The sequence below is a fragment of the Lynx canadensis genome, chromosome D3, assembly GCF_007474595.2.
Source record: "Lynx canadensis isolate LIC74 chromosome D3, mLynCan4.pri.v2, whole genome shotgun sequence".
In the NCBI taxonomy this organism is placed as follows: Eukaryota; Metazoa; Chordata; class Mammalia; order Carnivora; family Felidae; genus Lynx; species Lynx canadensis.
In genome coordinates this window covers 60,359,509-60,431,597 of record NC_044314.2, presented here as the reverse complement: position 1 = coordinate 60,431,597, position 72,089 = coordinate 60,359,509, and the positions used below count along the sequence as shown (strand labels likewise).

General features: G+C 45.9%; 1 protein-coding gene across 1 annotated transcript; it reads right to left on the bottom strand.

The window, feature by feature from the left end:
* Positions 1-13,601: 13,601 nt before the first annotated feature.
* Positions 13,602-47,411, bottom strand: APCDD1 (APC down-regulated 1). Its single transcript, XM_030336459.1, is given in 8 exon segments — positions 13,602-15,524; positions 15,526-15,596; positions 15,599-15,664; positions 17,133-17,159; positions 17,162-17,453; positions 30,648-31,179; positions 34,191-34,374; positions 47,293-47,411. Coding segments are annotated over 8 exon segments (1,542 nt in total). The 5' UTR covers positions 47,351-47,411; the 3' UTR covers positions 13,602-15,212.
* Positions 47,412-72,089: the final 24,678 nt, after the last annotated feature.

Below are 72,089 nucleotides of genomic sequence, written 5' to 3'. Positions count from 1 at the left end.
TTGGCAATGCTTTCTTACGTATAATATCAAAAGTATATGTAAGAAAGAAAAGAAAACATAAATTGAACTTCATCAAAATAAAAATTTTTGTGAATCAAAGAACACAATCAACAAAAAAAAAAGCCACAGAGTCAGAGAAAATATTTGTTAAATCACGTACTCAGTCAAGGTCTAGGATCCAAAATATGTAAAGAACTCTTAAAACCCAACAACTAAAATACAAGCAACCCAATTCGAAATGTTCCAAAGACTGGAATGGACATTTCTCCAGAGGAGACATACAAATGGCCACTGAGCGCATGAAAAGATGCTCAACATCGATAGTCATTAGGGAAATGCAAGTTGAAACTATAGTGAGATACCATTTCACAATCACTAGGATGGCTATAACAACAATAACAGAAAAAGGGAAATAACGAGTGTTGGCGAGGGTATAGAGAAATTGAAATCTTCACACGATGCTGGTTAGAACATAAAATGACACAGCTGTCCCTCAACAAGTTAAACATTACTCTATGACCTGGCAAATTCTACTCCTGGGAAAAAGCCCAAAAGAATTTAAAACAGGTGTTCAGATAAAAATTTGCACACAAATGCTCATAATAGCACTATTTTCAATAGACCAAAGTTGGAACCAACCCAAATGAATGAATAATGAATGAGTAAACAAAATGCGGTATGCGATGGAATATTATTCAGCCACAAAAAGGAATGAAGTACTGATAAATGTCACAACATGGATGAATCTAGAGAACATGCTGGATGAAGAAGCCAGGCAGAAAAAGCAACATATTGGAGGATTCCATTCAGATGAAATCTCTAGAATAGGCAAATCCATAGAGACAGAAGGCAGATGAGTGATTGCCTGGGGCTGGGGGAAGCAGGTAACAGGAACTACTACTTACAGGGTATTGGTGTCCTTTGGAGGTGATGAAAATGCTCAGGAACTAAATGGCGGTGATGGTTGCCTAACATTGTGAATGTACTGAATGCCACTGACCAGTGCACTTTATAAAGTGGTTAAAATGATAAAATTTAAGTTACATGACTTTAAACACAAATCAAATCATTTTTAATTCAGAGGCGCCTGGGTGGCTCAGTCGGTTAAGCGTCCAACTTCGGCTCAGGTCATGATCTCACAGCTCGTGGGTTCGAGCCCCACGTCGGGCTCTGTGTTGACAGCTCGGAGCCTGGAGCCTGCTTCGCGTTCCATGTCTCCCTCTCTCTCTGCCCCTCCCCTGCTCCTGCTCTGTCTCTTTCTCAAAAGTAAATAATGTTAAACAATTTTTAAAAATCATTACTGTTCAAATGGTAAATTATAGATATCATCTAAACTTCATTCAGTGTCATATTTTTCTGAAAGTGAACAACTCTGCAAATGCACCGATAACATCTTGCCTCAGATGGAAGTCATTTCTGTTGCCTTGTCAATATTCAGTTGCAAACACTTAGAAGCCAGGGTCCATGTACTCATCTCTGAAGTTTTCACAGTCCTGCCATCCCACCATCCCACCCGGAAACATACAGTTGCCTTATTCATGCCTTACTCAGCAGCACATTTTCATTCCCTTTTTCTACTGTCTTCCCAACACATTCAATGTGGATTTCATGGCCACGACAGTTCTCTTTTGAAGTTTTTAAAAATGAGTTGTTGTTTATGAATTTCTTTCTTTTCTATCCTTTTAAAATTCAGCTTTGAAGTTATTTAAAAATTTTTTTTTAGTGTTTTTATTTATTTTTGAGACAGAGAGAGACAGAGCATGAGCAGGGGAGGAACAGAGAGAGAGAGAGAGAGAGAGAGAGAGAGAGAGAGAGACACAGAATCCGAAGCAGGCTCCAGGCTCCGAGCTGGCAGCACAGAGCCCGAACGCGGGGCTCGAACTCACGAACCGGGAGATCATGACCTGAGCCGAAGTTGGATGCCCTAACGACCGAGCCACCCAGGCGCCCCGTGAAGTTATTTATATAATGACAACAAAAAGAAGAGCATGTGCAAATAAGTGTGGGGATTAAAACAACTCGTCAATGAGCACACAAGTCAGTTGGTAGCAGCAGAAGTGCTGAGTGTACTAGAGAGTAAGTTAGTCACACCTCTCGAGCTTGCATTGTGCACAAGAATCACCTAGAGAGAGATCTTACTGAAATGCAGATTCTGATTCAGGAGGTCTGGAATGGGGCCTGGGAATGTGCATTGCTAACACACTCCCAGGGGACGCCACGCTGCTGGTTCGTGGTCCACACTCTGAGAAGCAAGGTGCTGAAGCAAGCCCTGAGCACCAGCCAGGCCTCCAGGATATTTTCTGGAGGGAACCGGACAGTCCACGAATCCAGGACACTGATAAGTGCAGGTCTGCTATAAACATTTCTATCCCACCGGGTCAGGCTTCTCATTATATGAATGCAGAAGCTGAACACAGAAAAGCTGAAGGACTTACTCAAAGAGGGCAAGTGGGCAGTGGGCGAGCAGGCATTCAGATGCGGGTCTGCTTGGCTCCGAAGCCTGTGGTCTTCCCACTGGATGTCTTGCACAGATGCTCAGGGAAGGGCTACAGGAAATGATGGCAGTTCTGGCCAACCCGCCCAGAGGAAACAGCAAAAAGGAGAAAATAGTTTCCAGGGCAAGATCGGTGACTTTCGGGATCGCTTACAAATCGTTAGAAGGGTCAGCTAAAGGTAAGAGGCTAGACACTCTCTTCCTTAAATTTATGTATTACCACAAACACTTGGGGCTTGCAGAGTTCCTCTTAGCTTGTAATTATTTTTATCGTCACCATTTTCTCCAACATCCTGGTGCTTTTTGAGTGAATTGCGACTGGAAAGTTAACTTCTTGGCTCTCTGTTGTCTGGAAAAATGCTCAGAAACTAGGCACAAATGAACAATTGGGCATAGTGCAGTGATGTTATTGCCTACCTCATTCCTTAGAAGAAAGGTTGCTCCAGAAATAGAAAGTATTGTTTTGTTTTGTTTTGTTTTGTTTTGTTTTGTTTTGTTTTGAATCAGACTGCTCATTTGAATTCATATTCTCTGCTTTATTATGCTGAAAATTGCACATGACTTCTTTGGATCTTTGGCTCAATCATCACTTTGATGTTTTATTTATTGATGCAAAAAAGGGACCTGCCTTTCAAGTTTGTTATCTCTCATTTCAATGGAATTTTTCAAAGCATCCAGAAACTAGCTTCATAGTACTGTCTACCCAGTTTGGAATTGGCACAACATTCTGAAGTGTTATTGGTGCCCCTGGGTGTTTCCTGCCATTTAGTTTCAAGCTAATAAGGAAATGCAGAGGTTGGCTAGAGTTTGCTATGAATACTGTAGATAGACATTTGTACTGGAACACACTCAAAGAAGTTTCTGTAGAGAATGCATTTTATCGTACCAGGGACTTTGTTTTTTTGGCCATTGAAATGATTTGTATTTGGAAATCAGAGCCATTTCTCATCTTTGACCAACTCTTTTGTGAGGTCTGAACTTCCATGTTTATGGAATCTGTCTGTGACATCATTCAGCCGTTTCCATGGCAAAGAAAGTAATTTTTAAAAAGTTTAGAAAAAGTCAAGGAAAAGACAATATAAAATGTAATATTGTTTTTGGAGAAATGTCTATTCCAGTCCTGTGCCTATTTTGAAAATTAAGTTACTTCCTTTGTGTTTGGCTACTGAGTTGTAGTAATTCCTTATACCTTATATTTCTTGGAATATTAACCCTTAATTAGATATATGATTTGTAATTTTTTTTTCCTATTCCATAGGTTGCCTTTTTATTCTATTAATTGTTTCTTTGCTCTGCAGAAGCTTTTGAGTTTGATGCAGGCTACTGATTTATTTTTCCTTTTGTTGCCCTTGCTTTTGGAGTCACATTCAAGAAATAATTGCCAAGACCAATATCATGAAGATACTCTCCTATGTTTTCTTCTTAGGAATTTTACAGTTTCAGGTGACATGTTTAAGCTTTTAATCCATTTTTATTTGAACTTTGTATATGGTGAAGGGTCCAATTTCATGTTTTTGGGTGTGGATATCCAGTTTTCCCAGAATCATTTGTTGAAGAGGCTGTTCCCATGTTTTTCTAGTGCCCTTGTCAAAGATGACTTCCTGTATAAGTCTGACTTTATTTCTGGGCTCTCTATTCTGTTCCATTGGTCTATGTCTTTATGCCAATACCACACTGTTTTAATTACTGTAGCTTTGTATATATTTTGAAATCAGGGAGTATGATGCCTCTAGCTTTGTTCTTCCTCAGGATAGCTTGGGCTCTTCAGGGTCCTTTGTGGTTCCATATATATTTTAGTATTATTTTTTCTATTTCTGCAAAAAATGCCATTGAGATTTTGAAGGAATTACATTGAATCTGTAGATCTCTCTGGCTACTATGGACATTTTAACAACATGAATTTGTCCACTCCATGAGCTGGATGTCTTTCCATTTATTGTGTCTTTAATTTCTTTCATCAATGTTTTATAGTTTTCAGTGTGTAAGTCTTTTGCTTTCTTAGTTAAGTTCATTCTAATATGAAAAAACAAGCTATGAAATTAGAGGATATATTTGCAAACTATGAATCTGACAAGAGGTTAATATTTTAAAAATATAACTCTTACAATCCAAGAGCAAAAGAAATAAATATCCTGATTATACAATGAACAATGAAAAGAATTATGCACAATAATTAAGTGGAATTTATTTCAGGCATGCAAGTCTGGTCCAACATTTGAAAATCAAAAATGTAATCCATCACACCAATAGAGAAAAAAAAAAAAAAAAAAAAAAGGAAAATCACATGATCACATCAATAGATACAGTAAAAGTATTTGACAACATCCAACATCCACTCAAGATAAAATCCTCACTAAACTAGGTATAGAGGACTTAAGTCTCCAACTTGATAAAGACTACCTATGAAAACCTACAACAAACATCATCTCCAATGGTGACAAACTGGAAGCTTTCCCACAGAAACCAAGTACAAGGCAAGGACATCCCCTCTCACCATCACTTTTCAATATCATATTAGAAATTGTAGCTAATGCAAAAAGGCAAGAAAAGGAAATAAAATACATGCGGATTGGGGAAGAAGAAATAAAACTGGGTTCACAGTTGACATGGTCATCTGTGTAGAAAATCTGAAAGAATCAACAAAAAACCTTCTGGGACTAATAGGTGATTACAGAAAGGTTGTTGGGACATAGGAGTAATATACAAATGTCAATCACTTTCCTACATAGTAGCAACAAGTGGAATTTAAAATTAAAAATACAACATCATTTACATTAGCACTCTAAAAAATTAATACTTAGGTATAAATCAAATAAAATATGTACAAGATCTATATGAGGAAAACTACAAACCTCTGAGGAATAAAATAAAATAGCTAAATAAATGAAGAAACATTCCATATTCATGGATAGGAAGACTCAATAGTTTCAAGATGTCAGTTCTTCCCAAATTGATCTATAGATTCAGTGCACACCCAATCAAAATTTCAGCAAGTTATTTTGTGGATACTGACAAATGGGTTCTACAATTTATGTAGAAAGGCAAAAGACCCAGAATAATTGACACAATATTGAAGAACTAAGTTGGAGGGCTGACACTACTGGACTTCAAGATTTGCTTTAAAACTACAGTAACCAAAACAGTGTAGTACTGGGGAAAGAATAAGCAAATAGATCAATGGAACAGAACAGAGAGCCCAGAAATAGACTCACATTAATGTACTCAGCTGATCTTTGACAAAAGAACAAAGGCAATACAATGTATCAACAAATGGTGCTAGAACAACTGGACATCCATATGTAAAAAAAAAAAAATGAACCTAGACACAGACATTTCCGCTTTACAAAAATACCCAAAATGAATCATAGACCTAATGGTAAAACATAAAACTCCTAGAAGATAACATAGGAAAAAAACCAGATGAACTTAGGTAGGGCAATGACTTTTTAGATACAATACCAAAGGCATGATCCACACACAAAAAAAGTAATAATTGATAAGCTGGACTTCATTAAAATTAAAAACTTCTGCCCTGTGAAATACAATGTCAACAGAATGAGAAGACAAGCTTCAGACTAGGAGAAAATATTTACAAAATAAACACCTGATAAAGAACTGTTACCCAAAATATACAAAAAAAAAAAAAACCTATTTAAACCAAAGAATAAGAAAACAAAAAGTCCAATTTAAAAAATGGGCTCAAGACCTTAATGGACACCTCATCAAAGAAGATATACATATGGAAAAGAAGCATATGAAAAGATGCTCCATATCATATGTCATCAGGGAAATGTAGATTAAAACAATGAGATACCACCACACAGCTATTAGAATGAACACCACCAAATGCTGGTGAGGATGTGGAACATCAGGAACTCTCACCCATTGCTGGAGGGAATGCAAAATGGTACAGCCACTTGCAAGACAATTTGATGGTTTCTTACAAAACTAAACATACTCTTACCGTATGCTCCAACAAGAATGCTCCTTGGTATATAGCCAAAGGAGTTGAAAACTCATGCCTACCCAAAAACCTGCACATGGATATTTATAACAATTTGATTCATAATTGCCAAAACTTAGAAGCAGCCAAGATGCTTTTCAACGTGTGAATCAATCAACTGCGGTACATCTAGAAGATGAAATGTTATTCAGTAGCAAAAAAGAAATGATCTATCAAGCCATGTAAAAACACGGAGGAACCTTAAATGCATATCACTAAGTGAAGAAGCCAACCTGAAAAGAACTACATATTGTATGATCCAATGACATGACATTCTAGACAATGCAAAACTATGGAGACGGTAAAATGGTCAATAGTTGCCAGGGGTTAGTGGGGTGGAATGGGGGAGGGATGAATAGGCGGAACACAGAAGATTTTTAGGGCAATGAAAATGCTCTGTATGATACCAGAATGATGGATACATGTTACTGTACATTTGGCCAAACCCATAGAAGGCACAGCACCAAGAGTGAACTGTAATGTAAAACCATGGACTTTGGGTGATAATGGTGAGTCAACATAAGTTCATCTATCCTAACACATGTACCACTTGGGTGCCAGGATGTTGATAATGATGGAGGCTGTGAATGTCTGGGAGCAGGAAGCATCTGAGAAATCTCTGCACCTACCCCTCAATTATGCTGTGAACCTTAAACTGCTCTAAAAACATAAAGTTTTAATTAAAAAAAAATGAGCAAAGGACTTAAGTAGGCATTTCTCCGAAATGACATACAAATTGCCAATGGGTACACTAAAATCATTAGGGACCTGCAAATAAAGACCACAATGAAATATTACCTTCTACCTGCTAAGATGGCCCTTATAAAACCACTTCACCACCACCACCACAATAAACTGATTAACAAGTATTGGAGAAGATGTGGAGAGATTGGAACCCTTGTAACTGCTGATGAGAATGTAAAATGGTGCGGCCACCATGGAAACTAATATGGTGGTTCCTCAGATACTTAAAAATAGAACTGCCATCTGACCCAGCAATTCCACTTCTGCCTATTTGCTCAAGAGAAATGAAATCACTGTCTCACAAAGATATCTGTACCATGTTCGCTGCGGCATTGTTTATAATAACCAAGATGTAGAAACAACCTGAATGTCCATCAACAGACAAATGGATACATGGGGTATATGCACACCATGAAATTTTGCTCGGCATTAAAAAAGAAGGAAATCCTGCAAAATGTGACAACACGAATGAGCTAGAAGTACATTATGCTAAGTGTAAGAAGCCACTCAGAAGGACAAATGCTGTATTATTGCATTTATGTGGTATGCAACATAGTCAAACTCACAGAATCAGAGAGTGGAATAGTGGTTGTCAGAGGCTGTGGGGCGAGGGAAATGGTTATTGTTCTTCAATAGGCATAAAGTTTCAGTTATGCGAAACATGTAAGTTCTAGAGATCTGCTGTACAACATCGTGCCTATAGTTCACAATACTTTCCTGTACATTTCAAATTCTGTTAAAAGCCTAGACATTCTCAATCTTCTTACTATAATAAAAAAATAATACATGTAACACACACCACGTTTTGGCATTGAACTCTTCATATTGAAAATAAAAGCGTCAACTAATTCAAAGTCATAGTGAACTACGTAAGTCACCTACGGGAAGATTAATAGAGCACGCAGGCAAATAGAAGAGAGCTTGGGGTGAAAACGTGAAATCTGATCGAATTAAATGATCAGTTTACTCCCCTCCCCCAAGTGGAGAGTGAAGTTTGTGTAATATGGAAAATATTTTTCACTCAGCATGCCTCATGGAACCTGACAGTTCAGCTTCTGGTCTACGTCTCTCCTCTTCTTGTTTGCCCCTCCCCCTGTCCAGCAGTTAAAACCTCTCCATGGAAATGCGATCTGCAGTGTGAGGGGCCACACAACATTGTGGGCAGGGCCCCGGAAGATTGGGTCAGGTAAGGAAGGACTTTACTGCTTATGGAAAGGGGCAGCTCCTTGGAAAGGCTGCCACAGATTCGCCCAGATGTCCTAGAAGTGCTAAGGCATCGTCTGAAAAAAAAAAAAAAAAAAAAGATTCAAATGCATTTATGTGTTCCCTCTAATGAGATCAGATGTGCCACAAAGATAGAAAAACAAAGTCTGGTCACCAAAAGTGGGGGAAATGAAGGTTATTTATGAAGGAATGCACCAAAAATGAAGGGCAAGCAACGAGGGCCAAGCCTGGTGGGGAGCCATGCAGGGTGTGGGAGGAAGGGCTTCCAGAGAGAGCAGAGGAAGACAGCTTGTGGAGAGGACCGTCTGGTAGGAGCCGTGGCTCTGGCAGCTGACCAAAGTGAGCCAATGGGGAGAGAGCCAGGGCTCCTACCAGCCAGTCCTCTCCACACCATCTCCACAGACTCTCCCACCCCTCTCCTCCCGCCTATACCCCATTGGCTGAAGTCGGTCGGATGGCAGGGTGCATGGCTGTCGTGTGGGGACCCAGGCGGGGAGAGTGGAGCCCAGATCTGGACCTGGAAAACCAGCAGATACTACCTGCTCAGCTTACCATGGAGTCCTTCCCTGGACTTTCCTCTGGGCCTCTCCTGCTGAGCATGGCTTCTAGAACTTCATCCTCAAGACGTAGGTGAGCCTGTATACCTGAAATGGCTAGGCTAGGCCTGGCTGATAACACCACCCCAAAGGGGAGCAATGGCTGAATATTTGACTTGGGTGACAGAACTGAAAGGCACAATGGAGAGCTGAAGTGAGCGATGGACTGAACGATGGCTATTTAGTCACCCTGGCAGATGTGGCTTTACCTGGACTGTGTGATAAGCCAGGGCCAAGATGAAAGTTGGCCTAAAATATACTTTGGCCCCAGAGAGCACGGACGCTAGTTCACGTACTTCTACCCAGAGGATCCCTCCCATGCACAACATGCTTTTTCTAAGGACTTTCACTGAGTGCATTAAATATCTCCCCGGCTTGACCCGAGGGGCTCAAATACCTGTTCCTCGAACCTTAAATATCAAGTGTGTGCTCGTGTATGAGGAGCCCATCCTGAAGGCACCTTTACCCATTGGTCTAGTAGACCTTGGACCAACCAGGAAAGATCAGGACGGAATCATCTTGGGTTGGCTGAGGAACTGAGGGTCGTCACTCAAGCCTGACGAGGTTTGGAAGTTGAAAAGGCCCACTTGTTGCAAAGAGGGCATCGGTTGTTCTGTCCAGATGGTTCCCGAAGCCTTATGGGAGGAAAGAGGCTCCCTCGGCTTTCCCAAGCCTGATCCTGGGAAGAATGATTGGGAGTTTCACTCTCAAACTTAAAAGCAGAGACTAATGCCCCCCCGAGTCTCTCTTCTCTCTCTATCCTGAGATCGGGGACTAACATATGCTTCGTAAGCTTTGCTTGCTGCGTCTCCACATGTTCTGGAAGGGTGGGTGATAAAGTCCCGAAAGAAAAACTGGTTTGCTTGTAGGGAATTAGGACAAGCAAACCATGACCAGACTTTTCAGCAAGAACTCCAGACTGCAAAGCGTGGTACTAGGTTGAAGATTAAACAAAGCAATATGTAGACAACCAATTATGATGCAATATATTCTGAGCATTCAAGAAACGGCTGCCGTGCTTGAGAAAACCAGGCTGAACTGCTGGGGCATAAAAAAAAAAAACAACAGCTCACTAAAAGCTCTTTGATTCCCTAATCCTTGACCTCAGGGAGCTTCACCTTCATCATCTATAACATGAAATTAATAACGCCTTTTTGGTCTGCTCTAGAGCGATCGAAGTTTCCAGGCAGTTTATATGCTTGTTAAGGCTATTCGCTAGCCTTATTTTAACAAACATTTAACACCTAGTCAAATTCATGGGCAATAGAATCTGGAACACGTAATGGGGAAGAATTGATTTGTACGTGACAAATACCACATGGTTAAAAAACAGAAAGATCTTCCCATTGATAAAGGCGCAGAAAAAGCATTGAAAATGCCATAAAGATGTCCACCGGAATTGGATAATGATTGCCTCTCTTTCTACATAGGTGGCAGAGAACTCTATAACGAGGTTCTTTCTTTTTAAGGCCCATGGTGCATGTATTGCTGTGCTCTCCATCCGATATTAGGAAGGAGAATTCATTTTCAAAAGCTTAATTTGTGCAAAGGGATTTTAAGACAAAGCAGCCCTATGTGTTCCTAAGGTGTCTTTTGTTTCCAGGGAGAGCAAGGCAGCAATAGCGGAAGAGGTGTTTCTTGCAAATACGAGTTTCCCAGGACAACCTGCTTGCTTCTACTACAATGCAATATACTCTCTTTTGCTTCGAGACTGCCACACTCTTTTCAGGAATTTTTTTTTTCTTTTTTTTTTTTTTTTAATGCTCTACTTAGGCACTATGAGTTGAGAATACTGCAAGGCTGGGTTAACTATTTTTCTTTTACGTAAGTGATGCTGGACTGAGAGGGTAAGACTGCAACATGCCACCGATGTCCTAATTTTTCCATCTATGCAGATATCTCAGTTTCAATGAGATATTTCAAGACTTCAAACTGATTCCAGGGCAGATGCATTACCCTGGGCCTAGCATATGAGAACACAGCCTATTTTAGTTAGGGAACAGGAAGATATTCTGTAAATGAGCTTTATTTATTTTTTTAAAAAATTTGTGAATGTTTATTCATCCATTTTGACAGAGAGGGAGCACGTGCACGAGAATGGGGGAGGAGCAGGGAGAGAGGGAGAGAGAGAGACTCCCAAGCAGGCTCTGAGCTGTCAGTGCAGAGCCTGACACGGGGCTTGATCCCACGACTGTGAGATCATAACCTGAGCCCAAGTCGAGAATCAGACACTGAACCGATGGAGCCACCAGGCACCCCATAAATGAGCTTTCTTAATACACAGTGTCCCTCACCTGTTTGTTATAACCTTGATCTTCTGAAGGTTACATACGTCCTCTCAATTGTCCTACCTATGTTGCCTTATCTGCTGCAGAAAAAGCCCGAGCCTCAAGTGCCTAAAGTCCTCAGGAAATACAGTTCCCAGCCTTCTGAGGATCTTTCCCAGCCTTTCATATGGCTTGAGAGGGAGACACTTCAGGAGGAATAAGAAGGCTGGAGCAGTCCCTGAGCGGCTGACCAAGCTGCCAGGAGCCCCTCCAGCTCAGGAGGATGAAGATTTACCCACCGGATGCCGCGGCGGCATGGAGGCCTGGGGCTGCAAAGTGCTGCTCTCTGTGCCCGCAAACCCTCTAACCTCTAAATTCTAAGGTAAGAGCTACACAAGATTGATTAAGTGAAGGGGGTGTGGAATTTCTCAGGTGGTGTTCCAGAGGGCGTAGGGCTCTCAGAGGTGACTGTGTGGCAGATGTGAGACACCAAGAGACCAAAAGGAATCCACGGAAACCATGGGGGTGACCACCAGTCGGATCCTGCAACCTGCTGCCCAGTGTGCCGTGCATTGGAGTAAAAGAGCTGTGTTTGCTCAGTGTGGGCACCCTTGTGGAGCACAACTTGGTGTCGGGTCTCCCCTGAGTTAATGTGGTTATGTCACGTGAGCAATGTGACATAACGTCATCACGTCTCAGTCAATGGAGAAGCTGGAGGTCATAACCCACCCCCCCGCAGTATTTTTTTCTCATGATAGTGTCACTTACTTCTGCCTGCTGGAACACCTGGGAAATGGGACAATCATAAAATAGGAAGTCCCACGTACCTTCAGAGACTGTTTACCCTGCAAGCCGAAACACTCTTGGACCATCACAGAGATTTAAAGAATTAGTACTTTAGGACATGTGATTCAGGAAAGAGTGCTTACACATTTTCTCATGAATCCAGAAATCAGTGAGAAACATCTGCCCCAGCTACCTTATTTATTCTTGACGCAGAGGTATCCTTACGGAAGATGTTTGGATTCATGAAAGCTTCAATGTCTCGAAATGGCCGGAAAGTTCTGTGCCGGGCAGAGAAAGTCTGTGTGTGAGAGTGGACCCACTCTTGCTTGTATTTCCACCCACATCCTTGCTCCAATACCACCACCTCGGGATGGTCTGCGTTTTCCTTCGAGGACAGCATCCCAAATGCCCGTGAGGTGCCATCTGTCGGTTTCTGCACTCCATTGCCACGTGCCTAGTAAGTCTTGTAGGGACGGGGGAGGGGGGATTACCACGTTACAATAAAACATGGCAACGTGTGTGTGGACTGTTTTGAACACCATCTTTGTTTTCAAGATATATTTAAAGAGTTGGTGGAATACAGAATGGCTTTTTTATGATTGTGAAAGCCGTCCCTTCAACCAGGAATCACAGGACTTACATTAATCCAGTCATGTTTACAAGGTGTGTGTAAAGCCCCATTGAGGATGCCCTGACCCCCAGCCTCTCTTGCAGGCGTCCTTGGTGCTGGGCACTGCTGAGAGTCACCCCCGTGGGCTGCCACGGCACTGTGGCATCATCGCGGACTGTTCAGGATGGCGGGATGGACATCACAGACACTGGGCCCGGTGTCAGCTACTACTCTCAGCAGATGACCAGATCTGTCATGTCCGCACAAGTGGGGGACTGGAGGCTCCAGGAGGCTTCTGAGTCCAAGGTCAACTTGGAGTTTACAATGCTTGCCCAAGGAACGACTTCCTGATCCTGACCATCATCAGCTACTACCCAGGAAGGGAGCAAGTCTAGTTGTAGCAGGCCAGGGAAGTCTGGAAGAGCCGTCCTTTATTTACTTACTTCTTTCACCAAACCTAGAGTTTACACGTGGACCTGCTTGCTACTAACTTCCTAACCCTTATGTGTGTTAGCATGTCATAACCAAGACAAGATGTGATAAATGTGGGGGATACAGCAAGTGACAGGCATACACCTAACTGGGTTGATAACTTGTGAATAAATTATACTGGCCATTCTCTGTATAGAGTATCAGAAAGTGATATGACCACATGAATGCCACCTTGTCCCTAAGACACATATACATACACATACATTATATGCATGTTAATACCTATGTATTTGGATATGTGTGTGTGTGTGTGTGTGTGTGTGTGTGTGTGTGTGTACTTTTTAAGAGTGTGAGCAGCTAAGTCTAGGTGAATGGCTGTGAATTAAATGGCTATAAATCTATCACTTTTATGGCAAATCACTGAGGTATTCTTTAGCGGTGAACATAGTTTTCCACATAATTTTATTGTATCCTTTAAAGATAGCATTAGTATTAAATAGATCCACAGGCAAAATGTATTCTGTGGGAGTATCGTTGACATCTTTGTTTATGAAACTTGGCAGACATTTAAGTTAGTATTTGCATTTGAATAAACCCCCTCAGTATGCACCACAACTTAAAATATATTCTAAAGATAAAGCACTTTGGTGCTCCAAGCTATCCATTTAACTTATCACCATCCTGAATGCTACAGCATTTCATAAAGTTAATTTTTAAATACAAGTATGACTCTTGACCTTGATCATGGTTTGATGCTCACTTCCGGTTGCATCCAGGCTTTCAGTGACTTGCTATTTCCCTCCATCATAGCACTTGGTGTGCAGACAGCACCGTTTGTAATAATCCAAAGTAATAGGCAGACGTGACTCAGGCGCCCTCCCAGTGCCTGTGAGGAAGACGCTCACAGATTCTGTAGAAGGTGACCCTGAGACTCTCTGCCACACGGCCAAGGCAACAGCAGGACAGAAATCGAGTCAAGCTGGCATGTCCGACGAGGAAAGCGGCTTTACCCAGAGCCTGGTTTCACACGAGTCGAGGGTCTAGTGCAGCACCCCCCCGTGAGGGTGCCTTCACTGCACTCTCTGAACGGCCAGGCCCCTTAACAGCAAAGCGTGGTCTCTGAACAGTCATCTTTGAAGTTAGCAGAGATGGCAGAGTGAAGACGTCTGGTCGCCCCTCACCAGAAACACCATGAGCCAGGACGACGGTCCCACGAAGAGGCAACTGTGGAAGGAACAGGCACTTTCTATCAGTAAGGTGGCATTTAACACACTGTGACCATCCCAGAGGTCACTGTTCCTGTCTGTACTGCTTTTGATATTTGCTCAACTGCCCTCGTCAACGGAGCAGGAATAAAGCAGTGTGCGTCCTGCAGCCACCAGAAACCGAGTCTCCTTTCCCCACCAGTTTAAAACAATGATACTTTAAATTATGTTGAAACTTTAATTATCAATATCTCAACATCTGAAAGCTTGGATTCCCTCCTTTTTTTTGCATAAAGGCTGTCGAGGTGGTTAAGCTAAACCCTGTGTCTTTCCCTATGTACATATCTACACCCAAGTCTCTTCTTTATTAATGAAAGGTGTCTTGATTGCAGTTCCAAACCAACTCCACACTGGATTCCCAGGTCGTAAAGCAGTTTTGAGGGAGGACAGGAAGCGACTGCGGTATAGTGGCAAAAAACGCCATAGCTTGATATCCATTTAAGTTTACTCGGAAATTTAATAATAATTACAGGGAAGAAAAGAAGAGGACTTAGCTGTCACCCTGCCCCCTCTACCACACACACTAGCTCGACACTCTCTGCGGTCTTAAAGTGCAATTACTCTTGAGAAGGCACCCAGGCCTGGGATCCCATGGATGGAGTTCAAAGCAGGAACTTCAAACAGCGCTGCTCAGGACTCAGGCCGGGAGGGAGGGGGCCGGACAGCAGAAAAGGAGCCACAGTTCTGGGCCATTCAAGTGCATCACAAGACGTGTCCTTCCTTTTTGTAAAGAAAACCTGTAAGTTGTAAGGAATCCTGGTGTGGAAAAACATATAGCTTTTTAACAACTTCTATCTGAGGACGTGCCACTGCAGGAGAGTCAAAAGGCCAGCAAGCGTGGCCAGGAGCAGGGGACGAGCGCGCCTCCCTGGCGCCCGGCTCCCATACTGGTGACCCCGGTGGTCCTCGGAGAAGTCCTCGGCTCTGGGCGCAGAAGACGCACACTGGACTAAGGGCATCTGATAGGAGGTGGCTCTCTTCTCAGGCCTGTCCGGACTGGACCCGTCGCTGGGCCTCTGGCCGTTGAACAGCAGATAGCGGCCGCGGGCATCCTGCTCCATTTTGAAGATCTCGTATTCGGTGTGAGGTAGCTTGATCCCCAGCGGCCACACAGCCGTTGGTGTGGGTCACGTCCTGCTGGACGCCCACCTGCCAGGAGCCCTCGGCCCCACACTGTTCCCATTGAAGACGTTGAGGAGCGAGGCTGTGGCCGCATCCATGGGGGTGACCTTCATGTGGTTCACTGAGAAGGAGAGACGACAGGGTGGTGACTCTAAGGGGGTGGCGTGCGGTGAAGAAAGCACTCTGTCTGCCACAGGCCACCTGCTCTAAACCCGACCCCGCGCAGCCACCCACCTGTCGCGGCCTCCCTAAAAGCATTCCCCAGTGGAAAGAGTTCAACGTGTTGGTCCGAATGGCCATCACATTGAATACAATGCAGGTAGACTGTATTTGGTGTATAAATGCGGAGCCCAGACTGTGGTTGACTGCTGTTAGTGTGAAATCAAAACTGTCACACGGAGGGTCTCCAAGGAGTTGTTTTGGGAACACTGACTCCTCGGGATTGACCAAATATTCGACGCAAACTGGAATTTTATTTTTATGAAAGGTTTGGAGGTTTTTAGTTTTGCTGTCATGTCACACACCTATACTAATTAGCAGTCTTGGAAATTAATACTGGCCCATAGATCAGGCAACTAAAATAAATTAGGCTGCGAGCAAGGAAAATGTGAGTAAACGCATTAAATAAAAAATCCCAGCGCTTGGAGAGGGCTGTGTTTGAAAGACCCCAGGGGATTATAGTTTATGTATCCCAAGGCAGCTTCGGGGTGGAATCAGACAGACATGGTTGTTCTCTTGGCCAAATCTAGCAAAGGTCCATATTTCCTGGAGAAAATCTTTCTCTCTAAGCGGAGGGTTTTTAAGATGCCCTGGGACTTATCTGGGTCAGCAGAAATACTTCACATTAAAAAGACTGAACCACGGAATGCCATCCTAGAAGGGGTCACACCCAGTTTCTGGGCCACCTCTCTTTTATTTGTCAATGACATGACTGACTCCATCTTAAAAAGGTGTACAAGCCTAAAAGATTCTAGAAATAGAGGCCACAAGGCCTCCCTTGCTGATAACAGCCTGGTGAATTTCACCCCTCACCTTACCTTCCTCGCTTAGGTAATCATTGCAAATCTCAAACCTCCTCAACCCAAGCACATGACAACTCTTAAGCGCGTGACAAACTCAGCGCTGGAAAGGACAACTGTGGGAGCACCTGCGGTGTGACTAACACCTGCTCTTTACTGCCCACTCAAGAAAGCACACTGAATGCAGCAAGTAAGTGTGATGTTATCACAGGGGCAGCTCTGAGTCGCCATGAGCTGTGCACAAGAAAGGAAACATGCAGACCTGAGGTTTCATTACTAGGAGAACATGCTCCTTGACCACATCTGACACGGTGCACAGCGGGATGGGCGGCTCCAGCACTGTGGCCCATGGGCTGAGCCACTCCTGTTGGCCCCATTCTGAGCAGAGAGGACCTCAGAGGCTGTGGCGAATGATGAGCTTGAAGCAGAAAGTCCTCCCTAATCTCCCCCAACATCTCTACCAGAAGAAAAACCCTTTCCCTCAGGCTCTGCCTGGACAAAAATGTCCCCAAACTGCCCACTTTCTCACCCGTGGGGCTGCTCCCTTGAGAGTCGAGGCGGGAGCCCTACCTTTGAACACAAACTCAGTTCCTCCCTGACCCTGGAGGAGTGCACGCCCCGGCTGTAGCGGCCCTTGGCATAGATGGTGAAGGTGGGGTGCTTGCAGACGGGGTCGGAGTAGTGGTAGTAATGCCCTTCCCAGGTGTTATTGTTGTCATGGAAGATGAAGTGGCGCGTGAGGAAGAGGACCTCGGGCCGCACCTCGCAGCGCTGGCTCACCCACTCGCCGTGCAGCCCGACAGTCAGGTCAGCCTTGGGGGGCAGGAGCGGCGGGCGGTGCTCATCTGACCGGTGGATGATGCGGCAGGCTATGCAGGCGTGGTCGTGGTTCTGGAGCCAAGAAACAAACACACGGAGAGACGTTTGTCTCCACGACAGAGCAGCGCACACACGCTTCCTTCAAGTGAGGCTCACCAGTGGGGCTGGGCAAGGCACCATTACTAGCCACCTGGGAACCCAAGAGACACCTGGAGCTACGCCCTTGGGCACAGACAGGAGGGTCGCAGTGGGTGTGTGTGCGCGCTGGTGTGGGCTCAAGAGTGCACCTGTGAGCACCGACGTCAGGGACTTGTCTATTTCAGCCGCGATGTGTACTCTCTTTAGAATCCTATCACACAACCTGGACACTTGACTTCAGAAAGGCGAGCCTCATCTCATACCCGTTGGGACAGCTACTCTGAGAAACATCTGAGCCTAACAGTGTTGACAAGGATGTGGAGAAACTGGAACCCTCGTGCACGGCTGGTGGGAATGGAAAACGGGGCAGTTGCTGCGGAAAAGAACTACCGTAGGATCCAGCAACCCCACCTCCGGTTTATAGTCCGAAGAACTGAAACCAGGGTCTTGAGGAGACGGCTGTTCACCCGTGTTCACAGCGGCGTTATTCACATGGCCAAATGATGAAAACAACCCGATGTGCACTGACGAGTGAATGGATAAACAAGATGTGGTCCACGCATACAACAAAATATTATTCAATCTTGAAAAGGGAAGGGAATTCTGACCCACGCTACAACATAGATGAGCCCTGACGACATGACGCTAAATGAAATAAGCCAGACACACTTTGGCTCAGGTGACGATCTCGCGGTTTGTGAGTTCGAGCCCCGTGTTGGGCTCTGCGCTGCCAGCTCGGAGCCTGGAGCCTGCTTCCGATTCTGTGTCTCCTTCTCTCTCTGCCCCTCCCCCACTCGTGCTCTGTGTGTGTGCCTCTCTCTCTCAAAAATTAAGTAAATGTAAATAAAAAATAGGCCAGACACAAAAGCACGAATAATTGTACCATTCCACTTCTAGGAAGGACCCAGAGTGATCAAAGTCAGAGACAAAGGAGAACAGTGGTTGCCAGGGGCTGGGGGGGGGGGGGGGGGGGGGCGGAACGGGGAGTTAGTGTTTGACCGGGACAGAGCTTCAGTTCAGGAAGATGAAAAAACTCTGCGGATGGATGGGGGAGACGGCTACATAACGGTGTGAACGTACTCCATGCCACCGAACCAGATACCCTAACATGGTTAAGATGGAAATTCTGTGTGTGTATTTGACAGATTTTTTTTTCCCACTAAAAACAATGATGAGACACACAAAATAACACAAAAAGGATAACGTTCTAATTGCTGGGATGACAAGGGGAGCTGCGTAGTAAGGCAGGGGTCCTTTCAAAGGAGGGCATAAAGGAGGAGGCCGGAAAGAGGGCGAGAGCAGCGGCCTCTGAGAAGTCAGCACGCACATCCATTTGTGTCTGCTGGCCCCGAGGTTTCAAGGTTTATGGGCTCTTCATTTGCTTCCTGCTTTATAGCTTTAAGCCACTTAATTAGTGCAAGATAGCTGCGGCTCTTCCAGGAGCGCCTCCCTGTTGCATTTGCTTCAGAACGCTAACAGAGCCTCGGGGACAAGGGCCGTCTGTTTAGGGTTGTGGCTTAGAAAACCTCCAGTGAGTAGAGGTGGCCAGGGACTGCCAGCCACATAAATGCTGTCTGCCTAGACGGCTCAGGGCTCCCCTCAAAATGCCACGGTCTAGAAGACAGCAGAGCTGGGTTCTTGAGCACCCGCGCCATTGCCTGGCTATCTGACCTCAGTCAGAGGACGCCTGTGTGCCAGGGGCTGCCTGCCCCTGGCCGTGGAGAGCGTCTCTCCGGAATTCTCCCTCCCACACTGGCTGTGGCAAAGCGGACAGAAGCACGAGGCAAATCTAATCAGTGCCGTCGCAGGAGGGTGACAGTTGTGGCCCGCTCTCAGGGGGACAGCTCCCGGACACCGGCCTGGGGCTCCCCCAGCCACGGGGCCCAGGGTGTGCAGCTGCTCACTGGTGTGGCCCCAGGCCCGAGTAACAGGGACTGGTAGGAACTCCCAGGAGGGCACACATGTGTTTCCCAAAGTCAGGAATCCAACTTCCCAAGGCCTTTTCATTTCCAGCACTGACTCAGCGTGATGTTCCTGTGCTTGTTTGGTTAAGTGCTCGGATGTCTCCGAGAGCGAGGGAGCTGCCCTCCCTCCACATTCTCCTCCAGGGAGAACTCAAGGCTCACTAACTTGTCACTGTGCTCGTTAGATGAGCCTAGAGTTGTCACTGAGGGGAGAGAAGGCTTCCTTTGCTAATACCGATGATGGCTTGTAGATGGTAAGATCAAGTGGGCCACCACAGAGTGAGATGAAGGCCAAGTCCTCACTGTGTTGGGGTCCCGATGCATCTGTTCCACATTCTGTGCACAGAAGGAGAAGTTCTGGCCAGGTCCTGGGAGCCACGGGCCAGCCCCATGTTTTCAGCAGTGACTGCTGGCTGAGCGGCTGGTCACCTTGGGCAAGTTACTAATCTCTATTCCAATGTCCTAATGTATAAAATGGGGGTCATTCTACTTGCATAACTGCTGCAAGAAATTAGCAGTAGATTAAGATGGCTCCCACTCAGTGCACCCAGAATCACTTTGGGGAGAAACTTCTCAGATGAGGCCCAGGGAGCTGGATCGCAGGCATGCACGGCATTTGACAGGAAGACTAAATAAAGGCATGTGTCCCACTACAGGTGCAAACACAGGTTAGGGTGGATAAGATAAAAATGTGGTTAAAGCACCACCGAATGCAAACTGGTGCAGCCACTCTGGAGAACAGTATGGAGGTTCCTCAAAAAAAGAAAAACAGAACTACCCTACGACCTAGCAATTGTACTACTAGGTATTTATCCAAAGGGTAGAAAAATACAACTTCAAAGGGACTCAGGCATCCTCATGTTTATAGCAGCATTATCAACAATAGCCAAACTATGGAGAGAGCCCAAATGTCCATTGACTGATGACTGGGTAAAGAGGATGGGGTATATCTATGCAATGGAATATTACTCAGCCATCAAAAAGGATGAGATCTTGTCATTTGCAACGATGTGGATGGAGCTAGAATGTATTATACTGAGCAAAATAAGTCAATCGGAGAAAGACAAATACATGTGGAATTTAAGAAAACAGATGAATATACGGGAAGAGGAAAAAAGGAGGAGAGAGGGAAATAAATCACAAGAGACTCTTAACTGAGGGTTGATAGAGGGAGGTGGGTGAGGGATGGGCTAGATGGGTGATGGGTGTTAAGGAAGGCACTTGCCGGGATGAGTACTGGGTGCTGTATATAAGTGATGAGTCACCGAATTCTACTCCTGAAACCAGTATCATGCTGTAGGCTAACTAAAATTTAAATAAAAAATAAATAAACATAAATAAATAAAGCACCACCAAACTCAGTAGTTTTGTCATTATGTATTTTCTTAGTCAACTATCAGGAGGGGAAGAATCCAAACTTCTTACCCTGGAATGGGGTTCTGATACTCAAACTCTGGGATGCAAAGTGAACATAATGTCTGTAACACATATGAAGAGGAAGCAGCCTCTTAACTGCTAACAAGTGTCATCATGACCAGCACCTTTACCAAACCATACCTGCTGTCCCTGGTCCCCTGCCCCTGCCCCACACAGTCTGAGTAAAACCAGCCCAGTACTCAGATCCAAATCCCTGAGATTTCACAGACAGGACAGCAGCGTTCTGGTGCCCAGGCCTATTGTAATAGGCAAGGATGCTGAGCTGTGTGGAAGACGGCTCTGGAAAGAAAGAGGACCGTCCAGCCTGGCCCAGGCGGTTCCAGAAAGGTGCCATGGTAGCACCTGGAGTCCACTTGGCATTTTTAAGAATAATGGGGCAGGGTCCTGACCTTTGAGATGGGGACCTGGAGGAAGAATTCCTGTTTGGCGACAGAGAAAAGCGGGCCACAAGCAAAGGAAGCTCGCCGTCCAGGAGTTGGGTCGGTGAGAATTTAGGGACACAATGGGAAGAACCTGGCCCTTAGGTATTGATCTTGCCAAATTCTTAAACTATTTTAATTGTGGTAAAATATACATAACACACAACTTGCCATCTGAACCATTTTTAGTGCACAGCTCCGTGGTACTAAGTACATTCACTCGGTTGTGCAACCATCACCACCGTCTACTTCCAGAACTTTTTCCGTCCTCCCGAATTGAAACTCGGTACCCAAGAAACAACAACTCCCCATTCTCTCAATCCCAGCCCTCGACAATCACCCTTGTACTTTCCGTCGACGCTAGGTCCCTCACACAAGTGAAAGCATACAGAACTTACTGGTTTTTTGGGACTGGCTTATCTCGCTTAGGATAATGCCCTCACGGTTCATCCATGGTGCAGTATGTTGCAGAATTCCCTTCCTTTTTAAGGCCGAATAGTATCTCAACATATGTATGGACCACACTTTGTTTATCCATTCATCTGTTGACGAACACTCCATTTTTTGGCCACTGTGCGTAACGATGCTATGAGCACAGGTGTACAAGCTACTTAAGACTCCACTTTCAGGAACTCTGGGCATGTGCTCAGAAGTGAAATTTCTGGATCACACTGTAATTCTGTGTTTAACTTTCGGAGGAACCACCATACTGTTTTCCACAGCAGCTGCGCCATTTTACACCCCCACGCACGGTACACAAGGGTCCCAATTTCTCCACATCCCTGCCAACTGGTATTTTTTTTCTCTTTTTGATAACAGCCATCGAATGGGTATGGTGTGTTGTACTTTGATTTGTGTTCCCCTAACGAGGAGTGATGTTGAGCATCTTTTCGTGTGCTTATGGGCTATTTGTGTGTCTTCTTTGGAGACGTGTCTATTCAAGTCCTTTGCCCATTTTTTAACAAGGTTGCTTTTCTGGTTATTGCCGACTAGTAACTTTCGATAACAACTTTTGAGAAGGCATTAAAAAACCAAAGATGTAGCAAACAGGGGTGGGATTTTTGACCTCTCTGTGGATATTATCACCAAGAGACCAGTTTTAGTCATGGTTAGGTAAAGGGGAAACCACTCTGTTTTATGGACAGATTTTTAGATTTTTGTGCTCTTCATTCCCACCATCCTCGGCTTGAATAAAACCCAAAAGGCCTATAGGAACAATGATGGGGAAGCAGAAATTAAGACCTATACACTGTACTGGCTCTAACGTTTCTCTTTTTCAGGATGCTTTCCTTAAATCGCAGCTCTTCAACACTACTAAGTGAGAAGAGTTTTTCGACATGAAGGGTCATGTGTAGTATGGAATATCACTTGCTTTATGGAATTGCTCTCTTTTTTGGTCCACACTCTGATACATGATTCTCCTCTGAGAAGCTGTTGGTTTGTAGGCTCTCCCACTGGGCTTCTTTCTACATCACTCCCCTCCCTGATTCTTAGAAAGGGCTGCTTTGAAGTCTGGGTTTCTGAACACAAAAGATCTGAAGGTTAAAGCAAAGGGACCAGAATATGTCTCCTTGTTACTACTCTTTCCACCAACCATAAAAAGCTTTAATTCTGAAGGAGGAGGGGAGAAAAAAAGATCCCTATGTAATTAACATCGTAAAAGAAAACAACCAAACTTACTCTAAAAATGAAAGATAAACCTTCAACATCATAAGCGAGCAATGTTCTAGGCAAAGAGTGGGGTTTTGCCCACTCTGTTCTCCTGCCCAGCGCCCTGGCAACATGTCAGCTAAGGGCAGCTTTGCACACACAGGACATTTGATTCTGAGGAGGTTCAAGTACACCATCCCCTTAGCTTTACAACCTCTCAAAGAGACCACGAGGACACTTCATAGATGAGGCCACCAAGGCACAGAGAGATAGAATAACATGGCCCAGATGACTTTACAAGCCAAAAGTAGAATCTGGAGCATAATATGGTCTTGGGCTTTGCTGAGCGCTACACCCTGGCCCCAGGCTGTCTCTTAGGCTGAGGTCCTGCAAAGAACAGATGTCTCCCTGTCAAGGACTCGGGTCCCTGGGTAAAGGTCTTCTCTGGCCGATGACTGATAGGGATTCTCTAGGCTTTCTCTCGTTCCTTGCCAATATTTATTTCTGGAGAGATTTGGTGCGTCGACAACATTTGCTGACAGTATCCACTTGTTTCCAGCGTCTTCCCAGAATGGAAGAAATTACTTGATATCATCTTGCTGTGAACAGATCAACTAGAAAAGCAGGATGAATAAAACATTTCTTGGTCTAAAAGTTTTGCTCAAAGAGGAGGAGAAATGGGCACAGATGATGGAAAGTTCCTTTCACAGAGTTTTCTTCCATGGGATAAAAAACATTCATGTTTCTCAGGAAGAAACCTGCCAATGACTGAAGCTGAAAGCTTTTTTTTTTTTTTTTTTTTTTTACAACTCCGAATCTCCACACATTTGATTAAATTTCTACTGTAGGTATTCCTACACATACAGACTTCTCAGGGCCTCTCCATTTCACTGGAGAACAACTTCATCAAGCCTTTTGAAACTAAGACCAAAGTACTCTCCCTTTCTCCGACTTCCCGTGACATCTGGGGGGAGCACGGAGGGTATGATAAAGGTTCGAGAGTGACAGCCTGATTGCTTGAATGCGGTCACCGGCTATTTAACAATATGAATAGATTAGGCCAGCATTCATCACAAATGAGAGCTGACCACCTTGTGGAAGGGGCCTCACTGGGTGCTTTTCAGATCTGGGATCCCAGGAGTTCGTGAACTTGGGCTCATTCTGACCACCTCAGTGAGTCATGATGATTCTGCTTTCAGGAGGAAGCAAGGGGAACAGCCACGGTCACACCTGTTGTGTCTTAAAACAGCAGCTTTCGGGGCCACAAGCGGTGGCTGATGGTGCCCACGAAGGGACGGGGGATGGAAGGCGGATGGAAGAACACAGGCCAGGTGGGTTGCTGACTCTCACGGATCACATCTGTCTCCCGAGGCAGAAGTCAACTCCACACTGTCTGCATCCTGGAGTTTAGAAGGGGCACATGTTTGGGGGCGGGGGGGGGGGTGTCTCTGGGAGCAACCCTTCATTTCCTAGAACCGCGTTCTCTAAGAAGTCTAGAATCTGAGAGGTTAGCCCACAAAGGCCTTTCCAGTTTGCAAAACATCAGCAAATCACACAAAAGACAATTTTGCCTCCACCTTGCCTACACGTACACATTATGTACAGACTCAACAGCCAGATGTAAAGGGCCCTAAGAGGCTGGTTCTTTAAAACAAATGACTTCAAAAACGTTTCAGAAGAACTTTTCTCATAGATGTTTTTGCTTGTTTCTTATACTCTTATCAATTTAAATTCACTTAAATAGTTGAAGTAGATTCATTGTAATAATTAAATTAAATCTGCTGTAAATCCAGCAGACCCCAAGGTCTGGCCCATCCAAGGGTCCACCCCCCTTCCACTCTTCCCACAGAATGGGCTTCCTACAGACTTTGTGGATGGTTGATTTCTGGCACGCCCAGGCTCTCACTCCGTCCTCTGGGCTCTCTTGGTTTTTTTTTTTTTTTTTTCTTTTTTAAAAAAATTTTTAACATTTATTTATTATTGAGAGACAGAGAGAGACAGACTGTGAGCAGGGGAGGGGCAAAGAGAGAGAGAGGGAGACACAGAATCTGAAGCAGGCTCCAGGCTCTGAGCTGTCAGCACAGAGCCCGATGCGGGGCTGGAACTCATGAACCGCGAGATCACGACCCGAGCCGAAGTCGGACGCTTCACCACCCAGGCGCCCCTCTCTTGCCTTTTAAGGGCTGAAATGTTTACCACTTGTTCCGTCCCTGACAACAAGTATTTCCTGGTCTGCTAACTCCTTAAATAAAGCAACCTTGCATGTCTGTTTATCTGCTGAAACACTCTGGAGTCAAGAAATGTAATGAACTGTTTCTGCAGTAAAAGTGTATGCCAGCAGCTGTGAGGCAGAGCAACTGTATGGCATTTCATACTTTGGCCCAAATAAAAGGTCCACACAGGCAACCCTTTCACAGTCAAGACCCCATCACTCAACCCCAGTCATCAGCTCTGTCTTCCCTTATGATGTGCAACATTTGCAACACCCAGCCCCGGCGAGCTGGGCCACGCTTCTCTTTAGGATTCATCCTTAATGCGAGACGGGCTTTCCTAGGTCATGACTCCTTGAGCTCTCCGGTCCTCTATCACCTCTTCCGTTCCCTGTCGCCTCCACGAAGCCCGTCTCCTTTCCCTACGCTGGCGGGAAGAGAAGGAACACGAGATCTTCCACAAACACCATGCACGGCTCCCTCAACTGTTAGTTCCGTGACACCCACTCACCCACCCGTCCGGGGTCCCCGCCAAGCACATGCCTAAGGAGGAGCCACTTCCCACGGCACAGCCATCTCCCGGAGCTGGCCCGAGAAGTGCGCTGCCCACGGCCCTGGTCCCCAGTCTCTCTGATGTCACAGATAGCAGAAAGTCTCTGTATTTCTCACATACTCTGAAAAGGCTTGGAAAAGCAAGCTCCCTCAAAACCGAATGCTCGTTCACAGTCTAGAAGTTCCTACAGAATTCAGGACAGAAAGCCCATGAGTATTTCCTTCTTCCTTTTCAGTCCTCAGCTACTCTTTAAAACACTTCGGTGCTTGTCCTCCTCCGATGTGCTATGCATGTGCTGGGGCAGAATACTTGAGATACGCGGCTTGCGGAAAGTTGTCTGGTTTCAGACAACCCCTTTGATTTACGACCCTGTGGCTAAATCAGTGCAGGATTTTGGCGAAAGACCAATTCCATTTGCTTACAAGTCTGATCCTGAGGCTCTGGCGTTTCCCGGGCAATCATTTGCTTTTAATTACTATTTGATTCTACCACTGAAAGAATTCGGCTGGCTAACCCTTCAACTGCACAAAAAATCTAGGCAGAGGGTGACAGCTGCCCTGATGTTAAGCTCAGTTCAGGCAAAGCCTCTCCTTTCGGGGTTATTTTATGCAGTCCTGATTTTTCGTAGCGAAGGGTAGCCAATTTCATCCTGAAAGAATCCTCCCGGCACACCTGATTCTCTTCAAAGGCAATGTATTTGCCAAAGGATTCTGAACCTCACAGCAAAGCTGTATAAAGCTTAGAAAAACAAGTTGATTTAAAGTTTCTATTTTTACACGGTGTCCCGTTTCCAGAGGGGCTGAGACTAGTGGTTTCAAACTCAATTTAGCATTTAAACTAATTTTCAGCCAGGTCTCTACGGACCGGCAATTAGGGGGAGGCAAAGAGTTCAAAGAGGCGGGTGGCGGGGGGAGTGCGGTCTCTCCGGATGTGCTCCCAGCCCTCCTCCTTCCCGTTCCCAGCGGGTGAGGCGACCCGCCACTGGCCAGCAGGCAGGGAGCACCTGGGGCTTTGCCTGCGCCGAGTCTGGAAAGGCACCAATGGCCAAGTCCGTTTATTCTTCTCGTAGCTGTCCTGGGGAAGGATCTAAAAACTTCCTGAGGACCTGGCGGCACGCTGCAGGCCAAGACGTTCAACGCCAGGGACAACAAGAGAAGAATGGGCCCTTTCAGCTCCCAGAGCCACACAGACCTCACTGGCCTTCGAAGGACGCCCCTGGCCACGCGGGCTGGCAGTCGAGGCGGTGGACAGGGCGCATCGGCCCTGGACGCCTGCCTGGGTCCTCCTCCCAGCCCTGCCGCCATCTTTAGCTGTGGCCACTGCACTCCTCTGAGCCTCAGGGTCCTAACTTTCCTAATTCATTGTAAGTTTGCATGGTGATTCTGTTTAGATAATACGGGTTCATGGCACAAACTGCAAAAGGTACAAAAAGGTATACAGTGTTGAGGCTCCGTCCAACTGTCCTCCAACTGTTCCCTTCTCTGGAGACAATCATTTTGTTTCTCACGTCCCCTTCCAGAAATACTGCCCCCTCTGTAAGCTTATCTTGTTCTCCCTTCATTAGTAGTTTTACCCAGTGGTATCACACTGTTCATACTCTTCTATACTTCTTCTTCCTCCACCCCTTGCCCGTCCCCTTTCACCCTCCCCCTCCTCCTTCTTCTTAACAGTACGCCCAAGGTTCTTTCTACCTTTAAAATTTCTTAAATCAGGGCATTAGGATTGGGGCTTACAGGATCTATGTCTTAAGAATCTGGGTAAATGTCCTCACAATTGCCTTAGCAGGGGAGGGAGCAGAAAATGGAAGGAGATGCTTCATAGTGAGTCATCATCAAACACCTGGAGGCCCGTGGTCAATGTCATCCCTCTAGGAGACACCTGCCCAGAAGGGCTACCTACTCCAGGAGTGGGGAGAAAGGAGCATTGGTGGAGGGCCCTTTCCAGATGGCAGGCAGCATTCTGCAGACCAATCCAATCGATTCTTATAGTGTTACCACTTTATAGAAGAAAAACTAAGGCTTCAGAAGGTCAGATGACACAACCAACACCCCGCAGCTGATGGACACAGAAGAGGATTCCAGGATTGGCTACCACCTCCAAAGTCCATATTCTCATCAATGTATCCAGACAGTGTTAAAAAAAAAAAAAAAAAAAGCATGTCTCCCACTTTTTTGTTTACAAAAATCCTAAGGTCAGCCTTACAACTGTCATCCTTAGTCCCTGTGCCAATGGTAATAACTCACAGTCAAGACATTTTTCCTCCAGGAACCACAAGTGTGTGCCTTTGCCCTCCCAACAGACAGGCTCTGTTCAGTGAGTCGACTGACAGCATGAGAAATCCCTCCTACAGGTCTGGGAAGGAGTGGGAGAGAATCTTCCAGAGCTGTAAGTCTTAGGAATACTGATTTTACCTGTCAGGCCTCCTGATGAGGCATGCCACAAGTACCACAGTAAATTCAGAGTGAGGGGGCAGAGGTAAGAAGAGAAAGGTGTTATGGTTAAATCTGTTTTTCTTTTCAGTCCTAAAAAGAGCCTCCATAGGCATCTGAAGCTGAGGGAAAGGAATCTGAACCTGAATGTGTGCAAGCTATCAGCCCAAGGTCAGGTGCAGACAGCAGAGCAACCAGACTCCAGCTCGGGCAGCTCCAGGGCTGCACCTGCCTCTTCCCGCAGCAATTCAGCCTCCTCCCTCGGACTCCCTCCTCCATATTCAGTTCCCTGCCTCAATGCTCCTGCCTCTTGGCTGTCTGTTGTTGAGCAGTTGTCTCTGCTGGTGGGTGAGCACGCCACGAAAAGGACTCTCTGTGCATAGCAGATCTTCATAAAGCTTCAGAGTGGGACCCGGTTGGTGCTCTTGGCTTGCATAACGTTTCTGGATTATCTGTGGGCCATTTTGATTCATGACATTCTTACCTCTCATTACCATAGATAGTTGAAGAGTTGGCTAGATTGTACTCAGAGAAAGCCAAATGTTTGGAGGAAAGCTCCTTACCCTGCTGCTCTCTCACACCAGAGATATCAAGAGCAGTTCTATTCATAGGGCAGCAGGTGGCTCAGTTGGTTAAACATCCGACTCTTGACTTCACCTCAGGTAATGATCTCACGGTTTGAGAGTTCGAGCCCCACACTGGGCTCTGTGCTGCCAGCATGGAGCCTGCTTGGGACTCTCTCTTCCCCTCTCTCTCTGACCACCCCACTCACATGCTCTCTCAAACTAAACAAACATTAAAAATAAAAAGGAGGGAAGTGCTGTTTAGCAGCAGCATTCAGCACCGCCTCTGGATGACACTTCCACCTGGAAGGGTCCCACGATGGTACTGGGAGCCCGTGACTCCTAAAAATCTCCCCAGAAACCGCACCCGTGCCCAGGTGCCACTGTCCTCTGGATGCCTTTGTGTGATGTGCATTTGGGTGGAGCTTCAGCTTCTCAGCTCCTCCCCCATCCTGAGGGGTGCTGGGGGATCCCAGGCAGATACTGGGACGAAGGCAGGCAGGAAAGGCCACCCTCTCCCTCACTGCCCTAACTCACTTCTTCCTCCTCAGTGCGTCTGGCACCTTACGGCAGGACACAATCAAGCCGTGAGCCCAGGGAGCGTCTGGGGCCCTGGGCCCTCCGTCTGGCTTCACCTCACACGTGGGGACAGTCCCTGGTGAGAGACGCATCTAGAGGAAGCAGCCTCCGCCAAGTGGGCTTCCTCAGCAGATTTCCCACAATTATAATAAAGGCGACTTTCATTACAGGAGCTCACAATAACACAGATAAATAGAAGATAACACCAAGTGGTCTTTGGCAGGGAAAGTACTCTGGGATATCTCTACCAGTCATAAATGAACTCAAAGGACTAAGAAAAAAAAAAAGATGAAAAATAATGAGTAAACTGTCAAACAGAAGTCAAATGGGGCCCCTCATTTAGAAAATCATTGTTCTAGAGAAGATTCCACAGAAGCCAATCTGATGCAGGGGAGCACTGGAGAAATCTCCCCTGGCACCCTCTCTGCACCCCCTCCCTGTCTAGAGCTTCCCCAACTTCTGCGGTGGAAACGATCATGTTACAGGCTGACACGGATTCTGAGCCCATGGGAAGGAAATGCTTTGTGAATTCCAAATATAATTACTGGACTATCATTCAAGAAAAGAACATTATAAGGTTTTAATTGTTTCCTGCCCCCCTCCGTCCTCCCTGGTGATTACAGTGACTTTACATTTCACTTAGTCGAATGGAAAGAATGTGGGGTCTGGAGAAAGAGGGCTGGGTTCAAGTTCCAGTGCAGAACCTCCCTAACTGGGTGACCTGGGGCAAAAGACAACCCCTTGAATCTCTGCTGCCTCTCCCTTCAGCCCAATAGGGTGGCGACATCTGCCTCAAGGGGTCGTTGTGAAGGCTGACAGCAGTAACGTGGGTGGGTGTAAGACCACAGCCTTACAAGAGCCCTGTCGCTTTCCCTCAGGCACCCCTCCGCCTCCTCCAGGGCTGGGATCATTGCTGTCGTTGTCTCTCCCAAGTGTGGTTATAACATCTCCGAATTCCCTTTATGCTTTCCTCTTAGAATCAAAGAAGATATTCCTGGAGGGTCAGAGCTAAACAGAGCCTTACGAATCTTCTAGAATAACCACCCCAGGAACCCCTAGCACACCAACAACCCCACTACCACCACCCGTGTCAACAGGAAAACCACAGCCCCTGGTCGCAGAGCAAGGTGGTGGCCCAGCCAGGTCTCCTGCTTCTGCTGCGCGTGCCTCCCCGTGCAGCCCTCCACATCTCCCCCATGACGCCGGGTGCTTCCTCTCATGGGGCGCCTTGGGCCCCACTGACACGTCTCCCTGCGGGCCACTCATCTTACTTAATAAAGAACAAACAGCCCGCAGGCCGGGAGGGCGGTCAGCTGCAGGGTACCTTGGCATTCTGCAGCGGGGGCTGGTAACTGGACGGCCGATAGAACATCCTCTGTGAGGCGTCGGTGTGGATGTCCCCGAGGAAGAGCTCCTCCACCAGGCGGTCCAGGTTGTGCTGGAGGTACTGCTTCTCCACGCGGATGAGCTGCAGCTCGTGCATGGCGAAGTTCACGGCCTTGGTGCACTCGCAGCCATTCTCTTCTCGCCACAGGTCGTAGGGCACGTCCTGCACCCAGGGGCCCCCGGCGGGCACGAAGCCGGGGCACGTGCGGTTCACCAGCTGGCTGAGCCTCTCGGCGACGGCCTCCGTGTGGCAGACGACCTGCACATTGTGCAGCTGGTAGTCGGCCTCAGTGCCCCCGCGGATGATCCAGGAGGCCTGGCGCAGGCGGACCTTGCCCCGGATGACGAGGGTGTAGGTGGGGCTCGTGCACCTGTTGCCGCCATAATAGAACTGGTAGGCCTTGAAGGTGTTGTTGTGGTAGAATCTGTAGGACCTTGTGATGAACTCTGGGCCCGACCTCACTTCACAGCTGGAGGAGAAAAGGGGAAGGAAGGCATTTTAAAACCCAAAGGCATGCGGAACAGATTTGTTACCCTGTCAAGAAATCATGGTCATGATAACAAACGTTTACTCGGCCGGACATTACTCTCTGCCTTCAGAGACACCAGTTCATTGAATTCTCACGACAACCTCTGAGGAACCTCTGTTTCCATGTCACAGCTGGAGAAACCAAGGCACAAGAGATTAGGGAATGTGCCCCAGGCTCCAAAACCAGCCAGCAGCAGGAGCAGACCAGGAATCCAGGCAGTCTGGCTGCAGGTCTGTGTTCCTGATCTCTCTACACCACATTCTTTCATTCATTTTATGAACAAGCCAGGAGAGCCCAATCCTGCCAGCCTCACTTCCACCTGGCGGCCTGACTGCAGAGAAGTGTCTTCCTTTCTGGTGGGACGAGGGAAGAGTCTAGTGCTGGCCTATGAAGGAAGTATCCTTATGCTAGTGCAAAAATAGTTGATTTCCTGAACAATTCCCTTTTATGGACCTTGTCTAGAGCAGGCAGGTGCTGGATGTCTGTCATCCTGAAATGGAATCCGGTCTGGGGAGAAGTCACTTAGAGGCACTTGCACATTCACCCTCCCATCTAGTGAAAATTAATTTTCCCTCTCCTGGAAAAACAAAGGGTCCATTAGTGAAAAAGCAAAGCTAACATAACAACAGATATAAGGGTCCCTTCTGTCTGTGCTGACAAAATGACAATGACAAAATGGTTTTATGCTGTGGCTTTAGATAAATGCTGGATTCCCAGGCCGGAAATACTTGGATGAGGTCTACAGGGCACAAATGGCTCACAGGAACTGATCACCGCTGTACCTGTGGCCAGTTCCTGTCTCTGCAGCACAGCCCGCACCAGAGAAATGCTGGAGAGTTTCTTCAACACATCGGCCAAAGAGCCAAAGACTCCGTCCTCTGTAACCCTCTGCTAGATCCCACTCTCAGTTATATCATGACTTACATGTCATCAGTTTTGACCTTATAAACCTGCTCCAATCTGTGATATGTATATATATATATATATATATACACACACACATTTTTTCATATATATATATACACAATGTAATATCAGAACTCAATGTGATACACAATATATCACATATCATGTTATATCTATAGTATTTACTATATGTTATTTATAATAATTTTGGTTTGAGCAGATCCAGCATCGCTAAATCAAGCAGTGGGGCTGAAATCTCAAAGGCCCGTGCTTCTCAAAATTGCTAACATTTCCTTTTTTCAGCTCACACACTGGAAAGAGGTAAACATTACTCCAAGCGGGCACCTCCCTCTGGGGAGGGCAGTCAGTGAATGTCCGATGAGGGTGCATGCACAGAAGGCACTCAGAGGAACTCGGCAGAGTCTGCAGAGAAGGCTTGGAAGGAGACAGACGTAAGGCTTCTCCCCCCTAGGAAGGAGGCTCCCTTTGGCGTGAGTGGTGAATGCAGTTTAACTGCTCATCTGGGCACTGGTGGTGGTGTGCCTCGGGGGGCTCCAGAGCTCGGCGCTCTGAGCATCTCAAGTCCTCCACACTCCACGGACCCACCACCTCCCTCACCTAGGCCTCCTCGCCGCTAGATGCACCTGCTGCGTCTTTTAATTGGTCAACCTCACATCACTTTTCTACCACTCAGCCAGGTGCCTCGTATGAAAGCATGGTCTTTGCTGCAAACTCGTCAAAGACCTTCCAGTTCTGCTCTTGGATGGTAAGTCCAGTTCGGACAGACGTGCTCTGGCTGGCCTTGCCCGCCTCAGGATCCTCCTCTGGAGCTGTTCTCCCCAGATCAGACACCCAGGTTTACTGCACCTCAACTACAAGGATTCTGGGTCAGTTGTTTCTCCAACCCAGCCTTTGCTAGTTCTTCCAGATGGAAAGCTCTTCCCTGGGTCTTTGCACAGCTAACGACATCCCAGCTCAAGTGTCCTCTCCTTCGGTAGCCTTTCCTGACCCCACCCCCATCCTAAAATAAGGTCCCTGGTATTCCCCTTTAGCACCTGTTGTTTTTTTCCCTCTTCATAGCACTTCTTTGCATGTTTATTTGAAAAATTCCTGAAGACAGGGACCATGTCTTGTTTTGTTCACTGCTATGTACACAAAATCTAGAACAGTACTTGGCACACAGTAAATAGTTGTGCAATCAATAAATATTTTTTTTGAATAAAATGATAAATTATTAAAAGCACATCGCGTTCAGGCTGTGCAAATATTTACCATCTCCTTATTTTAAGAAACCCCATCTTTAGAAAAAAATAAAACCTCTGGGTCTTCATCATCTTATAAAATTCCTTTTTTGTCTTCTCTGTGTGCATTTGATCCCTCCCCAAGGTACCTGGAGGCTGCAAGGGAGAAGTGATTAGATCCCAGAGTGAGCCTTGTTAATTCTCAACAATTTAATGGGTAGGGGAAAAACTGCAGGTCTGCCTCTAGGCTATTTTTAAAAGCTCTAATGGAAGATAAGCCAGAGCTCAAACTGGGATAAATCTCAGCTCTGCAACCTGGAAAAGAGTCCAAGATCTACGCCCTGGCTAGTAGAGGTAGCCTGAGTACTTTTTCACGTACTCTTAGAACCCTGAAGCCGTATATTAAATTACCAGAATATGGCTAGAATATTTAGACCATCAGAACCTTGCAAGTCATGTTTCAGGGTTGGTGAAACACAGACTCCTAATTTCACTTGCTAATGGTTTCTTTTCATACACGAGTGGTCCCACAGACTTCGGTAAACAAGGACCCATTCACTCACACCCCTTGGTTAACAGTGGTACATCTCTGCTTTAGCTAAGATTTCTACAGTACTTAGCTCTGTTTCTTTACCAACCAGAGTTTCAAAGTGTCGCTTGGCTTTTAGTTAGAACTTAGATAACACCTACACCATTGCAGATAGGAGAGAGTCTCTGTGCATCTGAGAAACCCTAAGAAAGGCCTTCCATAGACGTTGTGCTCTCTGGTCCCTCCCTGGCCCGGTCCAGCCCTGGCCCTCTTACCCAGTAGACACCCAGTGGCCCTCGATCGCTGGTGGCATCTGCACAGTGATCCTGGCGCCATTGTGGAGATGTTTGAGCATGTGATGGCACTGTGATTCCTTGAAAGCCCTCCAGGCACTTTTCTCTAAGGATCTGGGATGGGATCTGCTGTCAGGATGAAGGAGGGCAGAACCCTCTCCCAGCCCTGAAAGAGAAAAGTGAAAGTTCGCTGAAAGGAGAGCTTGCAGCAGACAGGAAGGGGTCAGGCTGAGGAACTGCTCCTTGGCTGGAAATCACTGCAAGTGGGAAACGCACTCCTACCCCGCCACGCTTATCACTGTCTCTGTTCTCGTGGAGTTCACATCTCAAAGGCAGAGGTGTCCCTGGAGACCGTTCCCCAGGTGGGAAAGCCGAGGCCCATGGAGACAACACGGACTCGCGGGAGGTCTCTTGGCTAGTTCCTGGAAAAGCCTGAGCTCAAATCCGTGCATCTGTGAAGCAGCAAATAAGGTCGTGCATCCAAACGAGCAGCTTACAGTGCAGGCAAATGAATGTAACAGGGACTGAAGAGAAAAAGGAACATGTCCCAAGGGAGGAGTAAGAAAGGGGTCGTGCAGGGACCCATTTAGGGGAGGAGGGGGAAGAGTGTGGAAATCAGCCTCAGTGGAAAGGGAAAGGGAATTGTGATGGAGGGGAGAAAGGCCCAGGAACAACTCGGATAGACTCCCATCTGACATGTGCTCCCTGGCTTGGCTCCCAGCTGTTCCCGCCAAGCCTTCCATCCTCTGGTTCTGTCTCTGGATGGACACCCTCCACGGGGCTGCCCATCAGTCGGGTATAAGTCGTATTACCCGCCCTACAGTGGGGAAGTGTGGGACACTTTCGCCCAGTTACATTCCCACTCCAACTCTTCACACCCACAAAGTCGGTGACAATACAGGGTTCTAATAGGAATAACTACAAGAAGACTGTACATTTTTATTTCCCATGGGTAAAGGGATATTAGGACTAAGTTTGTCTTCAGTATAAGTGGTTTATGTTGCCGGACACTTAACCATGCAAAATAGTCACCAGCCCCACGTTCAGAATAAAGCCATGCTGGCAAATGAAGTTATACTCTGAAAACCCATTGTTTTGAGATTCACTCCTGAAGTAATTAACACATTAATACGACTTCATCGTGGACCTACTAAGTACTCAGTACCTTGTTAGCAACCCCCCCCGCAAAACACCAGTTAGACAAATGTATAAAAACAAAATAGAAATATACACGAAATAAATAAAATGCATCTGTTAGAATGCTACCTATGAGGGGGCAATCATATATTTTTTAATCAACACCTTAATAACTTCATAGAGAAACCATGGCTTACAAGAGAAAATTTAATTTAATTTAAAAATGAAACGTTAGACCCAGAATATGGTGACTTACAGCAACATGATGAAATCTACTGGGGAAACTCAGACCCACAGGTTGATAACATTCAGATATTTGTACAATATTCAGATTTTCAGATATTTGCCATGATTCAGAGGGCTGAACGAATCCTTTGTGGAAAGTCCTTGGTACTGAGAAGACAGCAGTCTCCACGTGGGAAGTCTGGGGCTTTCCTCTGAGCAACATGCTGGCCGTGGGCTAGAGCAGGGATTATTCTTATGTATCTTAAATGAAGCGAACAGGGAACGAGGCAGAGACACCTATGGGTACAGTTCAACTAAATGACAAGTGTGAAAAAAGATTCTAAAACGAGATGATGGTGCTGTGTTCAAATGGCATGCAACCTCACCACCAACCCCGTGTCGCCCAGCCAGGTGATTGGGACCCCAGCCAGAATGAGAGAAACACTGAAATCTGAAATCCACGTTGGGTGGTGTCGATGCTCGTGGCTGTTCCATGAGGACCTTCTTTCCCGTGGCCCCTGCTTCCAGGGAGGAGGGAAGAGTGGCATTTCTCGGTACCCTTTCTGCCTCCCTCATTCACCCTTCCCCAGTGAAGCCTGGTGCAGGATGGAGAAGGAAACAAGTGTGTGTGACCACGCCCTTTTTCTTTGCCAAACTGGCCTGTTTTCAAAATATAGTTCACCCTTGAACAACATGTTATATGTTTTATGTACTGTATTCTTACAATAAGGCAATCTAGAGGAAAGAAAATGTTCTCAAGAAAATCATAAGAGAAAATAAATTTATAGCACTGTAGTGTCTTTATTGAAAAAAAAATAGTCCACATGTAAGTGGACCCACTCAGTTCAAACCTGTGTTGTTCAAGAGTCAACTGCTCGTGTATCTTGATCAGCTCCCACACTCGCCACGTAGTAAGGACCCCACCCCTTCCGATGCTTGACTGTGGCACTAGGCCAGGTGGAAAGTCTGAAAACTTCAGGGGTGAACTGTTAGCAATCCTATCCTGGCCATCATCTATACGGTATCTTCTGATTTTTATCACAATCCTCATGTTTTCATGTCTTCATCTGTCTGAGACCTCTGTTGATCTGTCAGTTGGCTTTGAACTAGAGGAGGGAGAGGGGGTACTATGGACTATACCTCCCACCAATCCCACGAGTTGTAATTATCCTGATGATGGGAAGCATTTCCTGAATTCCCTGTCAGGCAATCAAGAAGTGAAAGACAGTACAGCTTGCTGTCTCTGGTAGGTCAATGGACTGTGTGATCAATTACAATGTTAATTCAAGTTACAAAGCAGTGGGAGTTGGGGAAGGCTCTGCTTTAAATGCGACACTAAACATTTAGTAAAGAACCGTCAGCTCGCTATCAACCAAGCTATGTTCTAAAATTCGATTTGTAAGCCCCTTTATACCCCGCAACTGTTTTCCTGTAAAGATGATGAAAGCCAGGAGGATAGTGGGTATGGGCGAAATATCTGGAGCTAGGCTGCGTGAGTTTGAAACTGGATCTGCCACTTAAAGGATTTCTCTGGATCTAAGACGTCAAGGATTGTTAAGATGCATCATTATTTTACTACTAGTGACAAAACACTTGCATTTAAATGAGGACACAATGCCTGAACTACAGTCCCGAGATACCCCGAATCAGAGTAGCATTTGCTACTCTGACATCGCTTTTATCTGTTGCAAGAGATTTGACAATGTCTCTTGCCTCCGGCTGCAATGCTTCACACGTGACAGGCAATATGTTTGCTTTGCAAGGATCTCAACAGCAAAACAACAAACACAGCCACACCGTTTTGTGGGTATCTTCCTTTCCAGGTAATTGATCACTGCTAACATGAGAAAATATAGAATTGCAGTTATTCTTCCAGCGATAAGTATTTGCCTCATTGATGTCACACTAACGCTCTGCTGCTCTATTATGAGGCCACTCCAATTTTCACAGTGGTTTTTCTTTCCAGCGCAAAGAGTGCAATTTATCAGTAAGTTACGGAGAAAGCAACCAAGCATGCGGGGCTCAAACGTTTACTCTACTTTCAAAACCAACCTGTCTGCAACTAACCCATAGACATGGAGTCACAAGGACACACATAAGGGAAGTGATGGGATGACAGTGTGTGCCACTATGTCCAGGTTCACAGAGGCAAAGGCCGTATCACCCCCTGACTGCTCCCGGCAGGCTAACAGGGACTGGAACCCCCATCGACCATAAGATGCATATCCACTGCAGAGATCTTAAAATGGGAAGAAAATGTGTTTCTTACAATCGATGAAACACACCATTAGCACTGTGACCTTAAACAAATGACTTAACCTCACCAAGCTTCTGTGTACTCATCTGTAAAAAGGGGATAACACTACCCATCTCTTAGGGCTGGTCTCAGGATTATCGGAGACTGTCTTCCTTAGCACAGGCACATAGTTCTCATTAAATGTGTTATTATTTTAAATAACGATTAGGCTCTTAGACTGCCCTCAAAAAGTCCATTCTAACTAATAGAACAGCTAAAATAATGGGAAAAGTCATCCAGAGCCAGGCCCCTCTGGGCTCTGAGAATGGCACGGGGCTCCCCGGCAAAGTTAACTGGTGACCCTGATGCAGAAGAAGGTGGGACCCAAAGCACCGGGCTCTGTGGTTGTTGACGAGTTCTACTCAGTTTAACAAATACCTATTCACTCTTACTTTGTATATTTCAGGAGCTGGAAGCATGACCAAGAATGAAGGTAAGTTTTTCTGACCTTGAGGCTCTTAAGGACTCATTGGCCTGGATGTCAAAGAACAAGGGTGGAGATGATGAAGGAGGGCCCTGGGAAGGAAGCTGGGAGTTCAAAGGCAGAGGAAGAGGGAGTGGTGGTCAGGATTTGCATGGATCGTTCATAAGGCCAGTCACACAGGAAGGGAGCCTACAGTGATGCTTTCTAACCGAGGGTGGAAGAAATAAAACCCCAGAACCGCCAACACACAAACCATTTGAAAGCAGGCAAAAGATCATTACATCACTTGGGTTTCTAGAGACATATCTCCACTTGGCCATCGCTCTCATCAGACAACGAGTAAAGCTCACAGACCCAGCAAGGCTGTCAGGGGAGGAGAGTGGTAGCGTGAGCAGCCAGATGGAGAAGAACTCTTCAGTTAGCACAGCTTCTCAGCACACAGTGAGTTAGGGTTTGCACTCGTGGCTGATGCTATATTTTTAGCGTAGAAAAAATGGGATTTGTTCCCTTTCTATCTTTGCCCTTTGAAGTACCCACCACCTTGGTTACCATTAAGGAGCAAAATTAAATGGGTCACGTGAGGGGCGCCTGGGTGGCTCAGTCGGTTAAGCGTCCGACTTTGGCTCAGGTCATGATCTCACAGTCCGTGAGTTCGAGCCCCGCGTCGGGCTCTGGGCTGACGGCTCAGAGCCTGGAGCCTGCTTCAGATTCTGTGTGTCCCTCTCTCTCTGCCCCTCCCTCGTTCATGCTCTGTCTCTCTCTGTCTCAAAAATAAATAAACATTAAAAAAAAAATGGGTCGCGTGAAAGTAGGACCTGCTGTACGGTAGGAGAAACTCTTTGGTCTGCAGTCGACTGCCAACAGTGGTCTCCAACGTTTACTCGTTTTGTCTGGTGTGGAAACTCTGGGAGGCCTTCTCATGAGTGCTACTTCTATTAATTGGCTTAGAATTAAAAGGCCATTTGAAGCACCAAGTCTAGCTGCAATAGAGGTCAGGTATAATAGCTCTCCTTATCCCCCAAGACTTCCTCCTCTGTTTCAGCCATGGTGTGCCCTCCAAGGAGACCAGCCTTACTAACCCAGGGACCCCTTTGTTCATTGTATCGCTCAGAGTATGTCAACTCCAATTTGGGACTGAAACTAGTAACTCATTCATCAGAATGAGAAACCATCAGAATGGTTCTGAAGGGCCAGGCTCTGTTCTAGGCACTGAAGCTACACACATTATGCCCTGAGGGAGTCTCAGTTGGGCCAGAAACCAGACCCCGAGTGGGCTTGTAGAGGGCCTCATAAGGACAGAGAGAGCAGTCTCTAAATTCATCCTTGGAGGGTTCATGGAGGGGCAGCCATGTCTCAAACACTGAACCAAAGTGGTCTAGGCAGAGTGTGCAGCCTATCCAAACATAAAGAGGCGGACAGGAGGGGATCACATAGGAGGAACTGGGGATAGACTCAGGGAGGGGGGACCACAGGGCGGCCCATGACAGAAGAGCAGAGAGGCAGGGCCGTGATCAAGAGCGTCACTGTCATATTGAGTGTGCATTTCACTGGAAAGGTGAAGAGAAACCATCAAAACACTTTAAGCTATGTCACAGCACAATAAGAATTCCAATTGGGGAAGATCACTTTTCCCATTTTCGGAGGGATGGGAAACAGATAGGAAAGAGGAAGATCCATTATGAAGCTTCTACTATGGGTCAGTGTATCGTCTGGTTCAGTGTATCATTTTTGCCTGAATAAATGAGAAGGGAACCACTCTGGACAAATAGCAGTAAATCTCTTTTGTAGTCTTGGGAGTTTTTTGTACTGGCCATCTCTTGCGTGTTGTAGAGAAGGTATATGAGAAGTTATAGTCAAAGAAAGGAAAGGGGGGGGGAATGGAGGAAGGGAGAAAGGAAAATAGGAACCTATACTAATTTAGCACTACATCTGAAATAAAACTTGTGCAAAATATTTCTATGTCCTACTTTAATTTTAAATTGTGTAAGTCCGTCATCCTGGTACTTAGCAGTGTAGTAATCAAGGATGGTGACTATCATAATGGTTCCTGAGTATTCCTATTATTTATACTAAACGCGCTTGTTATGTATAATAGCTTTTTTTTTTTAATTTTTTTTTCAACGTTTATTTATTTTTGGGACAGAGAGAGACAGAGCATGAACGGGGGAGGGGCAGAGAGAGAGGGAGACACAGAATCGGAAACAGGCTCCGAGCCATCAGCCCAGAGCCCGACGCGGGGCTCGAACTCACGGACCGCGAGATCGTGACCTGGCTGAAGTCAGACGCTTAACCGACTGCGCCACCCAGGCGCCCCATATAATAACTTTTTAAAACCTCCACTTAATTGGATTACCTATGTAACTGGAAGTGTTGACTAATCACAATATCTAGTTGTTGAAAATTCTGCCATTGTGTGTTGAACGCAATTGACATTTACGGTCTTCCTTTGATGATTTAGGTTCTCAAAGTGGCTCAAGGTCATTACTAGGAACATCAGTCCTTGTAGGATGGTAATTTGGATACAGAGATACTGGGGTGAACAGGTAATAACTCTGTTTAAGCCATGAAAGTTTTTTTTTCCTCATTTTTTTAATAAGACAAGAGTGACAAAGTCTGTGTGCGGGAACGCGGGTGCGAGTAACATCAACAATTTGGTTCACTGAGGATTCTAGACATTTTGGCTAATTGAGAAGACTAGCTCATTGGGTTCTCATTTATTAAGATTTTTGCTGCAAATGAATCCAAGGGAAAGAGCATCTCAAAGGATTAAAAACCAACACCCCTACAATAAGAAAGTGACTGTGAATTCAGTCCCAAAGGCAGCTTTGGGTGGGTCATGTAATATGTACCTTTTATCTGTTTAAAAGTAAAAATTATAGTAATGGTAATAATAACTAAAGTCGATGGGTTATATAGATTGCCAGTCTGCGACACCAACTAAACTGGAAGCTCTCCACAGCATCGTGCCCTGTCCGGCAGAGGTCCAAATCAGGAAAATGACTTCACCATAAAATGGTCTCCAGCATTGGGTGGGGGGGGGGGGGGGTCCCCTGCTGGGCTCAGATAAAATTATGATGACAAATACGTACTTCTTTCAAGTGAGTGTGGGGGAAAAAAGTAGATTCTGGAAAGAAATTATTCATCTATTGAAAAAAAATTAATTCCTGAAGGTTTCAGGATGTAATTCTACAGATTACCATTTCTAGAGAACTAAATGAGACCCTGGAGCTCTGGAGGGTTTATTCACGTGTGTGCCTGTGTGTGTGTGTGCGCACACATGCACACACACAAATGATTTACTCCCAGGGAATAAATCATTCTATACTAGTAATCCAAAATGACTGTAGAATGACCTTAACCACTATCATAATTGTAACAGTCTACTGTTCAGAGGCTGAAAACTCTCAATGATATCAATAAAAAAAAACATAGAGTTCCCAAAATGAAGCATAGGGTTGACCACCTACACAGAGATTTATACCCTAAATACAAAGCATATGGGACCAGGTGACTGTTTATACCACCGAATTCACCAGATTATGCATTCAGAAAGCAGTTCTTGGCATAGTTTTCAGAGGGAATGAATATAGTACCTCTCCTACAGTCATCCATGGCAAAGCTTGTTCCTAAACCCACAGTGTTGTCAGGAAGCAAGCCAATCCAGGGACAGGGACCAAACAGAAGAGTGAAGGGTGGGGGTTTGGGGAGGAAGCAGGGGCTACTTGCGTTTTGAAAGTCAATATTCATTCATTCACCAAGTAGCTGAGTGCCTACTACCTGTGAGGTTCTCTCTCAAGCATGGGACATTGTTTATAAATGAAAGGAAAGGTAGGTATACCCCAAGTCCAAATCACCAACTTTTCAGTAACATTAAAATTTCTGAATTTTCTAGATATATTCCAGAGTTTTTCACCTATCTAGATTGAGAACCAAAAGCTCCAAACTGCTTTACGTGTCGTAAAATGCAAAATTAGTGGGGAAGGAAACAATTTTCCAGCACACTGGGACTGAACTAATCTTTGATCAGGTCAGTCTTTAGAATATGTGGTTGAATGCTTCAAAAAAATTTCAAGAGCTAAATAAGCATAATGTGAAAATATTAACAATGGTTGTCTCTGGGTAGAGGGTCTTGAGCGATTCTTTTCTTGCTCATTTCGCATGCTCCTGTTTTCAATAATGTGACATATAGTACTTGGATAACCAGAATGAGAAAGTATTCTCAAGTTAGAACTGGTGTGATATGTAAAAACCCAAAGCAGATAAAATGTGACTGATTAGATTAAATGAAGGTAATTACTTGGCCATGAAATTGCCCAGCCCAATTATATAAGCAGTCATTACTGTAAATGTATGCTTTACCCTGGATTCTGCTAGATAAGCCCCAGCACAGTTTTCCATGTGCTGGAATAAAAGCACGCACGCATTGCAGACAAACTGGATTTTACGACCATGTGGGTAGCTGTGCCTACCAAACTCTTATCCCAAATTGTTTTTTGAGACAAAAGCTAAAAGAGCTGCTTTGCCAATCTTTAAGCCTTTTTATCTAAAGGATATTATATTATAATAAAGTCAAGATTTCAAATTCCTGGCTCCATTCAGCTGTCGTTGCAAAGGAGGTAATTTTCGATGTCCTTTTCTTCTAATGCCACAGTCCCCAGGCTAGACACTGGGGTTGAACCGGAGCCACAGACTGCGAAATTTGCATGTTGCCTCTGAAACTGACTACTGCTGCCTGCCACACCCGTCCTCTTCAGCTCGGTCGTGTGCATGTGCGTGCATGTGTGGTGCGTGCGCATGGAGTGTGTGCGTGGTGTGCACGTGGTACGTGTATGTTTGGCGTGGTTTGTGGCGATTCTCAGCAGGGAAAATACTGCAGTCATCTAGAGCCTGCCATGCTCCCAGCTCTGCTTTTGTTTCCTCGCCCTTCGATATTCTTTGGGGCTCTGCAGGAAAGGCAGTGTGCATCTCCTCACACCTCCTGTCCCTAGCATGCAGGGCCTCTTGGCCCAGAGTAGGACCTCATAAACGTACCTCCTGAACGAGTGGTTAGCCGAAGGAAACGGGACAACTCCCACAGAACAGAATACTCTTAATGATTTTAGGGCGACACTGTATCATTTCTCTGACCTAGATACCTATCATGTGACTTTCCTGAAAAATTCTATTCCCGCATTAGAGAGAAGGAAACAAGGATCTATACACACGAAATCTTAACACGGCAAGAAGTTGTGCGTGGATGACGGTGGCAGGTTCTGTGCTTCAACTACATACACGAGACTCTATAGAAGACATGTCCTCCTGTGTTAGCTGTCAGCAGATGTATACAATCACTAACATCTCTTTTTATGTTTCTAGTCTTAAACGTTCTATGCTCCACTTTAATTGATTACATCAAGTTGTCATCAGTCTGTCCCTAAGCAGTATATAATTACTCAGTCATATCATCCACTTAATGGTTGATTCTCTTCTCATTTGGGGAGAAAAAAGAATAAATTTGGCTATTATAGATCTGCCTGGCCACATGTTTGAAGCAAGTCCATTTATTTCACAAGAGAATATTTAACATCTAAGACCCTTGCTCCCTGTTATGTACTAATGAGTCATATTTCTTTTCAAGATTTCATTTTATGACCAACAGGGAAAGGGCGCAGGAAACACAATGTTTTCTTGGTTACAAAACCGGTCTTCAGAAAAATGGTATTTCAAAGATTCCTATCTTACCCTAGTTAAGGGTTTCCTTAGATTTTGTTGGTGAAGGTATCATTTGGAAATCTACAGGTTTTGTGTGTGTGTGTGTGTGTGTGTGTGTGTGTTTCAAGTTTTGCTAGAATATGCTTGAATGAAAGGGAATGGCTCAAAAGTGCCTTCACCTTTCAAAAAAGTCAATGAATTCTGAACAAGTAAACAGCTCTGGGGAATAGAACATCTCCCCCAGCATCAGTTCCAAAACTTAAAATCAAAGGTTTCCATTAGCAAAGAGAGTCAGCACTTTGCTGCGCATTAAAGCACCACTTATTCTGGAATACCTCATGCTAATCTGTGTTTCTGGAGCCGAATGATTTTTGTGGCTTTTCATCTAAGCAAAGAAAACAGTGATAATGGACATCTTCCAGCTGCATTCTTCCGTGACATTCAATAGGTTTTTTTTGGATTAAGAAATGCAATTGTTTTCAGAAGCTGAAGGAGAAGAAAGTAAAACTGACATGTATACTTTTATTCCATCAAATTTTGAACTTGAGTTTTGCACTACATTTACAGCTTTACAAAACAGCAAAAACAAACCACAGGCTCGAGTCTAGCTGGAGCCTAACTTACTCACCAATAGGAGCCGGGGGTGATTTATGACTTGCAATGAGTTGAAATAAAAGTAACCAACAAACTGAACAAAGACTGGAGGCCAAACATCATAGTTTCTACAGCATCCTCATGCAGAATCTTCATGAAGGCCCTGTGCCCTTTTAAATCTCATTAATGTGACTTGCAGGTGTAACAATCTATAAATGTCTGAAACTACATTTATTAAAGTTGGTCACAAATACACTCATAACTCTAGAAAATGTGTTTTTACCTACTAATAGTTACCATGAATAGACAAATAATGTCCTATGGTTAGCAAAATAAAATGCCTAGGTATCGAGGGAAAAAAATCATTAAGCCATTCTAAAAAGATCTCAGGTAATCTTCAGACTCATAACTATTAAAATATATGATCAAGTTCATCTGTCACTACCAAATTTGTAAATGCTTGTAAAACCCCTCCCTATAGAATAGGACACATTCATCAAGGCATTCTCCTGGATTAAGTTGATTAACACCCATTTTCTGTTAAAATTACTTCCATCGGGTAGAATCAGGAAGAAAAAGGGGAGAGGGAGCATACTCCATTCTTTCTTGGTGCTTTACACTATCCTAACGAATTATGACAAGCCCTTCTTAAATCCCAAGGATTCATGCATTGCACAACTATTCCATCTGTTTATTTTTTGTGCTAGGGTCCAACACTCCCTGCAGGATCTAAGTTGATCTTTGAGCAACTTCAGTGTTAATAATTTTGCCATTGCAGATTCACTTTGAAATTGGATAGCTTTTTGCAGGGTATCAATGTCATCCAATTAAACTTCGCAAACTCCTTTTTTATCTTACATCCTCTTCGTCACACAGGCACACACGTGCACACAAGCACGGGGTCTGCCCCCCTCCCCCTTCCTCGGGTTACAGTGCAGACTGGCCCCTTCCTTCCTCCCTCCCACCACAAGGTTCTCTCCCCAGCACCACCGGGTCTGGGTAAATCGCTCGTTCCAAGACGTTCAGGCCAACACGGACTCAAATTTGGAGATTAGGGGCTACATTCACTAAGGATATACTTGGGCTCTTATTACGAACTATTAGTTACTATCCCAGCTTGGACTGGCGGGGCCCTAATTACAACCCCCACCTCTGAAAAGAGAGAGAGAAAGTTGGGAATGAGACGGTCCACACTGCACATCTGAGGACCACTTTTGTAGTGCAAAAGGCAATGAGCTTATGCGAAAAAATTCTGTTTATGCCAAACTCTCAAGTAATTTCTCATTTCAAAAGTCATTTGACCACACTGCCATTTTTGCTCACAGATATTACAACAGATTTTTTTAAGGGGACAATTTTGTCTGTTTCATCTCTCTCACCCTCTTTTTCCCCCCTGGTGTGTGTGGCAGCTGCTGTTTGATCTGTTCATTGGCTCTGATTTGTTTCATGTTTCAGCCAAAGATTAAAACTGCTCTGTAATTCTAAGCAGATGGGCCTAGGAGTGCAACCCTATAATTATACCTTCTCTCCCCGGCCCTCGAACTGCAAGCCTTCCATCCTGACTTTTAAAGTCTGGGATCACTGGGGCTCGGGGTACACACCTTGGCAATCAGGCAGGTCTGGCCCCACCAGACACCTTAGCAGGGCTGCAGGGCTGGAGCTGTCTGCCCTGAAGCCCTACTACAAAGAAAAGAGCCACTTCTAGCCCCTGGATTCTCCCCCTCTTCCCTTCCTAGATCTTGGGGGGGGGGGCGGGGGGGGGTGGGGGGCACAGCTTGGTCTTCAGTGCTGGCAACAATGCATCAATGCATTCTGAAGCTCCATCCTGCTGCAGATCCTCAGAAACCCAGAGTGTCCTCGAGGGTGCTCATCTGCCCTGCAGGGGTTGTGGAGGCCACGGCGTTGACGCTCTGCCGAAATGTCAGGTGTCCACCATTAGGGAAAGTTCACTCTGGACTTCTGAATCAGCACAGTGCGTTCTGCCCACCGCCTGCAGCGAGCATCAACACCAACCTACCACAACATCTGCCTTATTTTTCTCAGGGCAATTCCTGGAACTCTGAAAGCGCTGATGAGTTCTCCGGCTAAGGGGTTACCGGAGCCCCTGAGAAAATGCGGCACACGAAGCGCAGAAACAAAACCATCCAGCGAGAGTATGCGGGAGATGAGGCGTCCCGTCCCGGAGAACCTTAGCAGACTGGTTTTAATGACTACACCGTGGCCATGAAAGTGTCCCCTGCTCCTTGAACTGCACCCAGTCCACTTGGGAGAGAGCCCCATCGCCACACCTCGGGAGGCACCAGTCCTCTCTGAGGCCACAGAGAAACCCGCGCGGGCTGCTTTTCCCCCTTAAACGACCACAGTTTCGCTTTACAGACCCACAAAAGCCTGGACCACATCAAGAGCCCCTCCGGCAGGCGCCGTGACACTTTGGAGACGGGATCGCCAAGCCTGCGATTTCATGACAGTCTGGACTCTGAAAATCCAACAGGCTGCGTAAAAGTTTTCCCTCGGACTTGAAGCAATCCATTCAGGAGCTAAAAGGTGTCTGTGTGTGAGCTCTGCACCCTTCCAGAAAGCAAGCTCCAGCCGCAAACCAGCTCCGGGCGCCGCCGGGGAACCCGCGAGCCCCCCTCCCGGGGGGGGGGGGCGGGCAGGGGATGGGGGTGGGAGCAGCGGCTGCGCCCGGGTTCCGCGGCGCCGGCGGAGGAACTCACCGTGAAGCAGGAGGGCCGGGAACAGGTACGCGAGCAGGAGGCGGCACAGACCGGACATCTCCAGTCCTCCTCCGGGACCGCGCGAGCCGCCCGCCGGCCAGGGACGCCGCTCCCCGGGAACGGCCGCGGCGCCGCGCGCGCTCTGTCCCCCCGCCTCCAGCCCGGAGGACGCGACGAGGCGGCGGCGCCCGGCGAGGCGGGCGAGGCGAGCGCGGCGGCGCGGGGACACGGGCGGCCGGCCCAGGCCCCGCGCGTCAGGCGGCCGCGGCGCGCCCCATGCCCCAGGGGCGCGGCGCGGGGGCTGCGGGGCGCGCGCTCCCTGGGCGCCGTCGGGCCCCGCGCGCCCGGCCCGGCCCTGTCCGCGCTCCCGGCCTTCAGGCTCCCGTGCCGTCCGCGTCCCGTCCCGGCCGCCGCCGCCTCTGCCGCCGCGCGCCGCTCGGAGCTGCAGTGGCCGCCACCGCCGCCGCAGCTGCAGCGTCTCTTCATATTTCCCGAGCGCCGCCGGCGGGGCGGCCGTGCCGCGGGCCGGGGGAGGGGCCGGGGGAGGAGTCGGGGCGGCGACGCCGCGCCACCGCCTCCCGGGCCGCCGCCGGGGGCCGGGGGCGCGGAGACTTGAAAGGGCGGGTGGGGCACCGCCTCTCCAGCTTCCCCTTCCAGCCTCCTCCTTGTCCTCCTCTCCAGCCCCTTCGCCTCCTCCCGCCTCCTCCCGCCTCCCGCTCCCCTCCACCTTCTTTTCCCCTCCCGTTTCTTATCCTCCTCCCTCCCGCCGGCGCCCCCTCTCCTCGCCCTGGGCTCAGCGCCCCTTTCCCCCTCCATCTCCTCCTCTTCGGCCTCCGCGCACCCGCAGGCCAGGAAAGAGGTGCCCTTCGCCGTCCCGGCCTCCCCGCGTTCTCCGTCTCCCCCCGGGCACTCTGGACTCTTTCTCTCCCCTCCCCAGAGGTGGAGGCACCACTTTTGAAAGTTGTTCCGAAAAGGGGCGGGGAGGGCGCTGTAGAGCTAGGGGGCTCATGGCGAGGGAGGTGGGGGTCTGAGAAAAGTCCACTTGCAACGATTGGGGTGTGTGTGTGTGTGTGTGTGTGTGTGTGTGTGTGTGGACGCGTGTGTGGACGCGCGCAGGAGAGAAAGGAGACGAGGAGAGACAAGAGGTTACTGCAAAAAGAGGAGTTGTGAGTTCTGGAAAATTGCTCAGGGTGGCGACGCTGCAGTGCCTACTCCCTGTGGGGGGGGGGGTGCAGTGTGCGCTTTAACCGGCCGTCCTACCGGGTGAGCAAGGAGCCCGGTCACAGCCCCAACCTGTGAAGCGAATGGTGTAGGCAGCAGGAGCCCTTGCTTCCCCCGCCCCCCGCCAGCCTTCCAGGAGGCAAATGACTTGTTGAAACACGGGAGAAATCTCTGAGAACCACTCGCTGTCGATCTCCAAGAAAGTGCACAGAGGCCCGTTTTCTGGTTCCTCCTCTCTCCCAGCCCAAATCTTGATTTTGTTTATGTTCTGTGGGCCTTTGGGGGGTATGGTCAATTTTACAGACCCAAAGGCAGGAACGGCTTCCACTTTGTTCATTCCCCAGAGCCCTGGTACAAGCTGTTTGCCTACAGGGCAGCTCCCCTGGGCTGATGTGCCAGGGCTCCCTGATTTATCTGGAGGTCCCTCCTCTGCGGAGCTCCTCCACGGGCCATTCAGCAGCTCCCAGGAGGTTTAACCAGGCTCCTAGGCTAAATGTCACCTCCTCCTCACACTGGGATAAGGGAGCAGCCACGGGACCAGATGAATCAAGAGACCGTTTCTTGCCTCTGCTGCTGTTTTTCATAAATAAAACACTTAAAAAGAATGCCTGACTTCCCAAGAGAGTTCTCTGCCCCTTTGAACAATGTAACAATTCAACTCCTTGTGCTCTAAAGAATACATTTGACAGTTTCTACTTTTCCCTTCTTTTCTTTCTTTCCTCCCTTCCTTCTTTCTTCTTCTTCTTTTTTTTTTTTTTGAGAAAGCCATGAGTCTTTTGATGTGATAGTGCTGACACTGTTTGATGTGCTTCAATTTTTATCACCATCATTATCATCTTTCCATCTTTAATACGAGGGATCATAGCATGTACCACCTGCCTGGCTCACAAGGATGTTGTGAGGGTTACGTGCCAATGTTTGCAAATCTCAAAGATGAAAGACTAGCTGTGTGCGAGAGAAGGGAAAGCAGAGCAGCAGCATTATTTTGTGTTGGGCTTGAATCTCTCTGGGCTCACTTTGTCCCCCGGTCTCCGGCTTGTCCCTGTTACGAGGTTTGGGTAGCAGACTATGACTGGTTGGATTTGAATGTTGCCCAAAGGTCAGTCGTGTTTAAAGCAGGAACTTGATTTCCTCACGAATGTTGGGCAGTTGGAAATGATGTAAACAGCATACTTGGCTGCTTAAGAAGAACATTAGCCTTGTCACCAAGAACACATACTAGGCAGTGTTTCACTTTTCTATGCCTCCTGGTCATTTGATGCTTTTCTAGCCTATCCGCGAATATTTGAAACAAGCAAGCAACAGGACCGAATGTTAGGGTTGGTGTGTTTATGAATAGGCACTGGGTGGACAGTAATTGAAAAATGTTAAGGTCATTCATCACATGTTAGCAGAAAAATTAGGTAATATATTTAGTTAAATAATTACTTGATTCTGTTACTTAAAAGGAAGAAGGAGGAGGAGGAGGAGGAGGAGGAGGGGGAGGAGGAAGACAAGGAGAAAACCAGCAGGCCAGCCAATAATTTGGTGTCATCTTGACAGTCAAATTGATTCAATTTTTGTTTTCCAACTGGTTTTACTGGTGTTGTATAAACATAGCCAGGATGATGTCATCATTTGAAAATGTGTTTTTGCCAGTTTATTTTCCACATGTAGTGTCATAGGTTTAAATGTCCGACTCTCAACTCTCAGCATAACATCCAGCCAGAGTCTCTGCTCCCTCATAGCCTTCCGCCTTGTCGTAGGAGTAGGGTTCACTCTCTGTGTTAAAGTTTAGTTTTACCCTGAGTGTACTCTCTTCTGGAAGAGAATAATGAAAACGATGTTAGACATTTGTCTTAGAGTGATTACACAGTGTGTGGCTATCTGCTTAAAGTAATACAGTTGGGATGAGGGCCTTTTCTAGGAGGTAATAAAGTGGCTGTGAGCTCCAGCTCAGAGGCGGGCCCCTGCCACCTGCACGAGGAATTTCCCCAGGCCACTTGTGAGGATCGAGCCTCGAGCAGGAGCGTGTGTGGCCAGGTCCTGGTGATAACGGGAGAGTCCCTGGCAGGGGTAGGGGGACGGGTACCCTCAGCAGCATCAACAAGTGTGTTAGAATATTCAGAGCTGGGGCGCCTGGGTGGCGCAGTCGGTTAAGCGTCCGACTTCAGCCAGGTCACGATCTCGCGGTCCATGAGTTCGAGCCCCGCGTCGGGCTCTGGGCTGATGGCTCGGAGCCTGGAGCCTGTTTCCGATTCTGTGTCTCCCTCTCTCTCTGCCCCTCCCCTGTTCATGCTCTGTCTCTCTCTGTCCCAAAAATAAATAAACGTTGAAAAAAAAAAAAAAAGAATATTCAGAGCTACTCATAATTCACTTTTGCCGGGTCGATGGAGAAGAGCAAACTCAAAGGGTCTGAGTTCTCAGCCACGCGGCAAATCAGAGGCACACTTGGAACTCCTAGAAGTGTTCCATCACCGGCTCACGAGGTGTCTCACATGCTCAGCAAGTGGTATTTTCCCACGAACACTGCTGATCCTCACTCAGAGGCTCTACAGTTGGCCCCGTCTTTGAGTCAGAACCAGCCCTTTGCTCTTCCCGGTAACTCCGAATCGTGAGCACATTCTCTGGAATGAACTGTGCTGGCCCCAAAGCTTGTGTCTCGGGTTTTAGTGAGCGCACAGTAGTGGACAGCTCAACAGCATTATTGCCCTGGGAGGTGCCAGGACCTTTAAAACCTGTGCTACAATTTGGTTTCCTAATCAGTCTTTGGGGAAATTGATTAAGGGTGGACGATCGTGCAAGCCATTTGCAACTTGGGGGATTCCATGTCTTTTGGTTCTCGAAGAAAATGATAGTTTTAAGAAGGGTCAGAGGAATGAAAACATTAATCTTGAAATATGTTCAACTATGAATAAGGTTGAAAGCATTTTACTACGGCCGCGTCCTCAGAGGATGGGAAACGTCCCTGGGAATAGGCTTTTCTCGAAACTTGTTAGACGTCAATGCCCAGTCTGTGACACTGTGGAAATGCCTCTGAGTGTCAGAGTCTGGAGGATAGGAATGATGTCTAGTCATGACTTAACCCTTTTAGCACCTAGGCCAGTGTTTTCAGTGTTTTGCCCCAGCAGGACTTTAGCAGTTGATAGCAATATTAAATTTAAAAAATCTTTTAGGGGCGCCTGGGTGGCGCAGTCGGTTAAGCGTCCGACTTCAGCCAGGTCACGATCTCGCGGTCCGCGAGTTCGAGCCCCGCGTCAGGCTCCGGGCTGATGGCTCGGAGCCTGGAGCCTGTTTCCGATTCTGTGTCTCCCTCTCACTCTGCCCCTCCCCCGTTCATGCTCTGTCTCTCTCTGTCCCAAAAATAAATAAACATTAAAAAAAAAAAATCTTTTATAGTTTCCTCAGAGACAGAGTTAATAAAATTATCCTGAGGAGTCCTTAGAAGGGGACGTACGTCTGAGTTACATTTTTACAACACATTAGTTTGAACAAACTATTTTGAAAATAAAGTGTAGTTCAGATATATTTCTGAGTGACATGGTTTTCTGAGCTTCGGAAACTAAAGGTTACCTTCCATTGTATACTCATGGCGGTTATCAAGGGAAACCACTAAAATGTCTGTGAGCTTAGCATTCATTCGTTCATCCGTCCCAACACGTATGGACCACTGCCAAATACAGATGTATGCGTACAACGATCCAAAAATAGGGATAGGTATGCATGAGGATGGCCCAGTTTAACCACCCATTCATCCCATGTCACACGTCTATTTGGGGGGCTGATAACAAGACTGAGGACACTTATCACCGAAGGAAAATATGAGATCAACAGGGACAGGAGGCAATAAAGGACCTTGGTAACATTTTGGTCTTTACTTTCATGTGCCTCTCGTAATATTCTTCCTTGTAGTGCTGGTCGCCCTGTATGTCTAACTGCTTTATCTGCTCAACGAGATTACTTGGCTCTTGGAGGGCGGGAAGAAAATTGGGTATTATGTTTGTATCTCCTCCCCTAGCCCCTCTGCAAGTCTTTCCATAATGGGCATTTGTTGGGCTGGTAGATGAGGCAGGATAAGATCAGACCATCAAGAAAGAGTCTTTATGAGGCCAACACTACCCTAAGCCACCGCAGCACACAACTACAGAAACAGGAAGACACAAAAACACTGGTATTCAATCCGAGCACGCCCTGTGTTGTTATGGAGCACATGGCAACGCTCAAACATGTTTGTCAAATGAGGCAGTGTGGCACAGTTGTTAAGGAGCCAGATTCGCTAGGCCCAAACCTCTCAGCTCCAGGACCTTTGGTAAGATATTTAACGTGGCCATGAGATGGGCGTAACGGTAACGAATACCTGCACGTAGCCAAGCACTATGTAAGCGTACCCTAAAAAATAACTCACTGACAATGATGACTTCAGACTAGACCATACGTTGTCAGTGATGGTGAATTTGCCCCCAAGAGGGTGCAAATTGAGTTTCGGTGCGGAGAGGGGACGACGATGACGACGAACACAGGGGTTTGTGGGTCTCCAAAGGGGCACGGTGCTTAAACAGGTGTAATGTATATCCACATTCCCTATAATTTGATGGGGGTGGGAGCAATTAGCAATAAATGTCTAAAAGGCTCGTTGGGGACCAATAACGAAAAAAAGTCTGAGAAACAGTACTGGAGGAATAAAGTTTCATGTCAGTCCTATTATAGTTAATCGTATATCAAACATTTACCATAACTTTATTTCTTTAATCCGCTTGGTATGTTTTGATTACGTGAACCCAAATATGTTTTACTTCCGCTGGCCATCTGGTGTGGCATTCTACCGTCTGATTACACCCTCATCATATCACATTCAATATTGTTGGTCTGTGATTTAGATACTTTAACTATTACAAGCCACTTCACAGATGGGAACACTAAGGCCAAGGAGATTAAGTAGTTTGCCTAAAGGTCATGCAACTTTAGAGGGTAGGCTCCCTAAGAAGGTGCTATTTTCAATTCTAATGCTATACTGCCAAAGATAAATGCCTCTTACCTCTCAGAAGGAAAAGGTTTTCTGGGTTAGGTGAGTGTTCAAGCTAAAAAACGCATTGCCCTATAGGCTATCAGGACACTGATTGCAACTGCCGTCTGGATGGTTGGTGCCACGGTTCTCTGTTTTACATGTAAAACACCCAAACAGTCTAATCTCTAGAACAGATGATTGCAATCTGTAAACTAGGAGGGGTGAGCAGATGGTCGCGTGCTGCCCGCTGCTGTGAGTCTCCGAACTCAGCACTAGGACGTGCCCAGCCCTTTCAGAACATTCGCATCCATGTTACTATGTTTTCGGTTGTGCACAGGCCGAGTGATGGATGGGCTGTGTGGGCGCGGCTGTGCGCAAACGCATTTCATCTCCCCGAAGCACAGGTCTCTAAAGCAGTGTTGAGCTTAAGCAAAATGGTACGCCGGGCCACCGACTGCGACATCACCAGGTCCGTAGCGATGCCTAACCTCCACGTTGGAGTAACACATCCCAGTTCTCAAAAGGCTTCCAAGTGCATGGTCTCGTTTGATCTTTGTGCAATTTTGTATAGGCCAGAGGACAGTCAGGCCTTTCGATTTAGAGATGCCAACTCCAGTTTCAGAGAGGATTACGATGTCTGTGCTAAGATCTCCTCACGACACAGAACACTTCTCAATTTTGCATCTCCACGCACCGACAACATTACTTTAGTTCTATCAGGGCAGAGCCAGGTGCTAACTTAGAATCTTTTTATTTCCTTATACAGAACGTGGTGTCTTTGCTGCCCTTATCCTTATGGAGGCAGCAGGGGAAATCTTTTCTTTAAAGACAGACACAGCACTCAAAAAGCACCAGAGTTTGGTTAAAAATAAATTAATCATGGGGCGCCTGGGTGGCTCAGTCAGTTAAGCATCCAGCTCAGGTCGTGATCTCATAGTTCATGAGTTCAGGCCCCGCGTCAGGCTCTGTCACAGCTCAGAGGCTAGAGCCTGCTTCAAGTTCTGTTTCTCCATCTCTCTGCCCCTCCCTCCCTCATGCTCTCTCTCTCCCTCTCAAAGATAAACATTAAAAAAATAAAAAATAAATTAATCCTATTAATCTAGGAAAACTGCAAGTGTATAGACAGTTTATTTTCTCACATTTCATCTCTAGATTTTCCATCTGCTTTAGCCTAAATTAGTAGCTATTGACAGATTCTCCATTGGTTAGATGGAACCTAGTGTTTTACTGTAATGGAACCATTGAGTCAAATGAAAAGCAGCAAATACGCTAGCAAATCATGCTGGAAACTGGATAAGGAGGTAAGGAAACTGAGTCATCTACACCAACCACGCTCATAGAATAAGATGTCAACAGCCAGTAAGTTCATCCAGAACAAAACATCGCGCTTAGGAAGGGTTCTCCGGTTGTAGAAGTCTAACGCTGATCAGTTGGTTGACCCCACACCCCGCTGCGGGGCGGAATGGCACCACTGAGGACGGCTGCACAGTCACCATCACACATGGTGTCGGCAGGTGGAGTCGAGCAGGTGGTCGAGCCGAACAGTGGGGCTGTTGTCCTTTAGGCTGGAACTCGTTTCTTTCACGCTGGAATGGGAGAAGGGTTGAGTAACTCCAAAACAGTCGGAGGCGAAACAACTGAAATGCGGAATGAACACTCCCACACTTGGAGAGATGGAGTCTACCTGCGATGGGTGGGGAGGAGCCCTGGGGTTAGCCAGAGGGTTCACAGCCACGAGTAGACTGAGGGCCCTTGAACTCGGACTTTCCAGAAGTCACACAAGCTGGGGACCGGGACCAGACGCCGCATCCCCATCTCATCTCAGAGGTCTTGTTTGTTAAATTCATTATATTTGGGATTTCCTTGTAAAAGTATATTCTGCATAATTAATTCTTTCCTTCACGGCATCAATTCTGTCCTTGCTCCTTCTGGAAGTACCTTAGATTCTTCTCTCCTGGACCCAAATATTTTCTACCTCACGAAAAACTCCTAGTTTATAAGCATGTAAGTTCACATTGTAAACTAAGTAATTGGACTTTATCTGTGGTACCTGTGATTTTTTTTTTTTCTTTTTTGTGTCCATCACGGTAGCTGTTGACTTTGAGCCCCTCTGTGCAGGATGGCCATTGTGATTCTGTGAGATGAGCTGTGCTGCTGGGGAAAACTCTTCCTGAAGAATTCACTCATGTCGCAGATCAGGCCTGGGGAGAGATGGACAAAGGAGAGAAATTTGAAGCTACATTTTGATACGTATTGTGCCATACCTTCCTAGATCCTCTGACTCATCTTTCTAATATTTTAATGCAAAATGAAATGCAGAGACGTTTTCCTTGCCATTGCATAACTGGAAAGTATGCCCAGACTAGGTAGCTCTCCAAGAACACGGCAGGTAGAGAAAGGGGCAGTGGTTAATTCCATGCTTCACAGACGAGAAGGTAAGGCATTCCCAGCCCACGCTGAATTTAACATGGTGCCATGTTGCCATCAATTCCATGGAAGCCACTGTGGCAGACAGGCCCCCTGAGCCTGGATGCTTTTTAGAGGTGGGGCGGCTTGGTAGAAGCCCATTTGAAGAGGGCTGACCCCACATATTATAGTTGAATTCAATAACTCAGGTTTAAAATCTTAATCCAGTCCCCTGAACAAAGTTTGTGCACAGAAGACCCTCCATTCCCCACTGCCAAGCACACATCCGCTCCTCTGTCACAGAGAAATGACCTTGCCGTGGAGCCCAAGCATTTGTGCAGGGCTGAGTGTGGCTGCAAGGTGGGTGCTGCCACGGAAGAGGCGTAAAGCACTATATAGACAGCCATAGTCATTGTGACGACCACCAGAGGACAGGTGTCCACGTGCAGTTGTCTGGCTCCAACGCTTGTTGAATCCTCATCGTCAAGTGTCCATCGATAGATAAAACAGATAAAGAAGATGTGGTATATACACAATGGAATATTATTTGGGCACAAAAAAGAATAAAGTCTTGCCATTTGCGACGACATGGATAGAACCAGAGAGAATAATGCCAAGCAAAATAAGTCATCCAGCAAAAGACAAATCCCACATGATTTCACTCATATATGGAATTTAAGAAACAAGGCAAATGCATAAAAGGGGAGGCAGAAGAGACAGACCAAACACAGACTCGTAACTCTAGAGAACAAACTGAGGGTTACTGGAAGGGAGGGGAGAGGGGGATGGGTTATGTAGGGGGTGGAGATGAAAGAGTACACTTAGAGATGTAAATTTTAAAAATAAAATTAAAAATAAAACATTAAAAAAATAAAAGTACACTTAGTATGATGAGCACTGAGTAATGTATACTTGTTGAATCACTATATTGTACACTGGAAACTAATATAACACTGTATTTTGACTCTACTGGAATAAAAATTAAAAAAAAAAAAACAAATTAAAGAAGCAAACACCCCTCCCCTCTCCAAATCCTCATCTTGGATACTAAGTGATGCTGATGTCGCATTCCGTTGCTGGTCAGGTCAACTCAAAGTGAGAAGTTGGTGGTTAGGCATGTCTCTGACCAGACACTTTTGCACAAGCAATCCCTGAAATCCTATTGTCACAAAATAATTTGAAAACAAATAGCACCTGTCTCCAATAAGTCAAAGAACAGGAACAATCTAAGAGCGCAGAAGAATAAGGAAAACAAACATGACCGAACCATCTTGGAATAAAGTTGCTACACACAGAGAGCCAAACACAAAGAAAGGAAAACATTAAAAACCTTTCTCCTTTGTCCAACAAATACTTACTGAGAATTGAGCCTTATTTCCCCTCTTACACATCCATCAGATCTTTTTTTTTTTTTTTTTTTGGAAGCATTTTTTTTAATATAATTTGTTGTCAAGTTGGCTTGGCAATACGTACAACATACAGCATACAACATATGCTGACACACGACATACGGGATGTAAAGTGTGCTCTTGGTTTTCGGGGTGGATTCCCATGGTTCACGGCTTACATGCGGCACCCAGTGCTCATCCCAACAAGTGTGCTTCTCAATGCCCATCACCCAGATCTTAATTCAGATGTCACTTCTTCCTGGAAGCCTTCCTGGACCTCAGGCCGTGGCCCACACGGCATTTCGCGGAGTGATGACACTTCACATGACTCGATGGCTGTGGGAAGGCAGGGGCTCAAGCCAGCATCCAGGACAGGCGTGGCACAACTATAAATGAAATAAGTGCCTGTTGCATAATTAAAAGAACGAACACATGTTCTAGGTGTCTAGCTGGGTGCTGGGAGCTCACAGCCAATGTGAAGTGTGGTTGAGAATCATAGTTTCTGCTGGACACATTCTGTTGATAACCTGAGTCAGGGCAACATGAGACCATGGGGAATCTGGGAGACCATGAAGGGGTAGGTGGGGTGGGGGTATTGTTTTCAACTCTGCTCCTAACAGTTAATGCTCTCAGTTTCCCCATTTGCGAGATCGGGGTTTCCTTAGGCCCCTCCCAGGACTGAGTCCTGTCCCGAGGAAGGAGCAGAAGAATTTTTATATCCACTGGTCTTTCGCTGGGAGGAGGAAAATGGAGCCAGAGGGCGGTCACCCTAAACTTATTGGTTGTTTCACCAGCACTATGCTATGTACCTTTCAGAAGCCATTGAAGGCATAGCTTATGAACCTGATCCTAAGAAATATGTTCTCCAAAGGATATTCATTTTGGCATGAAGCAATGATGTTTTTATTCCGCATCTTTAAGTTTGCAATCAAGGATATACCTGGCGAGGGCATGTCTGTGAGAGATGGAAAAGACATAACCCAGTGTGACAGTGGCCGATTGCTTGTCTAACACCTATCCTAGCCCTTTGATTTAGTATCAGCATCCTTGTGTTTGGGGTGGAAATGTGGCCCGCTGAAATCCTGCATTTCCCAGTGTTCCTGACCGAGCGGCAGTGAGCTAAAATTTACATCAGGTTAAGATCGAGGAAACTCCCTCCATCCCTTGCACCTCACGTTTCCTTTCCATGCTGAGCTCCAGCTACCCTTGAATTAACTCATCCACTTGTTCTCCCTGGTGAGCCATGAGCTGTTATTATCCCCATCTTACCCACAAAGCAACTGAGTACCACAGATTCCAAGGCTAGAAAGAGGCTGAACCGGATTCAGACCCAGGCATTTCTGAGAGATTCTCTGCTCCTAACTGCAGCACTGTACTGGGCTCAACAAGGCCAGCAGTCAAAACTAGAGATGTAGAGAATAAGGGGGCTGGGGGGGGGGGGTGGGGGGTGGGCCTCATCAAAGAGGTGTGGGTGGAGCTGGGCCTTGAAGGGTGAGGGGGAGTTGAAGAGGTGTGCGCTTTTCCCTGGGAGACGGGGTAAGACCCCTCCTGTAAGCAGGGCAGTGAGAACCAGGAGGACCCGGCAGAAACTGTGCATAGAAACAAAGGCTGCTGCAGGACAGGACAGAGCGGAGGCAAAGATGGCCCCAGGAGAAGGTCCGTGCACAGTCTCCACCAGTCCATGCTCGTGCCCCACGATTCTCTGATGTGTCTGTCAACAGTCACTGTATAAGAGGTGAGGACAAAGGTGAGATGCCCCAGGCATCCGCATACACAAGCCTTTTCTGTCTCTGTCCCCGCCTCCCTCTTTTCACACGCGTACAGCCACACACGTGTGCCCCCCCCCCCACGCACGTGCACCTGCACATTTGCAAGTACATGTGGCTTTGAGGACATGTTTGAAAATGAAAATCTCTGAGGTTACAAGGATAGTCACACACGTGTGGGAATTAGCACGGGCAGATACACTCCTGACTTGAAAACCACCGGCTTCCAAAAATTTCCCACGAAGGTCTGCTACATGATATCTACGCCCTTTCCAAACACATGTGATAAGAGTGGCGAGAAGCACACTGATACACAGGCTGGCATATTTTCCCTTTTTCTACGACAATGGAGGCAGCGTAGCGGTCAGAGGTGCGGGCTTTGGGTCCTGGCAGACCAGATTAAGTTCTGACTCTACTGTCTGTGAGCCCTTGTGCAAACCAAATCTCAGGCTTCTCGTCTGCGAGATGGTCGTAATAGTAAACTAGTTACCTCTTGGTGCTGGTGGGTGTGTTAGGGATGTGAATTACGTAAAGCACAGCGCCTGGTCCTCAGAGGAGCCTCACTGAGGTCCCTCTAGGAACCAAAAGGGGTGGGTCCAAGGGGCTGCATCTTGGGCTTCCTCCTTGTATGCCATCCCCTGTGCTGGGCCTCCTATTATAACTATTGCTTAAACAGCCCAAGAGCCTTCTGTGTCTACTTTAAGTCATGCTTTTGTTCAATAAGCATTGACTTAGCATCCACTGTATTTCAGACACCGTTTACGTAAGTGCATCGCCGTTTTCACCAGGAAAACACAGAAGAGCATCGGGATTAGTGGAAGGGTCTCAAAAAGATGAATTTCCCACCCTCATCTCCCTGGTGCTGCTCGAGGTCATGCTCGGTGCTCATCTGACTTGGCTTCCTCCCTGCCTTCCTTTGTCCCATCCTCCCCAAAGATACCAGAGTGTCCTTGTGTCCTCTGCCCTTATTCCCTAACAAAACAAGAATTGATCTCATACACTCATTCATACAAAAACGCAAAGAATAAGTCCGTAGTGTCAGCATTTAAACTGCAGACGAAACCCTGACCCAGAATGAAGCTGGAGAGGTGGAGTTTCAGGCATCAGTTAGAAGTACAGAGGGCTATCCAAGAACTGTTTTGAGTAACCACTCGACGACCCCAGAGCATCTCAGTTGGAAGTACAGAGGGACATCCAAGAACCGTCTTGAGTAACTACCCTGACCCCAGAGCATCTCAACTTTGCGAAACACTCGTATTGCCTGTGAGCCTCTGTGCTTGTATTTAAGAGGCTGCTCGCTCCCTTGTGGGGGTGTGAGTGAGGGAGTGGTGGAGACTTGTTTATTTTGAACTCTGGGGAAGCCAGATTTCTCATTATGGCTCTGGTTGTTTTGTGTATGATTTCTATCTGGGAGTGGAGAATTTGGTGACACCACTGGGGTATCGTCTTCTGGTTCTGTTCTAACTTGTAGAAGTTATCTAGTTCTATTCTGTTTTCCACTTTATGTAATATACCTTCAGCAGCTAGATTACCTGAACCATGAATTGGGTTGCAAAACCTTTCCCTCTCCCATGTGAAAGCAGAGAGGAAGAGGAGACATGGCTGTAGATAGTCACCATACATATTTAGTTAGATTTAGAGGATCTTTTGCTTCTCATGTGTAAGAAGGTTCTATTCTCTCCCCCGCTTTTACTATCCTTTGGCCAGTCACTATATCTTCTGTAAAGTATTACTGGGGAAAGGCTAGACATACGTGGGATAACCGAAAGCTCTACCTGGCTTTCATTCCATGGTTTGCTCAGATTGCCGTATCTTGGGTTCCCAGTGGTGATTTCTTCATCATCAGCAAGCCGAGATCAAGATTTCTGATTCCTGTTCTCTACTAGCCAGTGGCATTATGGAAGAGGTCTCCTGTAATAGATGGGAAGTTGGATGCACCAAGAAGTTGGATGCACTTCAAGAGCTGGACAATGATCCTATCGCTGAATAGGCCAATGGTGCTCTGTGTTGTCCAAGAGCACTTTATGAAATGGGAAAATGCAGATGACCCCTGGAAGAAGCACTTTGCGTGAGTCTTTTTTTTTCAGTGACGCAATGGACTTTACAAGCTCTAGATGGACCTCAAGATGGGTCAAAAACCCCAAACGTGGTGATGGTGGCCTGGGACTGGGGTTTGCCTAGCCTGAGATCTACGAAAATTACTCTGCTGTTTCAGTATTAACTAAGGAATATACAAATCTATTTTTACTTGTGGGACTTGGTATGATAACTGTCAGCTATAACAAACTTATTTGTAACGCATTATAAACATTAGTATACCTGGCTCAAATAAATAAATAACTAGGACAGACTCTGAAAACAGCTTCCTATCACTTCTTTCATTTGGAAAGAAAGACGTTTGCCCTTTTGCAGATGAAAGCAGACATTTTCTTATCAGAGTTCCAAAACGATTTTTTTTTCAGTTTCTAGTCCTTTTGGATGCAGATCTCTTTGAAATTACAATAAATAGAAATTAAAAACCCAGAAAACACAGTAAAATGAAACATATTTTTCTGGATTGCAGTAAGCCTGGTGATTCTTTATGAGATGGGAAACACAAAGAAAAGTATTTTTGTGGGTTTTTTTTTTGTCCTACTGAGAGGTGGGCTGTCCATGTTTATTTAAAATGTCCCCTTTATTTTCTGCTTTTAAAGCAGAACAATTTCTAGTAATCCGAAGGTGTCGCATCTTCAGTTTATTCAGGTAATTTCAAGCAGACGCAGAAGGTGTTACAAAGGAGAAATGGAGTAGTTTAGCTTTAACTCATTTGCTTTTCGGGGTTCGGTTTTACTTACAATCCATAAAATACACAGCGCGGCTAAAAGCTAGCCTGAAATTACGCACACAAAGAAAAATAATAATAACATTAAACGACGTTGTATCTCACTACACAATGAAGCTGTCTTCAGGCAGCTGCTGAACAATCAAGCTTTGTGTGGGTGTGAGGCCGGGGGTGGCCGCTCCATACGTTCACAGAATACGCATAATACGGATAAACTGGAGGAAAACAAAACCGAGCTGGATGAAGTTCACATGTCAGCCGGTTGACAGTCTCCCGTGAGCATTTTAGCACTAACATTCATACAAAGAGGGAAAATATTAAAACCGTAGCATAGAGAACCAACTCCCTTTATGAAGTGTAGGAAGTGTGGATGGTGTCACTAGATGAGACAACATGGCTTTGTAAAAGTAAACTAAACCATCTGCTGGGCAAGACCAGTGCGCAGGGAGGCGTGATGGGGACTTGTATGTGCATTGAAAGAGCATTCAGAGCGCTGATTTTCCATTGTCCCAACTTCAGTGATGGCATCGCTCGCCCTCAAGACGGCTGACAAGAGGGATGTTCAGTTAGGTAGCACCCACGTGGTCGGGACTGGCTCAGACAAGGCAGGAAGGCTGTTGATCGGATGTTTAGGAAAAATTCTGATAACGTCTCCTGGTAGGTGTTGAGTAAGATGACACCACTTACTCATTGATGGGGGTGTCTGGCCCTGAGACAATACTGTCAAAGGGAGACCACAGACCATTGCCTGGTGGAAGACAGATTTTTCTTCTGCGGCTTAGGGCGATGAAGCCAACAGTGGTTCAGGCAGTTTTTTTCTTTTTTTCAGTGACACTGAAAGTCACGGCCACATCCATAGTGACCCAAACTGGCCGTGTTGACGGCTGTTTCTCAAACCCGCCTTGTATACAGCGGCAACAGTCTGAATGAGCAGCTCAAAGCTGCTCCCAGGTTTCAGATGGGTTCATACCGGATCAGATTGTGGAGGGAGGTCCTGTCGGGGTCAGGAACATGTTGCTGGTCTGCGTGGTGGTAAATGATTGTGTGCCTGGGGGAAAGCGATGCGTGAGACTGGAGGTAAGGGCGTGGACTTTCGTGTGCCGTGGGCCTCGTTTCGTATCTTTACTATAGCTGCGGGGCTCTGGCGCATTATCCAATCTCTCGAAAACCTTGTTTGCGCGTTTGTAAAATGGTAATGACACAGTGGGGATCTCATGGCGTTGTGCGCGGATTAGCTGAGCGACACAAAAAAGCTCTGTGCACCGTGCCTGGCACCTGGTGGAAGTCAATAAATGTGTGTTTAGTGGTGAAAGCTGAGCAGCCTTTGAGATAAGCTGAGCAGATGAGCTCCTAATGGTGCCAGCCCGTGCCAGCAGCCAGTCTGAGAGCCCCCTGCAACTCTTGACGTTTTCCTTGAAATCTGTTTGAGTCACTAATTGTACAAGCTAGCGTTCTTGGCTGTGAAGCAATACAGACCAACTTTAGTTAATTTAAACAGAGAGGCATACAGCTGGTCACTGCTATCACTGGACCACACTGTGTAGATTGCTCTGTGGACACCTTTGACACTGGACCCCGGGATGGCCACTAGAACTAAAGTGGTGACTAACTTCCCCCTAAAGTGGTGACTAACTTCCCCCGCTGGCCCCACCCACAGCAGAACGGATTCCTCGGGAACCCTTTTTGTCACCATGAGCTCCAGCTATAAACCTGGAGCGGGTGAGTTGGACTGGCACCTTTGGCACCCCTTGAAGTCACTCTTTGGGGAAAGATGGGCTCTTCTTGTTCAGACTTTCTGCACTACTGCCCCCTAGGGGCTGCCCAATTCTGTGGTGGGGATCCAGTCCGTTCCAGCACCTGGGACCCACGACTCAAGAAGAGATGCTTGAGGACTGGACAGCGGCGGGGCTCTGGATATTTCAGCCCACCCGTCTGTAATGGTCTCAGTCTTCCCTAAAGCTCAGAAGGTGGGAACTGGTGAGTCTCCTTGCAAAAGGCATCTATGGGGTTAATTGACAGAAAACAGTGAGCATAGAAAGCAAGTTTGCTTTGTACTGGAACATGAATGTGGAAGAAGACATCACTGAATTTTGAGAAGGGAGGTCAGCCGAGGGAACAGGCTGAAAATCCTGAGCATATCACCAGCTACACTTCCACACGGGGGTGAGGGGAGCACCTGGGTTGCAGGGAGGTCAGTCCAGCCTCTGCCTTGTCGCATGGCTCCAGCATGGGTTGAGTCCCTACCCTGTGTACTGATGAGGTTTGAAGAAGCTCCTCGTGCCCCTACCGGGTGCTCATGGAACTTTTACTCCTCCTTAAGCAGAGCCAGGAAAACCCATGGGAGATCACCAGTGCTTTCCCTGCTCCCAGGTCCGTGACATGGAGGGGAAAGAGTCACCAACCTCCACTTTCTCTGGATATGACTGGCAGGGGTTGATCTGACATTATATAACATAGTTATACTTTTGCCTATGCCCAGACTTGAGATTGGAGGCAGGAGGACGGGATGCACAGACATGATTGGGAAAGCCACGGACGGTGATTTCCAAAGTGTTCCCTATCCACTTCCTGCCTCATGAGGGGACAGGAAGAAGATCGCAGCATTTGTGCTCACTTTTATTCCTGTGTTAAAATAAGAAAAAGATGCAGGTTTCCTCACTTTTCATACAGAGGCTGACCGTCACCTTCAGTTGGTCTGTGTGTCAGGGGGTCTCAGGTCTCAAATGCGCAGCCCTAGCAGGACCTTCACGGGTGCTGGCTATGGCCCACTGCAGCATTGGCAGTTTGTGTCCTAGGGGTCTTCGGTTGTCTGTTTTCACGAACTAAGAAATCTGTTTGTTTGTTTGTTTGTTTGTTTATTATTCTGGGAGAGTGAGAGCAGGGGAGGGGGACAGAGAGAGGAAGAGAGCGAGAGAATCCCAAGCAGGCCCCACACTTTCATTGCAGGGCCCGATGCAGGGCTCGAACTCAACGAACCTCAAGATCACGACTTGAGCCAAAATCAAGAGTCAGACGCTTAACGACTGAGCCGCCCAGGTCCCCCACAAACTGAGAACTTTAGATGGGGAATGTTCATGAAACTTTGTAATGACGTTGTGAGTTAATATACCTTTTGTAGCATCCTGAGGCTTACTGTTAGTCATATGGGAACGTTTTTAGGAGAGTCATCTATTATAAAATAGGTAGTATCTTTTTTCTTATTAATAAGGGACAGCATGCTTTGGAAACTCTGACCTTTTCTTTGACAATAAGTCCCTGCCAGTGGAAAGCTACCTGGCAGAGTTTGGGGGAGGGGGCAGATGGGAGGAAGATGAGGGAAGTAATCTGTTGAAAAGGCAAGACTCAAAAATAAGTAATCAGCGGTTATTTATTATCTTCAAAGCAAAGGTGCCTTTAAAAAATAATAAATGAGGAATAAACTGGTTTTCAAAACAGACTATTGCTACCCTCAAATATTCAAAATATATCTTGCAATTGTTTCAATCATTATATGATTTGTTGCTAAAATTGTATCAACGCCCTCATATCTCTATGGCTAAAACGCTTGGACATTTTCTAAACTGTCCAATTTAATGCCCAAACATTCAAGTGCAAAACTTTCTGATTAGTTTGCAACGAAACAGAACAGTTCAAAGTCATGACTGACATAAGAAAATGAAAGTTGTTCAGCCAATTTCACTGGAAACCTTGATAAAATTGGTAGACAGGATTGAAAAATGAGTGTCATGATTTAAAACACCCAACGAATACAACGTTTTTTCCATTTGGAGGGATGTAATTTTGAGCATTGCCTACTTCAGCCATCAGAACTATTACAGTGAAGAAAGAAGATAACCATTTAACTTTCTTTATCACAAAGTATCAAAGCAAGATTTTCAAAGATTTTTCAAGGGAGCATAGTCAATCACAAAGCAAAGAGAAAGTGTTTAATAGCATTAATACTGTTTAAGACACTGTTTAGTCTGCCCTTAGTTCATCCTTTTGAAAATCATACTCACTACGTATGTTTTATTACGGATGTAGCAGTGATGCCTTTTTTCAAACTGACAGGTGCATAAGATCAAAAATGTTAAGGGGCCACAGCTCTAGATGTTGCATAAAACTGGCAGAACGGGAATCCCTTCCTATAGACAAGGCAAATGGAACATGGTCTTCTCTCCATTGGTTAGAGGCATGTACCACGTAAGGTAAACTGAAACCTCAATGGGTTTACTGAACTGTGCTCATTTTGTGTCTCAAATAAAAAGTTAAGGACAGAGTTGAGAGTATTAACTTGAGAAAATGTGTATAATTTTCCACGTTTAACTGTTAATAAATACATTGACTATTCAATTTGTTAAAACGTGCCCTAAGTAAGTGTCAAAAGTAGCTGGCCGTGGCAGAATAAAAATGACAGTAACACAGACGTGATTGACCGAGTGAATATAGTAAAAGGAATTTTAGCCTGTTTAATTTCTATTTATCTTAAAATTTATTTCCAGCTTCTAGTCTTGACACATTTTAGATAATGGTTTACTAAATATCAGAGTCGTTTTACAAAAAGATTCTTATAAATACTGTGCTCTCAGGTGGAAGTTTGGGGAATATTTATGCCACATTTACCTTATCAAAAATATTGATATATTCTCCAGGTCCAGTGAAATCTACTTATGTTAATTTAGCTCTTCATGATTAGCATTTTACTTGATTTTGATTACAGACTCCCGTGGAGCTGGTAATGCAGCAGCATCTGGGTTTTTGGTGTGTTTACCTGTTTGCATGTCACTTCCAACTAGTTTCTCATTAATCACCACCCACATGTAATATATCTGTATGCTCTTTTCACATCATGTTTGTGAATATAGCCAAACTGCATGACCCTGAAATATGTGGTCTGTTCAGCTCCTACACACAAAACTAAGTTACAAAGGCAATATAGTACAAGATAATATCTGTTAGGAATTTACAATAGCTATTGAACAATTACTAAAATAGCCAATCTATCAAGCGTCTATAATGAGCCAACCACTCTTTCAGCAGTGAACAAATAAACCAACGAGTCAAAAACCTCATTTGAGTCATCATAAATCTAGGGCGTTCTCTGTATGCACTCCATTGTAGGTAATTACGTGATTGCATATGGTTTTGTTTTATGTCTATCTATTCAACAAAATGGCACAGATAAGCTCTTTCACCAACTATCAACGAACATGGGTCAAGCTGAACACATTTCAAACAAAATCTCCAACATTGCTACTAATGGCTTTAAGATAATTTTTAAATGAAGTTTTCATATTATTGCCTTAAAAACTTTCCACTTGATATTGACCCTAAGTTTTCCTAGTCCTTCCAGGGCCCTGGCATAGGATTTGCTTCCTATTGAGTATTGGGGAAGTCTTGCCCCAATTGCTTCCAGATGTCTCTCCCTCACCCATACCAGCAACTCTGGACCATATGCACTTGTTTGGGGGAGGGAATAATCCTTTTGAATCAGAATCTGTTTTTCCAATGTTCACTGTATGAAACTGGGCCATTAAAACTTGGACATTTGATGTGGTCCAAATTGCATCTCTTCTTGTGCATTTGATGAATGTTAATTAGTTGTTTTAGGTTTTCTTCTAATGATTTACTGAAAAAAAAAATCTTCCCTAATGTATACTCTTTCAAGACAATGCTATATAAAACATACATCTCAAATGCCACATGTGGTTTGCTGAAAACAATTATGTTTCTTCACTGAAAGGTTTTTTTCTTTCTTCTTTTTTTTTCCCCCATAGTTTCACTGAATCTTAAAATGTCAAGTAAAAATGCTAGGGGAAAAAAAAATCAATTACATTATATTCAGATGAACAAATAACATGTTGCCTCAAAAGGCAGAACTATTTGTTTGACCACAACATACAAATATCAATATCAATGTATATGCACACACTCATATGCTTGTGTGTGTGTGTTTAGATCTGTATCTTCAGACCCTAAATGGCAATCATAAACTTTGAAGATTAGGCCTAGTTTAAAAAACAAAAAGAAAAAAAAAACTATAAAGGGGAAGAAAGCTTTGAAACATGTCTGTAAACCATGTGAATTGCATTTAGGTTTTTCAAAGAGAATTGAAGGCTTTTAATTTCAACAGAAGTAAATTGCTGTCATTATTAATAGCAGACATGTGGCAGTGTTTTTAATTGAGACCAAAAGTGTGGGTTCTTCATAGTACAAAGACAGTGAGAACTCAGAGGCAGTGAAATATTCAAGATCAATTTTTAGTCCCCCAGAGGGTTTTTTTTTTAATGCCTAAAAATTCAGTGTGCAGCCTTAGAGCTCAAGGGATAAGATATTTTGAAAAGCAGTGATAATCCTTTGAGCAGGAAGAGAGTGTCTATCATTAAGATGAAATGAGAGTAGCCAAGAATTGTGTCTTTTAATGAGAATTAGGGTAAAATTTACTCATACAGGTGAACACCTGCTTCTTTGTCATTCTCTGATCTTCTTTCTCCCACTTCTCTACAGCATGGTTTGACTTAGGGAACTAAGTACAATTTAGTAAGTCTGTTCCCTTAATAAAAGAGTTAATAAAACTGCCAAAAACTTATCAACATGGACTAATATCACCTAGAACTGGCCTCCTGGTCATGTAGAGCAGGGATTTGGCAAGGCTGCTTGGGCTGGGGCCCTTGCTCAGGAAAGGTTTCTGGAGCAGTGGTTCCCATACTTTAAGAAGCATCAAAATCCCTTGAAGGGCTTGTTATAACATGGATTGCCAGGCTTTACCCCATAGTTTCTGATTCAGTAGGTCTGGGGTGGAGGCCCAAGGATACACATTTCTGACATGTTCATAGATGATGCTGAACCCCTACTGGGGGCCCACCCTTTGAGAACCCCTGTACTGGAGGATGAGGCTCTTGGCTGGGTTTTGTAAAAGAAGAAAGAGAGGATCATTCTAGGCTTACACAATACCAAGGGTGAAGGCCCAGATAGGGATCCTCTAGGGAGCTATAATAGCCCTTAGGGCTGTAGAGAAGGGCCTCAGTAGGGATAGCAATCTTACCAGTTGTTGAGTGACTGGGAGGTTCCCCAGGATGCGGGACTAAAACCAGGACAAACCTGGGTGAACCTAGATGGTTGGTCTCTTGGGAACAGCAAGGTGATAAAGCCAGAAAGCTGGGCATAATTCACACGCTGGTCTTCCTTGGAGCCAGGTCATAGGGCTTTAACTCCAACCGGGAAGCCATGACACCCATAAAAAGGGCCTTCAGCAGAGGAGAATCATAATAAACTTTGTGTTTTAGAAAAATCACTTCAAAAGGCTCATGGATGTTCTCGATTAAAAGAGGGAGGAACAGAGGGCAGGCAGGGAGGAAGCTGCTGTAATGAGTTCAGGGAATCCAGTGAGAACCGACATGACCTGAGGCAAGGTGCTTGAGGTGGGACGGGTAGGGGGCAAAAATGCCAAATATGCTACCAGACAGAAACACTGGACCTGCTGCCCTGGCTTCCGGGCATTGAAGACCGGAGGGTGGCTCCCGGGTTTGTGGTTGGGGGCTGAGTGGATGGTGCTGATAAACAGATAGGTATAGGAGACTGTGAACGTTTAAACCATTGGCCAAGCCTACAATATCCACTACGGGAGGAGCCACACTGCTTCTTTGTCCACAAAGTGTTTACGGTGACTCCGATGTCCTCCTAGTGGGGTGGGTATAGCGTTCGTCGTGGTCTTTAAGGAGCACAAGGATAGGAGTAGAAGTGAGAAGCTGCTTCAGCAGCTGTACCCAGAACACTCTCTACTCGTGGACTTCCTTTCAGGGAGCCATTTTGCCCCTTCGGGGAACGCCATTTATTACACCTCATTTGTGGCTCTTTGACTCCTGCTCTGACCCCGTGCATGCTGGTTTGTTCTAATCTTTGTTCCAAGTTTCGCATCAGTGAGGGAGTGTGCGGACTCGGGCTTTGTCCGCCTTTGGGAGTACACTAAAGTGACTAACACTGGTTTTTAAGTGAATTTCTATTGCACAGAATTAATCCCTTCTCCATTTTCGACTCACTGGGCAATAGTGCTTCCAAACATTATCTTTGTGAACCATGTTGACACAGTGGGAGTGTTTCAAGACTGCCCGAGGAGCACCTTCTACTTAACATCACTGCTAATTGGAAATAAATCCCAAGTTTCAGCGTGAGTCAGCTAGCTTAATAGGAGCTCAGTGTCGCCTCTATACCACGGCTGCACAAACAGAGGCCACGCAGGCTTTTTGCCTTCGGCTAGGGTTAACCAGTTTAAAATTCAGACACAGGTGAGGGTCTCGGAAATGGCTGTGTGTACAGAGTGACCAGCACGGATATATCCCCACCCCTGATCACAAGGAGACCGACACTTGCTACCTAAACAGACGTTTTCTAGTAGCTCTTAGGCATCTTTGCCTTGGCTTATTTTAAGGGGTGTGCCCTACAGTTCCAACAGGGGCAAGGCTAGCTGGAGATAGGACAAAGGGTGAAGGCTACGAGGTTGATCTTTGGGGCTTGATTACACATTGCCCTTCTCTACAGACACCCCTCCTTTCAAGGTTACGCTTTGCCCCGCTTGCCGTGGAGCCTCAGATGTCTCCTGCCACTCCCAGGCTCTTGTGGGATCCTGCCCAAGTGAGCCCCATTGAGACCAGGCCTAATATTTAAGCCTTATGACTACACTTCTGGGGGTCCCACATCGGCAACTTGAACCTGTAATGTGAGCCAGTGGCCTCCCGAAGAAGAGTCTGGCAAACGACTCTTGCCCAAAGGAAATTACTCCAGTTTCCCCATCTTGAATTTATTCTTCCATCCTATCTGTCCCTTAGTTCTTCATTGACTTCAGTTCTCAAACTGACCTCCTTTGGTGACATATTCAGTCTTTGGAGTCTCTGCTTTGCAGACACCTTGTTCCTTGGCCAGTTCTGCCCATCAGCTCTGCTTTCTTCCATCCTCGTTCCCCCACGCACCTGCTGATCTTGGGTATGGTTTTTCCTAGCTCCGTTCAGGCTTCCAGCAAACGTCTGTCTTCCCTTCGGATCTTTGTTTTTCACTGCCAGCAGGTTGATAAAAGATTTGATAAATGAATTCATGTGGATGTAACCATAACTGATAAGTCAAAAGGATGATAATTTTTGAAGGGCTGGTGTCATTTTATGTCCTTCAAATTACGCAATATAGGCAGGTGTCTTCTCTACTTGTCTCTAAAGTTAGTTCTGTGCCCAGAAGTGATTAGTGGTGTATACAACCCTCTCCTTCAGGTCTGCTAATTTTTTACCCCCTGAGGCTTATTTTTTTTAATTTTTTTTAATGTTGATTTACTTTTGAGAGAGACAGAGACAGAATATGAGTGGGTTAGGGGCAGAGAGAGAGGCAGACACAGAATCCGAAGCAGACTCCAGGCTCTGAGCTGTCAGCACAGAGCCCGATGCGGGGTTCGAACTCACAAGCTGTGAGATCATGACCTGAGCTGAAGTCGGACGCTCAACCGACTAAGCCACCCAGGCGCCCCAAGGCTAATTTATTTTTCTTCAAGAATGACTACTGTATCCTTTTTGTAAAAATGGCTCATAGTTGATATAAAAGTCTAAGCAATGCAGAAAAATATAAAGAAAGGGAAAAAATCATCCTAAACCTCATCACAAAGAATTAAGTGTTATTAGCACTCTGTGAACAAATTTCCGGCAATCTTTCTGGGCATATATACAAATCAAAACCAGACGAAACATTGTCTTATAAACGTGAGATCATGCTGTGCATTCTATTTTTTAAAAAAGAATGAAAAACAATTTTTCTTCAAGCAAGCACAAATGTATGTAAAGTAATGGGATTTCAGGAATTCAGATCAATTTGTTTCTCCGTGAAAGAGCCTTTCCTGAAGATATTCTTCTATGATTGATGGAAAAGATCAAGACAACATTAAACGGCAGGAGACATTTGTTGTTTTGAAGTACATTTCACATTTAGATGTGAAAAGTGGGATAGTTGCGTACATTTATTCTTCCTGCCTCCTCTCTTAGGTCCTATATGATTTTAAGATTTATAACATTGATATTCCATTTTCTAACCCTAGTTCTCTTTGTAAATGATTCCTTACTCACCATCTGTTCTTTTACTGTAGTTATTCCAGTTCTTACTTCTTTACTTTGATTTATCACTTAATTGGCTGGATTTCATTCTTAAATTCTTGAAAGGAAAACTTGGCCAGATAGCATATTCCTGGATCGCTTTTCTTT